The sequence below is a fragment of the Leuciscus leuciscus genome (assembly GCF_965113295.1).
Source record: "Leuciscus leuciscus genome assembly, chromosome: 8".
Lineage (NCBI taxonomy): Eukaryota > Metazoa > Chordata > Actinopteri > Cypriniformes > Leuciscidae > Leuciscus > Leuciscus leuciscus.
The window spans coordinates 25,231,688-25,303,776 of record NC_138732.1 but is presented as its reverse complement, the minus strand read 5'-3'; the positions used below and the strand labels follow the sequence as shown (position 1 = coordinate 25,303,776).

At 39.8% G+C, this 72,089-nt stretch overlaps 1 protein-coding gene and 1 long non-coding RNA gene across 2 annotated transcripts; both read left to right on the top strand.

The window, feature by feature from the left end:
* The first annotated feature begins 48,683 nt into the window (after window positions 1–48,683).
* On the top strand, window positions 48,684–60,654 carry LOC309505181. Its single transcript, XR_014208359.1, has 3 exons — window positions 48,684–48,810; window positions 48,939–48,975; window positions 59,330–60,654. It is a non-coding gene; the product is annotated as an uncharacterized lncRNA (long non-coding RNA).
* Window positions 60,655–62,909: 2,255 nt separating this feature from the next.
* On the top strand, window positions 62,910–71,275 carry stc2a (stanniocalcin 2a). The gene is made up of 4 exons (XM_082177953.1): window positions 62,910–63,617; window positions 65,913–66,055; window positions 67,606–67,817; window positions 69,464–71,275. Exons 1-4 carry the CDS (start codon window positions 63,479–63,481, stop codon window positions 69,819–69,821), a joined length of 852 nt encoding a protein of 283 aa, XP_082034079.1. The 5' UTR covers window positions 62,910–63,478; the 3' UTR covers window positions 69,822–71,275.
* Window positions 71,276–72,089: the final 814 nt, after the last annotated feature.

Below are 72,089 nucleotides of genomic sequence, written 5' to 3'. Positions count from 1 at the left end.
ACGTACACCTACTTAAGGGCCATTTCGCTTCCAGAGGCAGAGTGCAGACTTCACTGCAGCAAGCGGAGAACCAGGCTCGGCTATGTGAAATATGCCCAGCAGGGACAAGGATTGATTGCTGCAGGCTGAAGGGTGTTGGATCCTCACCTTTCCGCCATACACAACATTCTCCACAGCCAAGTGAGTGAAATGCCAGCCTGACAGCGCTGATCCCGTACTGGCCTCAGAGTGGCCAGTTGTTCATGCGCTAACTAGGTCATACACACTCAAATAATGAAAATTACACAGCCAAACTTGTATGATTTACATCACTAAATGTGCACAGAGATAAAGTACAGTAGAGATGGCAATAAGTAGAGCACTTCGAGAAAACTGTCCATTCATTTACATTCAAAGTCATCTAAAGCCGCGTTTCCATCAAAATTACCCGGAACAATTTGTCCCAGGAACTTTTTTACCCCAGACCTGTTGCTGTCTGTGTTTCCATCGTGGTCTAAAGTACCGTGAAGATTAGGCAAATTAGTCTGGGACGTAGGACTGCGCGATTCCTACTGGATTTCGTCCTCCGAAAATGGTGGTTGATATAAAATGCTGCGTGGTGTCAACCAATCAAAATGCTGCATGAACGTAACTAATCAGCATGTTCAGTGCCGAAGTCCCACCCCCGAAAGTTCCTGAACTTTGAAAAAGTACTACCTCACGAGCAGGGACTTTCTGAGGGGGAAATTTTTACCCTGAACTTCATTTAGACCCTAGTCCCTGCGGTCGAAACATACGGAGTACCACCCCAAAGTTCCTAGTTCCTGGGGAAAGTTCCTGCGGTGGAAATTAGATTTTTTCTAATGCAATAATTGAACAAAGCTCTAACCCCAGCTAATATATGTTTATGCTACAGACATGAACGATACGTCAAATTTTTTCACATTCAATTAAACATTTATTTTTACCTATTTTAAAATATATAATACTGATTTATTTATATTTATTTCAAATGGAAGTCTATTGAACCTTCAGACAAGTTTTTTTTTTTTTTTTTTTTTTGGAGTATCATATTTGATACATCAGGTTTTTATGGCTCACATAGTATGATGTGAGAATATGCCTCAGAGAAAAAACACCTCCGTTTTATTCAGAGGCCTAAACTGAGGAGAAACATGCAATTTGGTGAAATTGCTGTTTTCATTATAGGGGTGAACATTTAATGCAATGCAATACAATGATAAACGTTCTTCAAAAGCCTGTTGTGTCATATTTGATACAGCATTTTAACATGCTTTTTCTAAATAATTATTTTAGAGACAGCCAGTGTCCGCTGAGAGGCTAAGTAGTGGGAATGAATCCATGATGTGTTTCACAAACACAGGAGGTTTTATTTATATTGAAAAGAAAAGCAACATGTTGAATGAAGACGGTAAAGTAGAAAACGAAAAATAATCATAAATGAAATGAAATAAATCGAAACGGTCAACTGAAAGTAAGCGTCCCAACTACTCACACCCATTCCTTCATGCCATGCACATGAAAATTAACAGGTAAATACGCACCTATGCCCAAGTGACGTGTCAATAAACCAGAAGTGACCATTTCAAAATAAAAGACATGGAGCCTTTCCTGCACGTACAATTGGATAATCAAGTAAAGCTAAGTTACTTTAGTACAGTAAAGCCCCTTTCACACAGCGCTTTGAACCCGGGAAATTGCCGGCAAATTGCCAGAGCGCCTTCTGTGTGAACGCAAACTCGACCCGGGATTTATGCCGGGATCGATGCCGGGTCGAGACCTAGTAACATTGCCGTGTTCAGTCCCGGAACGCGCGCTTTGTGAACAAAAGCCGTAATAATGCCGTGTCGTAGTGATGACGCTGAAGCCGGGATCGTTCGCCAGCTGTGAAACGGTACGTAATGCGCAAGTTTATGATCGAATCAGAGAAAAAATGCACAAGCGTGGTTTCTCGAGAGAGAGATCGCAGCTCATAAGCAAACTTAAGACGCTGCTGAGATTACAAGTCACCTCGATGTCACGTGTCTTTACGGCATTTTTACGGGTTGTGTGTGAACGCACGCTCTGATTCCGCGAAATCACTGGCAGTGTGAATGAACCAAAATCAAACGAACCCGGGTCAAATCCCGGGTCACTTTATCCGTGTATTTTCCGGAATCTCTGTGTGAAAGGGGCTTAAGTGTTCATCCTGAAATATTACTTACAATATTAAAGTTATTCGTACGTTTACTTTATAAAAAGCAGTAAATATTTCACATAAAAAACACACGTGTTATACCACGTTTTTACAATTATGCTAAAAGGCCATTTTACTTGCTAAAATGTATAAACTATGTAGTAGATTCTGTACAACAGTTTTCAGCAAAGTATTGATCATGTTGTAGAGGCATATTAAATATAATTCAGTAGGATTTCTAGGATTAATTTTTAAAACTTGTTTTTGATATATTTCACTGATTGTGTTGCAAAAAAACCTGTTTAAACATACAAAACGTTAATGACGATTATAAGCAAAATTGATAATGAATCTGTTAAGAAAAACTCAGTTTGCCATTGGCTTCTAGCGCAGTATTTGCTATACTCTTGGGAGGTCTCTGCGGTGTGTGGTTTTCTGGCTGATTGAGTTCTTATCCATGATTCTGTGATGCTGCAATTAAGAAGGTCAGAGGTCATGACCAAACTGACAGAGAGGTCATTGTGTGTGAGGAGCAGGCGCTAATCAGTTCTTCTCTGCTCTGTATGTGAGATCATGGCATTATATGTGAAAACACAGTTCACGGACAATAGGCATAATTAGGGGACAACAGGGTAGAGAGCAGTATATGCACATACTCTCCGCTTAGGATTCGGCACAAAACCATTGTACGGAAGAGACTGGAAAAAAGACAGGAAGCAAAAAGATGACAAAAGACAAATGGACAAGCAAAAAAGAGGACCCTAAGACACAGTGTCCTCATTTGATAATGATGTGTAAAAACCTTGAGCTTGAGAATGGGGGTTTTGTGCAGTGGCACAAAGCAAGCACATGGACCGGTGGAGGAAGTTGGAGAGGAGAGAGAGTGAGTTGTGGTAAACCTCACTGTTTGGTGTGAGAGAGCATGGGAAATGCGTGGGACCAAACACGGTCATGGTAAGTGGTTCTGGCCTGTCACTTTGGGGCTCATCCAAATCTGACACAGAATGGGAACCAAAGTCCAGCAGAGCGCTTTCCGATCGGCCTGAACAGCCACTCATCTACTCCACTAGCCCAAAGCAAAGACAGGCCTTGACATTTATGGCTTTTCATCTCATAATTCATAGGCATTAATGTTTCCCAAAAATGTTTGAAATGGAGCATGGCTTCCTGTATCCCATCTGATTCTCGCCCTTCAAAGTCTCACACCAGCCACCACCATAGACAATAAACTGTCTTCCCATAGGCAGAGGAAGCACTCTGCTGTGATGATCGCTTACAGCTCAAGTCAAACCTTGACCAAGGTCATTTTTAAGATTTAATGTTGAAGGTGGCAATGGCATGTTCAATGTTCAGTCTAAAGAAATGCCAGAAGGAATGAACGTTTTCTTTTTAAAAGGGACCAAGACAGGCGCTGACAGGTTTGACACACCTGGAAAAATTTATCTTGATTAAAATGAATGGTAACACTTCATTTTGATGGTCCCTTTTGAACATTCTGTAAAGTAACTTTGCAACTTCATGTCAACTAACTCTCATTAGAGTATTAGTAGACTGTCTGCTTAATGTCTGCTAACTATTTATCATGATGCTCCTCCAACAGACACTCTACTGACTATAAGTAACTTTGTAAGTACATGTCAACTTATTCTAACCCCAACCCTACCAGTCTACTAATACTCTAACACTCTAATGAGAGTAAGTAGACATGTAGGTGCAACGCTGCTTATAGTCAACAGAATGTGTTAAAGGGACCATCAAAATTAAGTGAGACCAAATGAATTCATTATAGCTCAAACATTGATCCAGTGTAACGATAACACTAAATGTCTATGATATATTATTGTCAATGAATGATTTATACTATCCAGTCCACAGGAGAATGAAAGCTTGTGTGGGAATTAGACAAAAAGGTGGTTTTAAGGAAGAGTGTGTGAAGAGGAAAATGGTTCAAATGTAGCCACCAGGGGGCAAAATTATTTCAGTTACAATTAACTACTACATTTTGTGCCTTCTCAATCTATCCAGTGTCAATTTTCTGTCATTTGCAGTCTACTCTGCCTTTTGAAAATACAAGGACAATACATTTTAAATGCCATGACGGATGACCAAAAAGTTCTACCTAATAGCAAGATGCATCCCTAAAATGTCTGTTTATAACATTTCAACACTTTTAGTGCACACTCAACAAAAAGTGGACTGACATTAAATACCATTATAGTGTCAACACAGCTAGTCAGGCCTCAAACCAGAAGAGTTAAGCTGTCGCTCATGACTTTTTTGTTTCATTAATTCAGCTACTGGACTATTACTTTTCATTCATTAACTCCATCAACTGTAGCTATTTCGAATTCCTCTCACCCATTGTATTTTGTTATCCTATGTGATAATGACACTGAAGATTACTGGTGGTGCAGCCAAACCATTAGGAATCAAACTGGTTGCAATGAGTTATGGCAAGCCATTAACAAAACATGAAGTGCTTTCTGGAGTGGATGAACAAAGTATAAATAGATCTCTCAGAGCACAACAACCGAATGCTTCATCAGAAATGTTTGGCATTACATCACTGCCTGTGCGAGAGAGACTCTGGAGTTACCCGATGCTCTCTGAGCCAGCTATTATGGTTTGTACTAATGTTCTGGTTTTAAAATCCAAACATTCTCAAAGCTGTTATTTGCTCTCCCTTTTTCCTTTTACTCAGAAATTCTGTCTCTCTTTCAGCAAAGTGCCTCTGTCTTTGGTGAGGAGAGACAGATTTCACAAGGCCTGCTACTGTGTTTCAGGCTCATGGGACTGTTTTGTGGCAGAAATCGGGGTAATGTTCCTTGTGTTGTGTGTGTGCAGCTGGACACACGTACTCACATGCGGGAGAACCGGGAGTGTACATAAAATTATATTTATGGAAATATTGCATCTTGTCTGGCTTTAGGATGGACTGTCAAGTTGATGTGGAGTAAAAAACGACAGCTTAAATTTAGTGAAATACAGTGAAGACCGTAATGGATCATGTAAGGCTTGATTCTTTTCATCTGTTTGATATGGATTATTTATTTGATTGTTTTCCAAAAAATTTGATACAAAACTGATCAAATCTATAACAAAAAGTATTTATAAAGCTTTATAATGTGTCGGACAATTCTTGAAACAAAGTCAGAAAGAGTAACATACCACTGACAATTAATATACAGCTGTGATCATTAACACTGGCAGGAACATTGGCACATCTGACGACTGTAGCAAAAAACAGACCATCTGATTAAGCTCTAAATAATGCTTTGATCCCAGTCCTTGAACTCAAGTGCCCAGACTTCAAATGAAATGAGTGTTTCTTATGCATGGTATTGACATATATTAAAGCTGAGATTTTATGTCCTCATTATCACACACACGCACATGCCTAGACACTCAGTCATGATCCCTATCATCACGGCATCACATCTGAATCAATAAACTCACCTGATAAACAAGCCTCAGTTAAATGCAATGTCATAATCCTAAACAATATTTACTTTCCTACTTATCTGTCATTAAAAGACAGAATAAACACCGAAATTCTTTGCATGTGAAGTGAATGAACAAAACCAAATGTTAAAAATATTTGATAAATTATGCATGCCGAAGTGTGCTTGTCCTTTAGGAAATTCCAGAGCAAAAATAACTGGTTGAAATATCTCAGAACTGTATTATCAAGTAGTTATTACACGACTCAATATTTGTGTTGGTTAAAAACACTAGCTAGAAATGCACAGCTAGAAAAATTGTTGACATATGTTTAAGGCTAAAATCACTCAAAATTGGTTTCCTACATCTGACCTTTGACCTTTTTTAGGGTGCCGCCATTTATAACTGACTTTGTCCTATATATTTAAAATTATTTTGGACAAATTGTCTGAATCTTAACAGACATTCAAAGCAGTGAAAAGGTGTTTTAAAGAAATCATTAAAAAGCTTTATTAACATTCCAAGTCATCTTGTGTTACTATATTTCATTTGGAACTTACATGTGAAAATGTAAAAAAAACTTGACACAGCTTCGCTGCCTGGAAAGTAGTGAAACCATGTCTTAAAGTGTTTCAAAAAACATTACAAATCTTTAACATTGTTTCATTGTTGGAATTCCAAATCAATGATTGTAGCACACATGAAAAAACAACAAGACTCTTCTTTTTCAGTGTACCCACACTTTCCAAACATAACTTGATTTTGACCTGTTTTAGTTATCATTTTTGGAGCATTTGCATGTCAGTGTAGTGAGGGCCAATAGGCAGTGGCATCTTTCCTGACTGGTTTTGGTATGGATCACATCTTCCAAACTGGCATAGAATTATGTACCAAAATGCCTGACTTCCACAACAATCTATGACTTATATTTTTTCATCTCTACCCTCAGCCTCACTGCTTCTATCCTCCTTAATCTTCAATTTCTTCCTTTCATACTATGACCATAATTTCTGATGCACTGCCGTCACTATCATTAATACTTTCAGGAAAAGGTACAGCTTTTCCTCTTTCTTCTATAAAACTTACTAACATCAACCTAAAACACATGCAAAAAAGGCTGTTATACTGACTCTTCTGTCAGATTGTTATTGATTTTACAAAATGTGCATTAAAAATAACCCAAAACTTTCAAGCACATGCCACATAGAAATTTTGGTTTTATTGACTAAAGGGGAAGTCATATGATATTATATGATATATACCTTCTTTTTTTTTTTTTTTTTTTTTGGTTGAATATTATTATTGTATTTTAAATGCTTTTTTTTTTTTTCTTATAATTGCCACCAATGTCCTCATGTCTAACTGCACTTTAACATAATGACCGGACAGAAAAGAACACTGTGTAGATGTTATGACTTTGATATTTCAAGCCATTCAAAAGTAATACAAAGAAAACAAAAAGCACGGTTTCTTATGCCATATTTAATTTTGCGAATGAAAAAAGAGGCTGGGGAATAGAATTAGCCTATAGGCTACAGTTTCAATAGGGCTAATTCACCCAAAACTCAAAATTCTGTTATCATTTTCTCACATTGTTTCAGACCTGTGTGACTTTCTATCTTCTGCAAAACACAAAAGAATATATTTTGAAGGATGTTGGTAACCAAACAGTTTTGGTTCCTCAAAAACATTCCTCAAAATATCTTCTGTGTGCCACATCAGAAGACATACAGGTTTGGAATGAGAGTAAGTAAATGAGGCAGAATTTGTATTTTTGCATTGCTGTCTAATGTTTAATGTAGGCCTATTTACCATTTGTATAACTAGGCCTACATTCACAATAGCCTACAGCATGCATGGCGTTGAGTGCCGTTTAAACTATCCGTTTAATAAGTAACCTTAGAACATCCTAAAACGTGTTAAATATACCCAAAGTAATAGATGACAATTGATTTAATTTCCGATGTCATCTCTACTCTGCTATTTTTAGGGCCGGTTAAATATATGCTGGAATTTGCCTTCGCATTTCTAATGGCGAGCCAACCAAATCATGCATGTGGGAAATCAAACGTTACTGCAGCAATTCAAAGCTGAGAGAGAGACCAGACATTTGAGCTGTCATTCCACGCGCGGGGGATTCAGCACAAACATTCCCGCGCGACGGGAGATAAGGATCGCCTGGCTCCGTTGGCACACCGCCGCGATGCCTGTTGAATGCCAGTCATTTCTAAAGCTCCCGGCCGAGCCGGGTGTTTATGCACGGGTGACTGTGGAAACGGCAAAAATCCCGATTAGCTCCATCCAAAACCATCTCGCCTGTGCACATCTGCCTTCATAGCCGCTTTAAGTTTGAAGCCTGTGTCTAATTACGTCGTTTTGAACTCGAAACATCACATCTAATTATGGCCGACGAGTATTAAGCAGAAGAAGCCCCGATGAGAGACAGAGCTTTCCGTGAGCAGAGAGCTCCAGTCCTGCACGACAGGTCCAGACCTCAGTCAGTCCCCCAGCACGAGTGGCTTGCGTGGGACGAGCAGCAGTTGTTTATGGTTTATTCGGTTCTCCTCAAAGCACATGTGTCACGCTCAATGGAAAAAGAGCAGATTCTATAGACAGACACACACACAGATGACTGGACACTTGGCTTTGGCCAAATATAGCTACAAACCTCAAAAAGCAAAGGCATGTAGCTAATGGAACAGAAAATGGGTTTATCTATTTTGGGTCTTAACTGTGTTTGCCATTTTAAACTAATCAAATTACCAAAGGCATAAACTTAAGAGCTCATGGAAAGATATAAAGCAGGATGTAAACTTTGTGACACAGCGGGTTTGTCTTAACCCAGTCAACCAATTTACCCATCACAGTTGTTATCATGACCATAATCTAAATGTATTTTTTGTTTGTTTGTCTATTCACAAAAGCAATCTAAAGGAAATTATTAATACATTTACATTTTGTCCATGCTCATGTAGTCCATATGTGACCCTGGATCACAAAACCAGTCACAAGTCACACGGGTATATTTGTGGCAATAGCCAACAATACATTGTATGGGTCAAAATTATCGATTTTTCTTTTATAGAATAGAATAGAATATAGAATAGCCTTTATTGTCATTGCACTATGGAGGTACAATAAAAATTTAGGGTGCTCCCACAGAGCCACCCTTGCACCACACAAAACAACAACAACAACAACAACAAGAAACAAGAAACAACATACATCAGGACAAAAGACAAAACAGGCTAAACGAGCAATGTTCTCTCATTAAAATAGAGACAACAATAATATACAAACAGAATGTAATATATATATATATATATATATATTTTTTTTTTTTACATGTATGTATGTATATATATATATAAAATCTAATAAAAAGTTAAAATCTTAAAGTGTCTGTAATTATTACAAGAGTGCAGGTAGGGGGAGGTGGGCTGATTGTCTGCTCTTCAGGGTGGTATGGGGTGATTGGGGGGGGGGGGGGGGTTATGTGTGTGAGTGTCCATGGGTATTGGCAGTTCGTATCGCCCAGGGGGAAAAGCTGTTTGTCAGCCTGCTGGTGTGGGATTTGGTTGACCTGTAGCGTCTCCCCGAGGGCAACAGATCAAACTGGGTAGGCAGGGTGTGAGGGGTCTCTTGTGATGGCCTTGGTTCTCCTTAGGCAGCAGGATGTGGAGATGTTTTCCAGGCTGGGCAGAGGGCAGCCGATGATCTTTTGGGCAGTGTTAATGACCCTCTGCACCACCTTCCTGTCCTCAGCTGTAGAGCCTACATACCACACACTTAAACAGTGTTAGTACGCTCACCACAGAGGAGTGATAGAAAGCCAGCAGCAGCTTTGTGTCCAGATTGTTCTTCCTGAGGAGACGCAGGAAGTGTAGCTGCTGCTGAGCCTTCTTAACCAGGGCCCTGATGTTGTAGGTCCAGGAGTGGTCAGCAGAGATGTGGGTGCCCAGAAACCTGAAGGTGGTGACAATTTCCACCCGATCTCCATTTATGAGGAGGGGGTTGTAGTCCTGTCTGTGCTTCCTGAAATCCACAATTACTTATTTTGTTTTAAGGATATTCAGGGTCAGGTTATTGTCTGAGCACCAGCGCGACAGATCCTTCACCTCGGCCCTGTACGCTGTCTCGTCCCCGTCGTAGATACATCCAACCACTGTGGTGTCGTCCGCATATTTTATAATGTGGTTGGTTGGGTGGGTTGGAGAGGAGTCGTAGGTGTACAGCAGAGGGCTCAGAACGCAGCCTTGAGGGGAACCAGTGATGAGTGTGAGTGTAGAGGAGTGGTGGGGGCCGAGTCTCACGGATTGTGGGTGGCTCGACAGAAAGTTTTTAATCCAGATGCAGGTGGGGAGGGGGATCTGTAGCTGTATCAGTTTACTATAAAGAATGTCCGGAATGATTTTATGGAACGTTGAGCTGTAGTCCACGAAGAGTATCCTCACATAGCTCTTTTTGTTTTCCAGGTGGCTCAGCGCTGTGTGGAGTGTGAGGGCGATGGCATCCTCCGTGGACCGGTTTGTCCTGTAGGCAAACTTGTGGGGGTCGAAGGAGGGAGGGAGGGAGGGAGGGAGGCAGTCTCTGATGTGCTGGGAGACTGATCGCTCCAGGCACTTGTAACGACAATGACTATGACATGCGGTCACATGCTGGTCAAATTAGTAAATCCTGATCTCCAAGTCTGCTTGAACGGTCAAAATTGCATCTTTGTGGCTCCCCCGAGGGACATTTGAGTCACATAAGGAAACCCTGTTTTCTTAGAATCCCCTCTAAAACCCCCATTTCAGCTCTGGACTCCCTGCGACTTTTACAACCTCACAGACTCGTGACATTCCAGAACACACACACACACACACACACACACACACACACACACACACACACACACACACACACACACACACACACACACACACACACACACACACACACACTCTGGAACTTTGGAAACAGATATTCTTCCACATAACAAGCCACTGAATGTTGATATGTATTCCTATGTTTCTCAAAGTGTCGTCATTTGCCATAACGGAAACACTGACAATTTTATTGTGTGTTTAATCAAGCTTTATTTGTGTGTAATGAGGCATATGAACGTAATGTTATGTGTGTCCAATATCTACCTGTAATTCTTGGTATCTGTCTGACCGCCCTGTTTTAATTCAACCAGTCCCGCACATAGTATTACAGTAAGATGTATTGTTCCAGGTGTACAATCTTAAGAAGAAATATGAATTCTTTCTCTCATAAGACATATGGTGAAAGTAGGCGTTTTCTTCTTCACACAAAGAGAATTTTCCCGCTTCAGAAAAGACAATCTGATTCGCTGTCGTTCCAAGAGGGGGCGTAACCAGATGTCTGATAAAACGGCAGAAGCCCCCTCATCTCACTCTCTCTTCTCTCTCATCCTTCCGCTTCCAACTCATCCAACTTCTCTGGACCCTCCTCCCCGGCGCAGCGCTTCTCCAAGGAACATCTGAAGGAGGCCCTGGCCTTCTCCATCGAACGAACCCATGTTCCAGTCGTAGCTGCCGGTCTCTGCAACTAAGATTTCCAGCCTCTCCCATCCCGGGAGACGAATCTGAACTTTCTCGGTAACATCACATTCAGTGAGCCTTTCAAGCTTCCCGCGACACCGGAAGACGCAGCAGAAACAGGACACCATCCTCGCTTCTTGCATCAGCTTCAGCCTGACCAAAAAGAGCACTCGCAAGTATATTGATTCCTATAAAAGCTGTTCCAGGTGTCTAGGTCTTAGGTCTGTGGACTAAGTTACCCTCTATCTTCCCTCTATATCTTTCTTTCTTTCATTTCATGTTTTTGTGTTCGGTTAAATGTTTATTGGTTTGTTTGCATTTTTACGTACGTTTATGTTTGTAGTTTATATAATCTCTAGTGTGTGCCATTTTATTAATAAACCCATTTATACTTTTAATTGTCTCTGTGTTTGAAAACCCACCTTATAAAAGTCAATGAAACTTCAAGATCTAAGCTACAAGCTCGATATTGACTACCTTGAGTAGTTTTAATTCATAAACTCAGAAAGTTTGATATTCGCGGCCAGAAGATAAAACTTTCGTGGAGTTTAAAAGGGATACCCCTTCTTAACTGTAATGATCAGACAGTACAGAACAAGGTAATCTCGATAATTGATAAAATAAATGTACATGCGACTTATGAATTATGACCATGCGTTATAAATATTAATATTCCCTATAGTCTTGAGCTAATTCACATTTACCCCGAGTCGTTATTGCTACAATTATTATGGTGGAGAATGCGGGCAGTTTCAAACTTTGTTTGGTGGACAAATTCAGCTTCAGTTGAATGTGTATTATTGGTATTAATAATTGTAGGCTATACGCGCGTTTTGAATTGTGAGATAAGTCGCCAAGGCGAACTCACCCAGCTGATCGCGGGCACAAAGCCAGCCCAGCTCTGCTAAAACTGCAGTTCATGACATTACATCTGTCTCTGTAAAGACGAAGCAAAACTCTTTGCAGTTGATACATGTAACATGATTTAAACCGACTAAATGAAGACGAAGGATCTCTTTTAGGACGAAGACGTAAATCTGATAGTTTTCAGTCGTAATAGGCCTTATGATATACAATACGTTAACGATAACTCCTGGTCAGAAATTGGCCTCGCGATCCAATTTCGTAAACCTACGCAAAAATCATAAAAGTGCTATTTTGATTAATGCTTATGGGAGATGAGCAGATGATAAGTCCTGCTCACAGCTGTTCTGATGCCTGGTGTGCTCACAGCTTAAGTAAATAGATGTTCAACGCCTGTTTGCTCACAGTTTCTAGTGATTAAAACACGAAGTTTTAATGCCTGTTGTTATGTAAACCGTTTTATATGTATAATATGTAATTGGAGGCCAGTTTTATGAATTAAGAAAACGGATGATAATCCCTGTTCTCCTTCTTTAAACCGTCTCATGTGTATAATATATAATGTGTAAATTGGAGACCAGTTTTATGAATTAAGAAAAGACGATAATCCCTGTTCTTATTCTAAAACCGTCTCAATGTGTAATGCATAATGTGTAATTCCTGTTAGTCACATGTTGTGAAACTCGCGTCAGTCTTCCGCATGCAACAGAAGCGCAAAACACCACGTGATTCCAAAAAAAAAAAATCTGCTGAATTACGCCACTGACCGACACTAGAGGGCAGCCTCTAAGTCTGGGGCAGTTCTCAAATTACGCGCCCCCAACCGACGTCATCCTGCGTGAGCGTCGCCTCCCACTGACGTCAGCCTGCGCGAGCGCAACTACGCCATCTCGTGGCGTTCTAAGATAATACTTGCTTTCAATTTCTTTTTCTCTCTGCATTCATTTTTCTCTCTCAAATACTTAACTGCATTCAAGCTTAGCTTATGCTGATATTATTTGGAGTTAGACAATTCCTTTTTCTGTTTTCGACGGTCACACTTTAAGTTAAGTTCGAAAAAAAAAAGGAAAACTTTTCGAATTAAAAACTTAGATTCGATTCACTCAGTTCATTGATAGGTCCGCCTAGGAAGAAGCACGCCACCGTGTGGCGATCTTGGGTCGACTTATCAATATCTGTTTAACCCCCAGTCTGCAATTGAAGTGTCTCCTTGCTCCCCTTTTCGTTTGATTATTTTTATGATCCATACTAATAACCTCAGTGTTATTGTAAGGATTATAGGAAGTCATTCTGAATTTCAGTTTTGATTATTTTTAGTATTGATACATCACTGTTATCATTCTAATTTTCTTTCCTTCCTTATTATTATTATTTTGGACCTCTCATTGCATGCTCATTTGAATTTTAATTTAAACAAGTTTGCATTTTTCAAATTGTGTCTATTCAACCAGGTGGACCACTGAGAGGAAACACGGCCCTCACCCTTGTGGCACAAACCCACTGCCGGGGCCTTTTCCTCTGCCTGCGTCTCAAACCTGTGTTGTTTATTCAAATTTTATTTCATTGATAATTATTTTTCTCTTCCCTCTTTCTCCAGTCTCTCCAAGGGGGGGGGGGGTAGGTTATTCTGATAATTACAACCAATTATCGTAATTTCCTTTGTTGTATCATTATTTTAGTAAAGCCTTTGCCTCTGACTCCTGCATACCTATTTACTCAATTTGATGAAACCAGAAAGCCTTAATTTACTTTAAGTCTAACATTGTAATCCCTCATTGTGTATCTATTGGCAGGACTCAGTCAGTGCACTGTGGTGAATGAGACGTCATCACTGGTTGGTTTCCGGTGGGCGGGGATCATCTGTCCGACGTTACTGACACTGCACTCCTTCTGGTGTTGGGACCGTCGGAGGGTCTGACCGCGCCCGCTGGTTTCCACCTGGATGACCTCTATTCACCCCAGGTGAACTAAAATTTGATAGAACCCATCCACTTATTAGGAACCACAGAATACTAGCTATTCCTTCGGGTGTATTTTAAGTGCTTGGACTCACCTTTCTCTCTCTAAGACACACTTTCTTTCGAGGTCCTGTCCCGATAACCCACGCATCTCCTGGCCCGATCAGGAACTCTCGCAGTGTTAATAAGGCTTAGGCCTCTTTATTTTATTTTATTTTATCTTATTTGATTTATTTTCCTTAAATAACGCTCCCCGTGTTATTGTTTGTGACATTTCATTGCAGACCAATTCACTTCCTTGTGTTGTGTTTCCCTCTGATCTTCCCTACCTTCAACCTTGTCTCTTTCTCCACTCTGTTGTGATTTGTTTCTTTCATTTCACTTAGACACAGAACCTAAGAGAGACCCCAGGAAAAGCTGAATAATAGAGTGACGATCAAAGCGGGCGTCGCTAAAACGACCCCCAGGCTACCGCCTGTCCAAATTTCTATTGTGGGTTTCATCCATACCCACGAAATTGGCTCAGCTAACTGTCGGCATCAGTTAGCCCCGAAATTCTCATAAACGGCATAGCCCGTATGAGTATAGCTCATTTGACCCTAAAACAAACTTGCATTTTGTCTCTTTTTGTGTGTGCTGTGCTTCTCTCGCCAACAGTAAGCCGAGATGTCGAGCTCACCCTGTCCTGCAGTCCGCTGGGACGACCTTGAGGCATGGCTGAGGGACATAACAAAGACCGTGCTGCCCCAGGACCCACATCGCTCGAGCCAAGAGCAACGGGACACAGACCTGAGCCAGTTCGAGCCCCATGATCCAGCCCAGACATACAGCCACGAGCAGCTGTCCAAAATCTTCGGAAACCTCGCACTCAAACTCGTCGCCAGGGCCCGGGACAGCGAAAGGAGCAACGCCGACCTGCAGCAAAAGACAGCCGCACTACAGCTCCAGGCCACAGAAGCCCGGAAGGACCGAGCCCACACACAGAGTCGGCTAGACCAGCTAATCTTCCTGACCGAGGAAGAGGACGAGACGGACACAACGCTACAACAGGAAGTTGAAAGACTTCAAAATGCCCTGGACGATCTTTGTCGGCACACAGACCTTACCACAGAGAATCAACACCGTTCCAGGCCAGCAGGTGGCAGCACGACGGTGACGGTGCCCGTCCAAAGCGTCGGACCGACCGCTCAGAAAGATTCTGGAACCAGCATCACCCGCCGTCCAGAACTCCAAGCCCAGACCGTCGAACCTGTAACAACTCTCTCCAGAACACTGGTGAGGCAGAGTCTTCTTACATCACAGATGAAGACAGTGCAGCCACGTCTGACACAGACACAGAAAACGAACACTGACACCTACTGCTTCAAGGTCCTGACTGACCTGCAGTTGAGTAACCAAACCAATGTCTGCGCCACATACAGACAACCCACCCACCCACCCTAACCATTGCAGTGATTACACAGCACAAACGAACTTTACCAACTACACTGCACGCCTCAGAGCCGCTAAAACGCTACCTCCGCTGTGTACAAAGAAAGTCATGCGGGCCTCTGATGAACAGACTTTTCCTATGCCACCACTTACCCCTCCACCACCCTCGCAGGCCATCCGAGCTCACTGACAACCAGTGCCTCAGACAGCTGTCTGCCACCACGCACATGTTGCGTTCACAAGACTTCAATACGCATTGTGCACCTGTTGCCATCACAGCGCCACAGCTCGTAAAGCCACAAAGCACAAGGGGGGGGGGCAGGCGTAACAATGACGCCACATGTGCCAAAAAGCCATGCATGGGACATCAAAGCATGTGGCATACCAACCTCAGCGAACCAAAAAGACTGTCCTAAACCAACTAAGGACCTCCATCGCTGGAATTTTTTTTTTTCTCTCCTTCTCTCTCTCTCTCTCCCTATCGCCTCTAACAGGATGCAGGCCGCAGTGGTTCGCGAGAAAGCAGCCACACTCACCAGGTCTGGCATCCGGCATCGCACGGAGAGAGCAACCCTGAGTCCTGAACACCAAGGCAGGACTCGCACTCAACACAGTCCCTCCAAGCATGGGCAACCGCCCAGCCTGAACACCTCACCTGTGTCCATACCTGGACCGCAGCTGACGCTGCGCTGTGTACCTCCACAGCAACCGACCACGCCCTGACTCCCGTCTTGGCTTTCACCCTGTACCAGACCCTACCAAATGTGAGCAGCCACAGCAAAGCTCACAAAGCCATGTGTGGTGGTTTCCTATGGAACCGCAAAAAGGGGGTCCCGATCCGGGGCTCGCCTAAACCTCATTTGACCTGAGTCCTCAGTCATCAGCCGCTTGCCATCGACCATTGCGCTAATTTGTTGTTCGATAAAGTCCTTCCGAGGTCTTTATCTAACAAAAAGGGGGATATGTAACGACAATGACTATGACATGCGGTCACATGCTGGTCAAATTAGTAAATCCTGATCTCCAAGTCTGCTTGAACGGTCAAAATTGCATCTTTGTGGCTCCCCCGAGGGACATTTGAGTCACATAAGGAAACCCTGTTTTCTTAGAATCCCCTCTAAAACCCCCATTTCAGCTCTGGACTCCCTGCGACTTTTACAACCTCACAGACTCGTGACATTCCAGAACACACACACACACACACACACACACACACACACACACACACACACACACACACACACACACACACACACACACACACACACACACACACACACACACACACACTCTGGAACTTTGGAAACAGATATTCTTCCACATAACAAGCCACTGAATGTTGATATGTATTCCTATGTTTCTCAAAGTGTCGTCATTTGCCATAACGGAAACACTGACAATTTTATTGTGTGTTTAATCAAGCTTTATTTGTGTGTAATGAGGCATATGAACGTAATGTTATGTGTGTCCAATATCTACCTGTAATTCTTGGTATCTGTCTGACCGCCCTGTTTTAATTCAACCAGTCCCGCACATAGTATTACAGTAAGATGTATTGTTCCAGGTGTACAATCTTAAGAAGAAATATGAATTCTTTCTCTCATAAGACATATGGTGAAAGTAGGCGTTTTCTTCTTCACACAAAGAGAATTTTCCCGCTTCAGAAAAGACAATCTGATTCGCTGTCGTTCCAAGAGGGGGCGTAACCAGATGTCTGATAAAACGGCAGAAGCCCCCTCATCTCACTCTCTCTTCTCTCTCATCCTTCCGCTTCCAACTCATCCAACTTCTCTGGACCCTCCTCCCCGGCGCAGCGCTTCTCCAAGGAACATCTGAAGGAGGCCCTTGCCTTCTCCATCGAACGAACCCATGTTCCAGTCGTAGCTGCCGGTCTCTGCAACTAAGATTTCCAGCCTCTCCCATCCCGGGAGACGAATCTGAACTTTCTCGGTAACATCACATTCAGTGAGCCTTTCAAGCTTCCCGCGACACCGGAAGACGCAGCAGAAACAGGACACCATCCTCGCTTCTTGCATCAGCTTCAGCCTGACCAAAAAGAGCACTCGCAAGTATATTGATTCCTATAAAAGCTGTTCCAGGTGTCTAGGTCTTAGGTCTGTGGACTAAGTTACCCTCTATCTTCCCTCTATATCTTTCTTTCTTTCATTTCATGTTTTTGTGTTCGGTTAAATGTTTATTGGTTTGTTTGCATTTTTACGTACGTTTATGTTTGTAGTTTATATAATCTCTAGTGTGTGCCATTTTATTAATAAACCCATTTATACTTTTAATTGTCTCTGTGTTTGAAAACCCACCTTATAAAAGTCAATGAAACTTCAAGATCTAAGCTACAAGCTCGATATTGACTACCTTGAGTAGTTTTAATTCATAAACTCAGAAAGTTTGATATTCGCGGCCAGAAGATAAAACTTTCGTGGAGTTTAAAAGGGATACCCCTTCTTAACTGTAATGATCAGACAGTACAGAACAAGGTAATCTCGATAATTGATAAAATAAATGTACATGCGACTTATGAATTATGACCATGCGTTATAAATATTAATATTCCCTATAGTCTTGAGCTAATTCACATTTACCCCGAGTCGTTATTGCTACACACTTCATGATTACAGACGTCAGAGCGATGGGTCTGTAATCGTTCAAGCTGTCTATGGCAGGTTTTCTGGGAATGGGGATGATGGTAGAGGCCTTCAGACATGTGGGGACGATGGCATGTGTCAGGGAGAGGTTGAAGAGTTTGGTGAGGATCCCTTTCAGCTGGTCTGCACCAAGCGGCAACATTCTAATCTGAAAAATGAAGCCTACCCGGAAGTGCGAAAAACTGCAATACATCGAAAATCCGCTAGGGGCAGGTCCCAAAAGGGACCAAATGTCCAAAGACCCCCATGTTAAAATGTCCGTTTTCACAGCATAAATTCATGTTTTTACAGGTTGGTCCCATAGACTTTTATTGTATTTTTCGATAGGTTCCGAGTGCCTGACAACTGTGAGGGGGGTGAATTTTTTTCTAACTCGTTAGTTTAGATCGTATTAAGATATAAAATGTATGACAAATAAGGGCAAATAAGGGCGATTGACAGCTTGATTGACAGCTGATAACGAGCATAGGCTGCGCCGAGTGAAATTCCTGAAATTTGACGTCTCGGCCATGATCTGACACAACACATCATACCACCTCTGTATCCTTTCTGAACATTTGTATTGAAATATCGTACAAGATGGCGCCGCCCATACCCCCCATAAACGGCCTCAAACCCGTTCTTCAGAAAGTCTGTGGGTGACGTCACAGACGCTTTGTCCATATTTTTTACAGTCTATGGTCTGCACATGCTTTAACCACTGCTTCCGGGATGCCGTCGGGACCAGCAGCTTTCCTGGGGTTCACTGCTCTCAGGTTCTTCCTCACCTCATGCTCCTGAAGAGAGAGAGGTGGAGTGCTGGAGCCAGCCAAAAATATGGCTCCATTTATGCCAAAAATCATTAGGATATAAAGTAAAGATCATGTTCCATGAACATATTTAGTAAATTTCCTACTGTAAATATATAAAATATTTATTTTTGAGAGTGAATGCAGCACAATGGCGAACATAAATGGACAACTTTAAAGATGATTTTCTCAATGTTTCGATTTTTTTGCATCCTCAGAATCCAGATTTTCAATAGTTGTATCTCGACCAAATATTGTCATATCCTAACAAACCATACATCAATGGAAAGCTTATTTATTCAGCTTTCGGATGAGGTATAATTTCCAAATGTAATTTCCAAAAATTGATCAATGTGACTGGTTTTGTGGTCCAGGGTCACATATGATAGTGGATTATGTTTATGGTACTTTCACCAAAGGCGTAAACTAAAACAAATGTATCCAACACAAATCTAAATAGTTTCACCTAAGCATATCAGTCAAAAGCACTAAGGGAATATTTAGTTTAGACAATGAAATGTGCCTATAGCAAATTACAGCCTAAAAAGCTTTCACCCGTAACATGGTAAAACGGAGCTGTAAAGAAAAAAGTCTTTAATGGTTTAATGGTGAAATCAAAAGTTTATTCAGCTCTATTACAGTTTGTTGCAGAGGGACCTGCCTGTCATTAAAATGTCTTACCCTCTGGGTATTTTCAGAAATCATCCTCATTCACAGCTGCATACTAAAGCACTTCGAGACAAAAATCCAACGTTCAACAACCAAAACTGTACTATTTAAATATGGTATTGACGACATGACAACATCCTCATTGTACAACATCACGATTGGTATTTATGAACAACAGCAGAACTGATATCTTTCTGACATTATTTTTTAATGTTATTTAAAGTACATTATAATAAATACTTTGCTTGTTACATATATGTGCGTGCAACATTACAGCCATAAATAAATTATAAATGCTAAGTAGATTATCTTGATTACCTGAATACAGGTGTAAATGGGGTCTACAACGTTTTGAGACTGTTCCAGAGGTAGTTGGCATTTGACCGGATTGCTTTAGTAGTGTAGACGCTCATGTGGTCAAATGTGTTCGAACAGCCACGAAAGACCGCCTACTGACTTAATGCCTAAACATTATGGGAAGGGTGCCAGCCCGTAAGGTAATCAAGATCTACCCAGACAGGATTAAAATTTGTTGGCTGGAGACCCAATTTTGGTTTGAAGGCGAAAAACGTACCAAGCACAATGTTTTCACCATTCCTGATTTCTAACACATACTCACAGCGTTCAGTGTGGTCTTGCAGCTATCAGAGCAGAAACAAAAACTGATGCTCTCCAAATGTTTTTTCATCATCTCTGGGCACATTCATATGTGAATTGCACAAGCATATTTTGTCCATTTGATCGAAAGAGTCTTATATATTTACCTGTCCATAGAGCCTCCCCTCCAAGAAATCAGGACAAAAGAGGTTGAAAGTGGACAAAATAAATTGATTAAAACACCAGGTGTAAACAATTATTTTTATCCCTCATCTACTTAATACCAGGTCTAAACAGGGCCATAGTGAGCATTGATGCTCCCTGGTTTTCACGGTGCATTGTGGGACTTGTTAGGGAGCGAACATTAAAATGGCTGACTCCCTGATCAGTGCCCTGACTACTGAACTAGGGAGCTGATCGAGACGCACCCGAAGTTCAAATCTCAGGGAAGAAGGAAGTGGGAACTGGCAAACGATGAATGTAACTTTAATAATAATATAAATATCAACAACAAAATAAAAGTAAAGCTGCAGCCCTTCACAGACGGCACACAAACTAAAACAAAACACCAACATAAAGTCCAGGGAGGAGATGGTGTGTTGTGACATGCGACGTGTATGTACACTGCCTTGGCGGTTGATATACGCAACCGTTGCAATGTGCTTGCCCTGAATCAACAGCCAAAACCGCCGCTGGGTGAGAAGCACTGCCAGAAACTCCAGGCAATTGATATGCCACTGTAGTCGGGGTCCTGTCCAGGAGCCAGAGGCTGCATGCCCCTTGCATAGTTCGGCGATAGATCGGTGCGTTGGACACAGAGTGTGCCACTGTGCCATGCCCATCTCAGGACTCAGCTGTGTAGCTGTCTCATATGGATCAGTCCGAGTAGCGTGACCGCGGCTACGGATGCCCAGGGAGCCTCTGAAATGGTTTTAGTGGAACTGCTGTGTTCCCCCTGAAAGTATTCAGGCAGTTCAGCACTGTCTCTGCATGCTTGTTCGTGAGACGCGCCGTCATATTGACTGAGTCCAACTCCATACAGAGAAAAGAGATGGTCTGCACTGGGGAGAGCTTGCTCTTCTTCCAGTTGACCCAAAGCCAGGACTGCCATCGTCTTACAGGGCTTGGACAGGAGCCTCCGACAGTTCCTCCAGGTGGCAGCACTTTGCGGGCATAATAATAATAATAATAATTAATTTGTTACATTTATATAGCGCTTTTTCTGAGACCTCAAAGCGCTTTACATAGAAGGGGGGAATCTCCTCAACCACCACTAATGTGCAGCATCCACTTGGATGATGCGACGGCAGCCATATTGTGCCAGAACGCTCACCACACACCAGCTTACTGGTGGAGAGGAGACAGAGCGATGAAGCCAATCAGTACATAAATACACAACAACTGCACGCTCCACCGGGGTACCCCCTGGCGGTCCCACCATTAAGGGAAGTGAGAGTGGACCTCCTCGTGCACTTCCGGGAAGAAAGGCACTGGGGCGGGACACAGCTGTGAACCACGCGCCACACCCAGGAATCAATCATCCAACCACAGGTGCTCAGGACAAGGTGGAGGGTTCCACTTAAGTCCGATGCCCTGGGCAAGCATGGCCATCAACTCAAAGAGTTGATCACCCCAAAAGGGGGAATCTCAGCCTCATCTTCCTCTCCATAGGACAATAGCCTGCTCTCCATTACAGATATTAAGATCTGATTCTCACCCGGAGCGCCGAATGACACACTGGGTCCCCCGTGAGAAAGACCCGCGCCATCATCCGGGAGCTCGATGGCAATTGGCATTCTGAAGGAGCGGGAGGTCTGTGGAGACTGGCCCGGCAGAAGCGCTCCCACTGTAGCCCTCAGGTCTCCCAGAGTGTTAACCACCGTGGCTGGGTAACAGCAGAGGGGACTGTAGCATTTAAGGGTAAGGAGAGTCGCAACCGCAGTGTCAACATGGTCATGTTCTCACAATGAGGACATGAACCATCCACGAACACCATCTCAGCATGCTCTCGGCCCAGACATGTGAGACAGCAATCGTGGTTGTCAGATGAGGACAGGAACCGACTGCATCCAGAAAACAGTCCTGAGTTCTGATGGCAATAATGTCTAAACCACTGCTGCAGAGAGGTGTGCTGTTGATGTCATGTGCAGACAGTAGCCTAAAGATAACTCCTTCCGGATCTTCCCAACGTTATGAAAAATGACGACCTGGGATGGGTCCCAGGGCGCAGACGGACAGCCGATGGACCTGAGCGACATCGTTGGCACTAGGCGAAGCCACGGCAGTGAGCGACTTCGCTGCGGAAGTAGAGTGACAACTGACAACTCCCAAGGGGGAGCCACAAGGCAGAGGGTCTCTGGTGGAGCCGAAGGAGGGAGGAGCCAAGGTGGAGCCGACAGGTCAACTGGCCAAGGTGGAGCGAAGGGATCAGAGGCTGGAGGCGGAGTCACAGGAACCTCTCGCTTGGGCAAAGCTGATGGTTGCATGACCTAAGGCTTCACAGCAAGGCATTCCCAGGGAAGATGAAGGGCTGCTGGCATCCAGCAAAGGCGGGGCTGGAGGACTGGCTGAGATTTGTGGTGTGGTGAGACTTTGTTGCATATTCCACTATAAGGTTGGTTGTTCTGTAATGATGACTGATGAGGAAGACAGACAGACAGACAGACTTGCAGATTAAAAGTGAAACAATGTTTAATAAACGATAAGCAGAATGGCGTAACAGTTTGTAATGCTAACACAAACACAAACATCAACTGACAAAGAACTCATGAGACAGCTGAACTTAAGTACAAACTCAAACAAGATAATAAATCAAACACAGCTAACAAGAAGGAACTAATAATGAGTGTAACCATGGAAACTAAAGAGTGGTGGGAAATTCAAACAAGGAACACATGTGACTAATGAATGCAAACTAAAAGTCCAAGAAAACTGAAACTAACTGAACATAAGTGTGACACATGCTGAGTTAGACAATTGTATTTACACTGCAAAATAAATAAATAAATAAATAAATAAAAATAAGTAGGCCTATCTTTCCATTAAAAATACACGGATAAACATCCTAAAATATTGTTAACCATAGACAAAACTGCATAAATTAGATTAGGCCAGTGAAAAAGAATAAGAATATCTCAAGTAAGTAACTTTGCTCTGAACAGTATTTTATATGGCTTTTACAGCTATTTTGATATAGTATTTATTCTAAAACAAGGATACTGAATGTTTTTTAGCAATACAATCTGACAGCACAAATGACATTTATAGTCTGTATCTCATATTTTACTAATGTCTTGTAGCCTGTAGTGTTAAACATGGTCTCACATTTATGGAAATGATATGCAGATGACGTTATGCATAATAAAACTAGGCATTGTAAGCTCCATGTATGGTTATTTCATGGAGGAGACGGTGGCTGGGGTGGAGATGCATAAGTGGAAGCACAATCTTCCACTGACTGGGTTTTATAATGTGAATTTTGCACAGGTTCTGGCGTACGCATGGTTTTATACATCTGAAAACCTTTGCCTTGGGCCTCATGTACAAAACCTTCCATCGTTTTTTTCCTGAAAGAGTGCGTACGCACGTTCTAGAGTGCGCGGACGGTGTGCACATATTTACGTTACGTTTATTTTTTATAAATCCCGATATGTACATTGAAAATTGTGTATGCACATTTCAATGCCTTTTTTGTGTGTATGCAATGTTTATACATCAGGCCCCTGGTCCTCTCTCGTCGTCACTCCTCTTTTCATCATTCCGGAGCTCCTCCGTGGGACTCGAGACTGGTGTGGCGCACACTAACACTGGTGCTACTGGCCTCGCTCCATTTCCACAGCTCTTGGCCCCTTGCCTCGTCACCCGAGAGTCAATTCGCCAGATTCTTGCATGGTCAGAATAAAATTCCAATGGATGGCATTGGCTTGTGATTCTCAATTTGCTTCTGATTTAAAAGATGCAATACCTTCACTTAAACATCTAAACAGAACTCTGCAATGTCAAAACATTGTAATTTCAATTTGCTGGTCTAAATCATTACACAAAATGCAGGTATTTTAGGTAAACTGTTTTATTATTTTTAACATACTAATTGCAAGGCAAATTCCCTTAATTGTAACCCCAGACTCTGAAATAAACAATGCCGAAAAATGTAACCCACAATTATGGTTTTCAAAGTCCTGATGTGGTATTTGTGAAGCTTCTGCCAAGTCTGTTTTCATGTTCTTCTCAAGTTACTGCCTAACATAGCTTCCCTGAATCACTCATCAGCACACAGCCCTTAATGAATATGAGTTTAAAACACTCAGCCAGTTCAGAGATATATGCATTGAATTTGGACTCCACAATTCATTCCTGCTTCAATAAAATGTTCCAAATTTAACGATGTCCTTAATAAATCAACCACTGATGAATTATCCCTAAAATGAACTGGCCCATGCTATCAGAATTCATTCACTTCCAAGCAGTACGATGCAAGTGCTTTATTTTCTTCATCAAGTTATTTCAGGACACATGCTGAAATCCCTCTATACATTTCCCTGGAATATCCCAAACAACACAGAGCTATCAGAGCCAGCAATGCTGACACACAACACCAATGGCAGTCACCCTGGCAGAGCTGCTGGTCAACGTACTGTATGCGGTGCGCAGTGGGACCAGTAGTGACTTCTCTCAAGAAAGTTTCCTTAGTCCAAGTGTGGCAAAGGACACTGGGAGAAAGGTGTGCTTTGAATATGCATACAGTATAAATGCACACACATTAAGTAAAACATTGAGTTGGCACTTTGCATTAAATATAATACTAGCTGGCTGATAAAAATATCAACCACAAGAGACTGAAGAAAACAGGCCCCAGCCTAATTGCATGCAAAATAAACATGAAATTAGAGGCATTTTTCCAAGGCTGTCACGACATTGGCGCTGGTTCAGTGGCATACTTGTAGTCTGCTTCATTTAGTGTCAACACTGACATTAGCTTCTAAAACCAATATCATACACATACATCATAAGTCACAAGTCACAGATTGCAAAGTTTTGTTGATAAGGTTACAATTTATTACACGCAGCTCAAATAGCATCAACTACACTTAGTGAATAACCTCAAATTAAAAAAAAATCTACAAAGCAGGTCAGGTCTGACCTTGTATTATAGGAATAGTTCACACAAAAATGAGAATACTGTCATAATTTCTTGCAAGTCATGTGGCTTAATGTTATGATGTTTTTTTCATGTCGCCATATTGGATTTTGGCTCTTTATACATTGAATGATGAATTCAAGGGTGATTATTCAACCCAAGTATTGCTTAAGAAGACTTGATAAACCACAGAGTGACTATTTATGCTCCTTTATGGAGCTTGAAACATTTGGACTGCATTGACTTTCAATGTAAGGACAAAAACAGCTGCAAACATATTTTGTGTTCTGCAGATGAAAATATATTCGGAACAACATCATAAGAGTGAGTACCAGACAGATGACAGATTATTCATTTTTGGGACAACTATCCCTTTAAGTCAGACATGTATTGTCAAAAGGTCACAAACACTAACTATTTCTGTCCTTTTTCCAATCTTGAGAAATCGATTTTACAATACGTCACAAGATGTCTTACTCTCTTGGTTCCTGCTAAAATCTCAGCAAACGGTTGCGTATAATACTGTCTGTGTGATTGGTTTATAGCGCCCGTGGGTTTGAAGTACCTGCAACCTTTCCCAGTGTACCCACAGGGCCAGGTTCCTTCACGATCGCCAAGGCTGCTCTGGATGTGTGTCAGCACAGCAAACGGGGTGGGCACGCCGCCAGTGTTGTGTTTGGCCAGATGCATTGAATGCTCTTGGGTTAGCAGAACACCCACTTTTTTGAAGAGTGCTGGCAAGCATCTGCCAGGGTTGTCACACAGAGGGGTAATGATTTAGAGGCCCAAATTAGCTTTACACTGTACTTCATTTGTTCCTCCATGTTTATAGATCATTTGCAACCACACTTCTGCAGGGTCTCCGCACCCCCCTAACCAGCCAACGACCAACGACCTTCCCAGTCCAAACCATCACGTTCTCTCCGGACCAGTGCAGAAACAGAACAGCGCTGTAGATTACCATACACAGGCCATTTGTGGGAGGTACATGATAAAATGAACAGCATTTAGGGACCCAAAAGTTGAAATTCTGTCATCATTTACTCACCCTCATGTCGTTCCAAACCTGTATGGCTGTTGTACAGTTATAAGATATTTTGAAGAATGTCTCCTACTTCAAAAAGGGATTTTCTCAATTCTATTTTTGTCTTGTTTTCCAGTTCAGATATCTAAATGTCCTCAAATCTATATCTACTTGAGAAGCTTAAGATATTAAGTTTTGTTCTCAAAATTAAGTGAGTTTATTCTTAAAACAACAAAAAAAATTGTCAGGAAAATATACTTAAAGGAATGGTATACTTACTGGATGATATTCAAAATACTTTTTAAGTGCTGATCCGAAAATAAAAGCATTTATAAAACTTTCAAAATTCAGCTAAAAGTTTTTATACTCTCGCGTGATACTTTGTTGATTGATACAACTGTGTACACGTGACTGAGCAGAGGATTGTTGTGAGATAGTCGGACAAGATGCCAAACACATGTATCTATCCCGGCTGCGGTATAAAAGATAAAAGGTTCAATCCGGAGACCTTTCATGATCTGCCATTTCGTTGCAATGACCTGGAGCTTCTACAACAGTGGCTTGTCGTTCTCAAAATTGACATCACGAGGCCAGTCAAGACGCTAAAGAAGAAGCGCTATCGTGTCTGTAGCAGACATTTCGATGAAGACGACTTCTATGTTCCTAGTAAAGTCAAGGACAAAAAAAAAAAAACGGACTAGAGTACACCTGAAAAGGAATGCTATTCCACGAGTGGGCCCACCGGCCGCGGATATATTAAAGTTAAGTTTACTAGTATTTTGCCGATAACGTGTTTGCGTACAGGTTGGTTGGGGGAGGGCGCATCATGACAACAGATGTCGTGCTCTGTGCTGGATCTCACGCGATCACCCGGTGTTGCTGAAAAAGTGTTTGGGTAAAATTGGATAAAAAAAAATCAATTTTTTTTTTTTTACGTTTTATAAATGCTTTTATTTTCGGATCAGCACTTAAAAAGTATTTCGAATATCATCCAGTATCTATACATTTCTATGGAGTGTTCATTTGTGAGTTTTGTACAACTCCTGATGTACTTACAAACTTTCCAATGCCTCGTTTTATGAGTACAGAACCTATTTGTACTACTGTAGAAGTTTGGTACCATTCTGGGCATTATTAGTGGGGTAATTTACGAGATACACCCTTGGATCCATTAGCGCCTGCACTAAGCCATTCGGCTGATATCTCTAAATAAGCTCTAACTTTAATAATGTTCAACCAAGGGAAAAAGGCTTTTGGGGGGGTGTTTGGCTCGAGGTCATGGTGCAAGGGACCCTAGGTTGATTTTACTCCGAACCATCCCTTTAATTCAAAGGGAAAATAAGATTATTTCAAGTAAATGTATCTTGGTTTTAAGAATGTTTAGTATTGAAAATCAAGACAAAAATACTGAATAAGGTTTTTTTGGGGGGGTTTTTTGTGCAGTGCAGTGGTTTTGTGTTCATGCAGTGAGGATACAGTGTTGACTGAGTGTAAATGTAAAAAAGCTGATTTTAACTCTGGATCAAATGAAAGAAAGCACACACATCCTCTCTCCATAATTATTAATCCAACACTTATTATATCTAACGTAAAATACATTTGGGAATAATATTCAGTAGTAGTACAACATGTGCTTTTAAATGAACAAATATTTAATTCCAGACTTTTGTGAAATTTTCACCAACGTGAAAGTGAGGGATCCATTTCCTAATCTCTGGCGCTACCTCAGGTAACCCCTTTCCTCTCACCCTCCCCTATTCAAATGCTATACTGGAGACTGACATAAAAGTCAGACTCAGATTTCCTCCTCAGCACTGGACAAAGTTCATTTTAGGAGAGATATTTTAATGAGTTCGCACTGATCTGCATAAGCCAGCGGGATCGGGCTCTCTGCAGGGTTCCTGAGTTCAAGCGACTGTTTCTCAATCTCCACTTGAGGCGAATCATTAGATATTAAACGAATCCTCTGTGCTCCCAGCTCTTTTAAATTTCTAATGAAAATGAAACTTTGTAGCGCAGTGCACTTGCTGTGTTGGTTGCGTAATATGAGATAAGGAGATTGTTGTGGCATGGGAATGCACAGTGAGAAAACTATTAGACCCAATGTGCATAACACTTGACATTGAAAAGTTAGTAATAATAACTTCAGTAATAGATTAAGTGTTAGATGTTGTTGGCAGCAGGTGTGTTATTATCTCTCAGTGCTATTTTCATACATTATCATCTCTACACATCTTTTTCAATTGTGCATGTAGTTTTTACAGTATATTTAAAGGGATAGTTCACCCATAAATGAAAATCTCTCAAGATTTTCCAAACCTGTGTGAGTTTCTTTCCTCTGCTGAACACAAAAGAAGATATTTTGAAGAATGCAGGTAATCAAACAGTTGATGTTAACTGTTGTGGGAAAAATTAATCTTTTCTTTTGTTTTTATTTTATGATTTAACAAATGAATGCCATACATTCATTTGTCTGTATTTTGAGTTTATTTTATGATGTTAATACAGCTGCAGGGTGTGTGTGTGTGACTCAGAGGTGAGAAGACTAGGGGGTAAGGGGAGCCACAGGGGTTCCTCTGTGTCTTTTGTTTAGTGGGGGCTGTAAGAGATAGCTTTTGAAAGAGATAACACTATAAAAATGCGGGCCAACCTCTGCTCTGGGTCTCACTCTGTCTGCAGCTGGTCTGTGGGCAGACTGGGAACATTTCTTGCAAGAAATAAATATCTTTTAAGAACAATTTGATCCTGATGTCTCTTATGCCTGATGCTGTTTTGTTAGTTACTTGTTTTTGCCTCTACAAGTTGGTGTCAGAAGTGGGATCCATGAGGTTTCTTCTGGCCCTGAGAAAGCGGATTGACGGACTGATCACCCTAAAGCACAAAAGGCTTTAGTCTTACCTCGCCGAATTGAGAGAGAAGAGCCAAAACTGCTATCAGGGCCAGGAGGAACCCACTGGATTCAGAAAGAACTCGGAGGCAGTAAAAGCATCTCGGGTAAGAGACAGTTAAAATTATTTTATTTTGTGTGGTGTAATCTGATATGACTGTGAGTGAACGTGAACCATTTTGGCTGAGTTTTGCTTTGGTACGAGCGAGAGGTGATTCAGATAATCACAGTTGTTTGGGGAAGAAATTGAAGTAGCTTCGGATCGGTTTTTTCCACACTTAGCTCGTTGGTGGACGGGAGTGCCACAGGTGGACGGGAGTGCCACAGGTGATTCAGATAATCACAGGTGATTCAGATAATCACAATTGCTGATTAGTTAGTTTTACTCAAAATCTCTGTAACCTGAGAAAATTTTTTTTACAAGTGGACGGAAGAGCCACATCAAATCAGAATTAATAGAGCGCTAGAAAGTGCTTAGGCCTATGGGAAGATTTTGAGTGGAACGTAATTACAGAAACCCGACCGATTTTGGGTGACGAAAAAAGATCGGATCTGTCGAAGACGTTTGACAGATATTGTAAGACACGTGTCGAAGTTGTGAAATCCAGAAGGGAGATTCAGCCAAAATGGAGTCATCTAACAGTAAAGTAGACCATTTTTACACACCGGTTTTCTGTAAAATGGAAAAATTACAGCCAGAAATGCATGCAAGAAATTGGGAAACGGATGATTGTTAAGCAAAGGGGAAGTGAAAATATTTGTACTAACAAACGCACACACGACGCACACACAAACACATACACTGATTTTCTTTCTGCTATCTGCAATGAAGAAACTGCTTGCAAATCTTTTTGTGTGTCTGATGAAACTTTGAGCAAAGCTATGACTGATGATTTGAGCAGTGTTGTAAATGATGAGCGTATGAGATTGTGCAAAAGTACAGGGTTTTTCTGAAGTGCCAATTTATCCGTTACTAGTCAAAGAGTTGTTGTAACGTTAGTTTGTTCATGAGTGTAAAAATGTGAACAAACAGTGAATTGTTGGATGGAAAAGAAGCAGATAAAAGAGAACAGAGTCGATAGGAGAAGGAACTGGCATGTAGGGAAAAGAGAGTTTTTCCTGATGGAAAATACAAACAGTGAATTGTTGGATTGAACAGATACAGAGGAAACTGGCATGTAGGGGAAGATAAAATTCATATTTATGAACGCCTGATTAAGTCAAATCAAGTTGAAAGGATATGAAAAGTGAGTTTTAGATAAAAATAAGGCATTGAGTATGATTAACAGGGATTAACATGATATAAAGATAAGGAATGTTTCATTAAGCAGAACGGGAAAAAATTCTATATTTTAGAGATAAAATAATTATTGAAATGATGTTTATTTTGACAACCATTGTCTTTTGAACCTAAAGGGTCCAGCTATGCTGGGAGTATAGCAACAGCGCTTGCTTGTTCAACCCAGCTTCTGGATGTTAATATGTACGTGATTTGTAATCAGTGTTGTTGATGATAACACAATTAGATAGATGTAAAGACAGCTATGTCCGAAGATTTGGGAAATCAATAATGTACAAAGTCAGATATTTTGTTGAAATTAAGTCATTGAAAGACAAGGACATTGTCTGTTTTATAAAGGAAATTATGGGTTGGAGATAATTTCCCTAGACACGTATGACTAAAGTTAATCAGAAACTTTGTGAAACCCGCTTAGAATATTTTGATTTTCCATGTCGCTTATGAAAATTGATGTTCTGCCAATAATAATGATGTGGATGTGCTTTATTGTATTAATGTTATGAAAACAAGGTTATTTAAGAGTAGATTGCCATATTTTTATAACAAGAGTTGAAGGTGCAAGCGGTTAGGATAGCTGTCTGTGTAATTTAGAGACTGAGAACAAGATTTGAGGAATCTTGTGATTTCTGTGGAACAGTAGAGATGAGTGGGACTGAATAATGATAATATTAAGTTGAATCTGCATACTAACCATTTGAATAAGCTATCAAACCAGTGTTAATGAAATTAATGACATGCTAAATTTCTTTATACTGTATGAAGAATAACTGAATAGTCCTGATACAAAAGAGAGCAAATGCTGTAAGCAGCTCTGCTCTGAAGCTCTCAGTTTAAAGAGAATTGCAGATTATGTTTTTGTAAAAGTTTGATTCTGATTGGAAAGATCAACTTTGACTGGCTCCAAACAAAGAAAGTGCCAAACTAACACAAATTTAAAGAAAAGTCTGTGTTAATATGGGTTAGAAAGTAGATCAGTGTTAATATGATGAAGATTGTGATTCGGCTATTGTAATTGAATTTGCAGCGGACAGTGGGGGAAAATGCAGAGAACTTAATAGGGGCTCTGTTTGCATTTCATGAATAAGAACACTCTGCTTCAGGGGTGTGAAGTAAGCTGGAGATGTTAGAAAGACCACAGGGATAAGACTGTAGGTAGAATAACAAAGAGTGTTTTATTGCGGTCAGCGGAGTCATTCAGTGACTGTAAAATGCGATGATATAGAGAGACAAATCTAACGAATGATTTATAGTGATAATCATAAAATGTATGACAAAGCAGAGAGCGCAGCCTCAAAAGTTAGTATGAATCATAGAAGCAGGTTGATAAACTCCTAGAGAAAACACTGAAGTCAGGTATTAAATTATGGTGATTGAAAACCTGACAACTAAAATTGAAATGAAATTTTAAACGTTATTAAGAACTAGAATAATTCTTATTTCTTTAAGATAAAATAAGCAGAAGCAGTGTTACAGGATTAACAGTTGCTAAATGTAAAATGTGTAAGAAGGCATTTGATTAAACAAAAGCTTGTTGTTGACTATGAAAAGAGCTAACAGCCGATGTTTTGGGTTCAAAAGATAAGATTGTGAATTGGCCAAAACAGGTTTGCTTATCTGAATTTGGTATGTGCTGTGACTGAAACTGCCACAGTTTCAGTGCAACAGAGACTCATTCTGAGTGGAAATTTGTAATGTCTAAATTACAATACATGTAATTTATGGAAAAGATGCCTTAAGATGGTAGATAAAGTCTGAAGTTAAAAGTTTATGAAAATGCAGTGTATCAGTCCTGAGTGCCTCAAGAGTCTCTCTCTCATTCAATGTCAGCTGAAAGCTGTTGTCTAAGCCTGTGTAAAGCACAGTGTTTCAGTTGAAAATCATAGACACAGAGATGTTAAAGGAAATCATTGCCATTCAAAGGGCAATTTGTACTTTAAAGTCTTTCAGTTTTACTTTTAAAACGTTTTAAGAAGTCTTTAAAATAATACTGTTTTGAACTTGTTTATTTTAGGACCAGTGACTGTCTCATTTTAGCCCCCACCATAAAACAGGGCTGATGGCTCCGGCTACAGAAGTAACAGTACACTGAATGTACGATTGTGATCTAAATTCACTGAGTATAATAATGAATTTAAGTGATTAAATACTGCTGTTATTAATCCGTCTCCCTATGTTTAACACTAGTAGGCAGTCCGAATGGCTCTGATGACTCTTGAATGCGCCTTTTCCTAAGCTCCAGAAAACAACAGATTATGTTGAAGAAAACGGTCACAGATTCTGTAATGGGGAAAAGCGGTTACCAGTGTGTACGAGTGATTACTTCAAAGACGGGTAAGATCTTTTAAGCCAAAAGGACAACCTAAGACAGAAGGATCACGCAAAAACACTGGGCATTTCCTGATGGAGGTGTTTTTATGTGAGATGGATATGAGAGTGGCGCTGACTGACTGAGTGGCGATCAGCTTCAGCAGATCATTGAGAGGCGAGATGAGCTGTAAGAAGTTCAGTCTGCCCCAGAAAATGTGAGCCCTTATACCACTCACAAGAAACCGCGTTGATTGTATGGCTTGTCCTCCATTGTGACGTGTCTGCATCTATGCCAGGGAGACAACACCCTGAAGAAAAGAAAATTATTGCTTAAGAGCTAATGGAAATAGGCTTTCAAGAGCCAACTGAGACCGTGAGGTGATTGTCATTATTTGTTGTGGAGACCGTAACAAGACGTATTAATTTATATAAGGAACATGATGTTGGTTGCCTTATGGGCAAAGAAAATTTTTGAACTTCTGAAGGTCGTTAGACATGGTGGTGGCTAAAGATGAGAACAGCTTGTGATGAGTCAAGAGAAATTTCTGAAAAAACGAAGGTTAGGTGAATTGAGTATTTAAACTAAAGATAACCTTAGAAAAGATCATAGCATAATGTATTTTAGATTATTGTAATGGTTCTAATTTGAGTCAAATATTTGTATTTTGACATTTGTGAACTATTAAGGATTGACTATGACTATGATTATTTTAGTTACAGTCCTAGGAGGCTGTTGAAAAGATGATTTGCTTATAGTGAGAGAGAAAGAGACTGTTTGAGTGGACTGCTGAGAGACTGCTTGATACTTTTCTAAAATCAAATGAATAATGAACAGACATGCCTTGAAACTGGTAAAGAGGCCATAAATAAAAACATTAGATAAAAGATACAGGAAAATGTAAGGTTAAACTGTCATTTAAAATTTAAATATTTTTAGAGAAAATATATAAATAAGAAATATGAGCGGTTCATAGTCAGGGATGAGTGTGAGTGTTAATTCATGTTTTGAACAGTATGCGTTAGTTAAGGACAACTATCCTGTCTGAATAGTGTGTATAAATTTGTCATTTAACCTCTGGAAAGAGTGTTTTAGTATTTTAAATGGGTTAAGGCAAATGACAAATTTGAAAGTAAGCTGGGGATTGTGAGTCAATCTGATGAGAAGGCAAACGCTGTGAGACTCGGGGTCGTTGCCCTTTAAAACAATTTGATAAGAAGATGAAATTGTGGCTTTAAGTAATATTTTTGTTTCAGAGGCAGAGAAAGATGTCTAAAGGAAATTTGGCTTAAGGACAATGTTTGGGTTAGCAAACTTTATCCAAACAAATGTTACCAAATAAATATTAACAAATATTGCAGTTTTTCCTGTAGCTCAAACATTAGAGTGTGACACCTGTAACGCCAAGGTCATGGGTTAAATTTCCGAGGGAAAGCAAGAACTGATAAGAATGTAAATGTGTACCTTGAAATGGAAGTCACTATGGACGTCTGATAAAAGTAAGAGAATTTTATTACGTTAAATTTATGCACGAGATGAGTGTCGTGCATAAAGAGGAGGATGAATATGCTCGTGGCGGGAACAAGAGAACGCACAGTAAAACAAGTGGTCAGATGAGTCTTTGAACTTTTTAGTATGGATAATTTGTATTCAGGCCACAAACAAAGACATTTCGGCCTCACAGGGGGGGCTAAACCCACTGTCTTCACAGCAGGCTGAGAGGTTATCTAGCTTTGACCTCATCGGTATGTGAGGACAGTAAAAGTCCAGGAGGAACCCACTGGTGGTCAGATAAGAGCCTTTCAACTCTTCAGGGGGTCAGAAGGACAATTTGGATTCAGGAAAGTCCAGGAGGGGTAGAAGAACTTTATTTGTCTTAACCAGCCAGATCTGGTTTACCAAGGGGTTCACATTTGCTGAAAACCATCGCACAGGTGGGAAGATAAATGTTGGGAGGACATTGGGTTTAATTGTGTGCATTGTTTGTATTTTAAGTGTGCTAATAACAAGAATTGTTTCGACAGGAAACGCCAGGGCAGATGGGGCAGCACAGCAGACAAAAGAAAACTATGTGACAATAACCTCAACATTTGTTTTTCTTTACAGAAGATGCAGACTTTTACACACACACACACACACACACACACACACACACACACACACACACACACACACACACACACACACACACACACACAAATGGTCAGACAAGAGCCTTTCAACTCTTCAGGGGGGGGGGGCCTGAACTCTTCAGGGGGGGCACCTTGCGCATAACTTAACATTTTTCATTTTGCAGGATGTCAGAACGGATTGAACCAAACAGAACTGATTCTGTATTGTTTTGTTAACATGAGCAACATGGGTTGAATGTTTTTTAGGGGAACAAGGACCCCGAGTGCTATTCAATGAGCAAGAAATTATCCGGTGATATGTTTCAGGTTGAAAATTTCACAGGTCACACCAAAGGGACGGCAAGACAAGCGGTCACTAACAAAATCACTTAAGGTCTCCATTTCGCAGGTGACAGCAGACAGTAAATGACTCATTCCAGTGGGGGTGCGATCGTGATCTAAGGGAAATTCTTGTAAGGATTTGAAAATGATTTGAGAGTGTGAGACCTGGGTCGAAGCATCTGACCTTAACCACACCAACCAACGTCAGCAACCCAAAACGCCAATCGCAAAGAATAAAGTGGGGGACCAATGATATGTGCTAGAAACTACCCCGCCAACGCTGGAAAAATCCTCTCTACGGCACGCAAAGTGTCATATTGGTGAAGATGGAACGTCCATGAGGCAACGAGATGATCAACATATCAGGAGAAAATGTTGACCAATTAATGGTTGAAGAAAAGTTTTGTGATTTTTATTTGATTGAATCAAATTAGGGCTTAGTATTGATATAAATCTAATCATTTGACTTGTGCAAAGAACAAGTCAAGTTTTCAGGTAGAAGATTTATTAATTAATGTGAAGTATGGTGATAAGAAAAAAAACGGTATGTAATGGAAAAGTCGGGTTAGATTTTATTAAATAGATTTTAATTAAATACAGCTTTAGAAGTAAAACCATTTCCTGACAAAATATTGTGATTAATTGAAAAAACTACATATACAAATACATAGTGTTATGATTGTATGTGTTATTCTGATAATTTTGTTATTAATGGGTACAGTCTATCCTAGGGATGAACAAAATATGCAGATGGTACGAGTGACGGAAGTTGCAATTATAATCATTTACGTTTTTCTTACTATATGCTTTGAGCTATGTCTGGGATGACTGAGGGTCTGGTTCTCAACCAGGAAAATGCGATAACAATGTTTGTTCATTTTTAGCCCGGTTTCAGACGAAATGCTTATTTATTTGATACAAGCTTTTTACTTTTTCAAAGTTCAAGTAGAGTGATCAGATATACGAGAATAAGACATGAAGGGCATAACTGTGATGTAAGAAACTTGAATTAATTCTAGTCTTATGTAAAGACTTGAATTGATTCTATTCTGAAGATTTGATAGCGTAATGGGTTTAATTAAAATTAGAAAACAAGGCTGAATTTTTATATATAGTTTATCAGAGAATGATAAAGAGGAGGAATTGTTGTGGGAAAAATTAATCTTTTCTTTTGTTTTTATTTTATGATTTAACAAATGAATGCCATACATTCATTTGTCTGTATTTTGAGTTTATTTTATGATGTTAATACAGCTGCAGGGTGTGTGTGTGTGACTCAGAGGTGAGAAGACTAGGGGGTAAGGGGAGCCACAGGGGTTCCTCTGTGTCTTTTGTTTAGTGGGGGCTGTAAGAGATAGCTTTTGAAAGAGATAACACTATAAAAATGCGGGCCAACCTCTGCTCTGGGTCTCACTCTGTCTGCAGCTGGTCTGTGGGCAGACTGGGAACATTTCTTGCAAGAAATAAATATCTTTTAAGAACAATTTGATCCTGATGTCTCTTATGCCTGATGCTGTTTTGTTAGTTACTTGTTTTTGCCTCTACATTAACCATTGACTTCAAAATACTATGGAATTCAATGGGTACCACCAAGGTTACCAATATTTTTTCCTTTTGTGTTCAACAGAAGAAAGAAACTCATAGAGGAACAACATGTAAGTACATGATGACAGAATTATCATTTTGGGGTGAACTGTCCCTTTAACACAGTTTCATGGAATGTAATCGAAGGCATTGAAGGCAGTAGTATTAAAGGTTGCAATGGTTGGAGAGAAATTCTTGAAGTTGTTATAGTTCTAACACAGGACAAGAAAAACTAGCACTATTGAAAATAAACATAGAGGCTTTAGTAATAGTATTAGTAATGGTAGTAGAAGTAGAAGGAGTAGTATCAAAAGTAGTAGTTGTAGCAGTATAAATAGCAGCAGTGGTTGTTGTGGTTGTGCTGTTGTTAGTGGTCACATGGCTATGGCCACTGGTACCAGACCAATGTGGTGAGCTGAAACACAGTACAAGAATTTGAGGCTTAAATGTGGGTGAGACGCTGCAAAAATGAAAACTTTTAAGTATTTTGAAGCTGTTCTTGGCAACCATATGCCGACGAGCACCTTTACGGCCACTGACGAATTATTGTTTTTTCCGTGACAGCCAGGTTTACCAGACATCAGCAACCCAGGAGCTTTGAGTTACATCACATAAAACTGAGTCACTGGATAAGTTTAGTGCTGGAACGACGTTTCTGCTCTCTGGTTACAAACATCTTTATTTTAACTGCGAATTCTCCTTAATCTCAGTAATTCCTTCATTTTAGTTTCACGCTCTCCTTACCTCTGATCCTTTGATTTGGGGTAGTTTGGATAATGAATGCTACCCAGAAAATGCCTGCTTTGTCCTCCACTTATCCACTCATTCAAACGCTTACATCTTGGCCTGGATATGCAGACAGTATGCAGAGTTGAGCTCCTCTTTGCCACTATCTTCTGGCACTTATTCCCTCGTGACTGAACGTGAGCCATCGAAGCCTCTACTTTGCTGCACATAAGCTGATTTCTGGAGCCTTGGGCCAGTCCTGCGGTTGGCAGAAGTAAGCCATTAATATCAACTTTGGTCTCAACGTAAAGTGAAAAATGTAGCCTGTCTATGTATGCAAAAACATGATGGAATGAAAAGACTCACCACGAAAGGATTACACTTGGCCTAACATCCTTAAATGCCATTCATGCAAAAACATTTTGACAGCAAAAACCAAATTCCACAAGGATTTGGTTTCTACTCCTCTCCATTGTCACTCCCAGGTTTTTAAACACTCTTTCACTGCCCTGTAGTCGAGCCTCTGGAGAGCAGTAGAAGTGGCGGTTGACAGCAAAACTAGAGCAAAGAAGTGTTTCAACGAATTATCTTAATCATATTCTGATACATTATGTGCAGCATGGTAGGTATCTTGTCCTTTTTACTTTTCTAAACCAACTGGTTCCACCAAAATATCTTAATTTCTACAGTTATTGTTATTAATGTAAACTAGGCCAACAATAATATGAAAACTTATGTATACAGTGTAAAAAATCTTTAATTTTAAAGAGCAGCTACTTTTCTAAAAGTTTTTTCAATGGAGATAATACAATTAGTGCTGTTCCAAACCATATGGCCGGCTTGCTGACACAGCTACATCACAATATCACTATTATTTTGTTACAAATATTCATAGTACTGGGATAAAAGTTCAAAGCAATCAAATAATAGAGTAAATCATCTTTTGAAAGTGCTTCAAATAACGATTGTGTCAATTACATCGTTACACCAGGTGGCGGCAAGTGACTGTTAAAAAAATGTATTTGTCATTGATTCATTTATTTAAGAGATTCGTTAAAAAACGCTGATTAATGAAACAAGTGAAGTGCTAAATTCGGAACCCCATACTAACACTATCACTGTTTTTTTCCATAGAAAAATATGGGGAAAATAGAAAGAGTACGCTAGAATGTGGTTCCGAATACAGCCAAATATGAATGACTGAGTCAGTCATTGAATCATTCATTCAGACGTTTTATTTTATTTTATTTCAGTTCTTTTTTTTTCATTCAGATTAATTAAACATTTTAAATAGACTGCAGAAATTAACATTTTGTCAGAACCTGTTGTTTTTGTTTAGTTGTCTGTTGAGAACTGTGGGAGAATCTCTTGTTAACAGCTCCCTTCTAAGGCAGCATTTTAAGCATCTTGGATTTCTCTTCACTGAGCACATCACATTGCATTATGGGATTGCTTTTATCATGAAAGATACGTGTGATGCAACATTGTTTAGATGGAAAAAGAGTTTCTGTCACGAAAATGAGAAAGTTTTGGAGCAGAGCTACTGTGTTTATGGAAATAAATGTGATTTATCACTGGTTTGACAGGTTATGGTAGAACACCCAGAATTTATGTGATCAGCCATGTGTCTCCTCAGTCACCTGGACTTACATCAAAGCTATAAATACTTGATCCAATGTGCAAAAATACACGTCTTTGGTAAAGAGATAGAGAGATGAGACCGTTAAAGGGTTAGTTCTCCCAAAAATGAAAATTCTGTCAGTGATTACTCACCTTCATGTTGTTCCAACCCTGTAAGACTTTCGTTCATCTTCGGAACACAAATTAAGATATTTTTGATTAAATCTGAGAGCTGTCTCACTCCTCCATAGGCTTCTATGGGATCGAAACTTGCCAGCCAAGAAAGTTAGAAAAAACAATGTTTAAAATAGTCCAAGTGACTACAGTGACTCAACCATAAGTTTATCAAGTGACGAGAATGCTTTTTGTGCACAAAAATAACGACTTTATTCAACTATTCATTTTCTTCTGTGTGGGCCTCTGACGTGAGTTCACGTTTTTTTTTTTTTTGCCACAAAAGTATTCTCGTCGCTTGATAAACTTATGGTTGAGCCACTGTAGTCACTTGGACTATTTAAAGGTACAATATGTAAGAATTTTGCATTAAAATATCCCAAAATCTCAAGGCCAGTGTTATATATTTTGTTAAGTTGATTACTTACAATATCCCAAATGTTTCCAACTATTTTTAAATCGTGAGAAAATTGCGATTTTAACCAAGGAAACGGGGCGTTAGAGCAGGGGTGAGCTGGGAGTCGCCAGTCAATTGCGTCATATCCGCGTCACCCTCGGTTTCCGCTCGTACTGCGTGGAGTCCTGGACAAATGCGAAAGTTGTAGTTGTAGCGTCTATCAAGCTACAAACTTTAGCTTGTTTCTTGCAGTCGTTATGGTACACAATTATTCTTTACCGATTGCAGCTGGTTCTGTCGACAAAGCATGCTTAATTTTATATTTTCCAAATGTAGCATTCGGTAATAGTTATGTTTATGTAAGGAAAGTATTATTGCTTTAGATTTGTGTTTAGTTTATTGACATTGTTTATCACGTCTGGTGTTTATGGCCATGTAAATAAACATAGCATGTGTTATACATAAAGATTAATCAGTATTTTGGCAAATGATGTGGGCATGTTCGAATGTACTTTTACAACAATTGTTTAGAACATGTAAAACTGCGCAGCGTTATCACAACAATGAATTCAACAAATACAGTAACATCTATGAAGTATTAAACCTTACTTTTCTTGCGGTTAATTCATTTTAATGAAATAAAAGTGTGATGAGGTTTAAGAGTCAGGAAGGAAGAAGACGCGTCGTCGTGACTGGGACTCGTACTTTATTAAAATAAAGCAAAACAAACAAAAGCCGCGCACAACGCGCATTCACTGTGGCAACCGCGACGGCACAAAACAGTTCAAAAATGAGAGCTTGGATCCACCGGTTTTCTTCCTCTGCGTCCAATTTTCTCTTCAGTCTCTCTCTCGTTCCAGCGCGGCTTATAAGCGGTCTCTCCACGCCGATCACTGCAATAAGACACAGGTGCATTTGCACTTGACCTACTTGCTCGTCTCTTTTCTCTCCCATCACAGACCGCGCTGAACCACGCCCCCCTCGCCACAAAAAGCATGTCATTAAACGCAACATTTATAAAAATAGAACTTAGCCTCATCCATGAACATGATTTTTCGATTCCCGTCTGACTGATTTACATCCACGGTGGAGTTTAAAACGACAGTTCCCATCATTCCACGCTCCTTCACATCGTCATCAAGCTACGCCGTTGTTGTTGTTGTTTGGAATGTAGCGCCCTCTAGCGGCAAAAATTCTTGCATATTGTACCTTTAAACATGGTCTTTTCTAACTTTCTGGGCCGGCAAGTTTCGATCCCATAGAAGAGGAGGAGTGAGACAGCTCTCAGATTTAATCAAAAATATCTTAATTTGTGTTTCGAAGATGAACGAAAGTCTTACGGGGGTGGAACAACATGAGGGTGAGTAATTACTGACAGAATTATCATTTTTGGGTGAACTAACCCTTTAAATCAAGATTTATTGACCATTTGGCTGTTTTGTAGAGTTTATTTTTATTTGTGTTTTCATTTAGCCAATTTCAATAAAATCCAGACTTTTCTTCTCAAAATTAAGTTAAATCCTAACTCAACACTCAAAAGGTGATTATGTGATTATATTATGTGTGGTTATATTATATGTGATTATGGCTTAGTGGTGAAGAGCAGGAGTTCCTCAAACTATGGTTGGAGCAGGACATGGCATCGGCAAGAAGATCCAGGGTGTCACAAGAGACTGGAGACCAACAATCAGCAGCTGTGACACGCACAAAACTTCAATGACCCAGAGATGTAAGCGTGACTAAAAATACCGAGAGGAAAATAGAACTATTTATAACTTAGCCGTGAGAGAAAGGAGTGAATTACTGCAACAATGAGCCACTAGACACAGACACATGCACTTGGACCTTGAAGCGACTAGGGTACAAAAATTGGTACCAGCTGTCTAGCCTGCAAATATGTTGCTGTGGAAAGGCAAAAGTGTCCAAATGTGAGGAATTAATCATTTACTCATAAAATCTGGCCACTTAAGAAACCTCAGGCACTCCATGTATTTGCTTCCATTTATGTGTGGTGGTTCTGGCTCTTCTCTTTCTGCATCCACTTTGCAGTCCAGTTTTGCATGGGAATGCTGAGCAGAGGTGGAGCCGTGAGAGCTGTACCACTTACATTCCAGGTGGTTTAGCAGCAAGTGACACGAGCTGCAACCAGAGGATGGCGTCTTTTGTACAATTGAGTTCACTTAACAAAATCTTGTATTATAGGATGTTCTGGTCAATTATTAAAGGTTAGTTCACCCAAAAATGAAAATTCTGTCTTTAATGAATTACTCACCCTCACGACGCACTAAAAACTGCCCGACGGCTTGGTGTGTCCCGGGCTTAAGACTTTCGTTCATCTTTTGAGCACAAATGAAGATCTTTTTAATGACATCGGTGGGTTTTCTGTCCCTCCATTGACAGTTACGCAACTACCACTTTCAAGCCCCAGAAAGGTAGTAAAGACATCATTAAAATAATCCATGTGACTCCAGTGGTTTAACCTCAATTTTATGAAGTAACGAGAGTGCTTTGTTTGGGAAAAAAACATAATTTACCACTTTATTTACAAACTTTTCATCTCTGATGCGCATTCAAGCAACAAGGTCTGCTCCCGCGTTAACACAACACGCATGCTTCGTGGTGAACATGCATTCAAGATTGTAAATAAAATGGAAAATTGTGTGTTTTAGTTTTTTTTGGCCAAACTGGGGTACTTCATAAAACTGAGGTTAAACCACTGGAGTCACATGGATTATTTTAATTATGTCTTTACTATCATCCTGGGGCTTGAAAGTGGTAGTTGCGTAGCTGTCAATGAAGGGACAGAAATCTCTAATAGATTTCATTAAAAAGATCTTCATTTGTGTTCCAAAGATGAACGAAAGTTTTACAGGTTTGGAACGACATGAGGGTGAGTAATTAATGACAGAATTTTCATTTTTTGGTGAACTATCCCTTTAAACTGCATGCAAATGAGCTTTTAATCCCACCAAATAATGGTGATGGATAATGCAAACCATTAATAATTATGTGAAAAATTTGCAAGAAAGTATGGTTTATACTACATGTAGCCTACTAAAACTATATTTCAGAAAAAAGTATGGTTAACATTGTTAATTTCTGTTAAGGCCCAGGCATATGGATGAGAGTACTGTAAAAACATAAGGCTGACATAAAAAATACAATGTGCACATTTTCCAGTGTCATTCTGTTCAATTACAGTAAAACTAATTAAAACCTAAGTTTGAATTCAAAGAAAACGTTTAAAGTGTCACTAAGTTCAGTACTCGACTGAATGCCTTTCTTTATAGTCTGAATAATGACTCACAGTGACTCAATGGATTCCTGTCCCAAGAGTCAAACTCTACAAAAGAGTCAGAAATGATAAAATTAGAGATTTTCTCCTGTGTCATATGCAAAGTTGACCAATGCCTTTCATTTCACAGCCTCTGGCTTGGCTGACTTTTCATATCAAAATACTTCACTCACTGAGATGGCATGAATAAGTGCTAAAGGCTAATTTTACATGAATGACGATACAGTATATCATAAGTCATTCTGAGTTGGCCTATTTGGACCAGAGATGAGAAGCTATGTTTGGTGAACTGATGCCTCGGTATGTAAGAACCTGGCAGCCAGTGCACTTAAATCAAGTGACTTACTCCCAAACATTCCTGGAAAAGCAGGCCTACTTTCAAAGAAGAACGTGTCACACGTCTCTATTTTACACAGTGAAGGGTGACATGATCTCAACGCTAACTCTGGTGACTCAGTGCTTTCACTCTCTCATATACGCACACATACAAACACAACATAGCATCTGTGTGCCTTTGGTTTATGGGTCTAGAGCCTCTCTGCAGCCTGAGAGGACTCTGTTGACATGACTGTTTCATAAGTCAATAAAATATCATTCAGAATCACTGGGCTCTTGTATAACTTGAAAAGCCACATCTGTGGACCGTTGATCTCTCATATGAGACCGTGGGGAATAGGTTCAAATACTACAGGCTGCACAGACACCCATAACTTACATCTGAGAAATCTGCCCTTTCTAATTAAACCATCTGTTACTCAAACACAGCTGAGGTTTGAAAGCAGCCCTGCAAAAAATTCAACGTCTGGGTCTAGTGTTCGGAGAAGGAAAATGACACACAACACCAGTACGTTGTTGCAGTACTCTTGTAAATAGCCACTGATGTTGATCATTTTCAACTGCACTGATTTGAGGCAAAAAAAATAATAATTTGCTGCACAATATGCATGAAGTCTATTTAGGCAATATCAATAAAATTGCATATATTACCGTTCAAAGGTTTGGTGTAGAAAGTGTCTCTTGCACTCACTAAAGACTTCATGACTTCTATACTTTTATTTGCAGAATTTTCAGCATCATTACTCCAGTCTTCAGATTCACATGATGCTTACTTGCTGCTCAAGAAACATTTCTTATTATTAATGTTGAAAACTGTTGTGCTTAATATTTTGGTGGAAACTGATCATTTTTTTCCAGAATTCTTTGGTGAATAGAAAGTACAAAAGAACAGCATTTATTTGAAATATAAATCAATGTAAAAGTCATTACTGTCACTTTGATCAACTTAATGCATCTTCAGCTTTCCAGGAATCACACTTTTTTGGCTACTTTAGTTATGTAAATATTATGGTTGAAATCTGGTGTCTTATAAATCTTGTTTTACTGCTTTCCAGTAAAACACAAAAGTAATTAGTTAGTTCCTAGAACCGCCCTGATAAGCATTACTTTGCAACAGCACTCAACAACTACATAGCAGCTAGATAAAAAAAAAAAAACGAGCTCAATCTGTGCTCAGTCTGACCTTTAAAGGCGTTCGTTAAGCTTTCAATTTCTTCCAGAATCAGTCTGCATGGATACTGTGTCACTCACCATAAGCTTTTGATAGTCAAGTCACATTGTTTGGACTAAATGCCACCAAGACTCACTTGAGTGTTGCGTGCTGATTTTGAAGGTATCCTGTCATTCATGTTGTGAGGAGATAATTTGTTGCAGCTCTTGTAAGTGAATGAAACAATGGAAAATCATCCAAGCTACAAAGGGAAGAGAGGAAAAACACTGACAGTAAAATGAGAAGCAAGTCAGAAGACAATCTTGGTCAAAGCTGAGGTCTGTTCACTATCACACTCAACGCCATCACAGCCCCCTCATTTTACACACCACCAGCGTCGGTCAGATGCTTTTGCCCACACCACCGTTCTCCAGCCAACTTGAACCCCAACAACTGTCTTCTCTCAGCCAGCTTTACAGCACCAAGAATGTAGGAGCAGCAAATAGCTGGAGGGGAAGAGATGACAGATGGCCATCCTGAAGATAATAATTATCACATATTTCTCACTGCTATGTCTCTGACATGTCCCCTTCCACAGCACAATGGACACCCACAGCGAATGAGAAAATAGATAGAGATAGATGGAAGAGACAACAAAACAAGAAAAAAAAGACTTTTTTTTACAAAGGGATTTACTTGAGTTAAGGATGATAACTATAATGATAATGACAAAGATTTATTGAAAATAGCAGCATCCACACTACAGCTATAATGACAGAAAACATGTTGTTGGAATCACTTTCTATTTTTTTCCGGCTGATGAACAAAAAACAACAACACTGGCAGCGAGTGAGAGCTCCTGCTTTAAAGAGCTTGAGCATTTATAGTTAATATATACGTAGCTGATATAGTTATCTTTATGGTTATCGTTCTTGGTGTGAACGGGCCTTTAGTGTTACCTAGTATTCTAGTCAGGTTGAATCAGTAATAATTTTGACTCAAATAAAACTAGGTAATTTAGGTGCTACAACATGAAACACATTTAAGTTACATGGCAAAACATTTTGCAGCATAAAATAGGTTTTGGAAACCATTTTTTTAAATTACAACAGACAACAACAGTGCGAGTGAACAGTGTAGCTCGATAACAGAACAAATTACTCAAATGAGCCGGTTCTTTTTAGTGAATCAAACTCCTTCAGCTTACAAAAATCTGTGATTTAAGGATAGGCAATTGCGTAGAGGCTAGCAGCAATAGCAATTTAGCTTTGAAAGAGTGTCTCCAAAGCTCAGGAGGTTCTATAAAAAGTGGCTGCTGTTTGTTTTTGGCACTCTGTGACTGTCTGTAACTCTGCATATTCTCGTGAAACGTATTGAAAAGGTGTGATGTCTGCACAAGCAGGGTAGGCAGAGGTATGAAAATTCATGCATTGATAGGCAGGTAGGACATGTATAGGACCGAATGCAATGATTGGATGAAAATGTTTTTGTCCCGAGACTTCCACAGAAGGTATGTACATGTTTTAATATTTAGGCTACTTCTATTATTGATTGCTATCAAGATGTGAAGAGAGAATCAACCAGTACAACAAAAAGTGTTTATAAAAGACATTTCTTACCCTACCTTTATATCAATGTACTGAACTGTTTCAAATAACGTGTTGTAAGTACTGTTGTTCAGTAGTTCTTTGTTGATATTATTGAAAATCTCATCACTTGACAATGAAATTGCATTTCCACACAAAATATTCATTGTATAAAAGTACAAAAAGAATCAATAATTGTTTACAACCAAAAACGTTAAGAGCAATTGGAAGCATTAAAAATCCTGACACAAGGCCATGTCGTTGTGAGAATGAATGTGTAGTCCAGTGATCCGCTCATGGCAGGTTTAGACCTCCAATGTAAGCTTTCCTCAGGAAGCGATGATAGATGGTGAACTTTCACCTCTAGGTCAGGAAGCTAAGTGACTCTGGCATGTCAGTACTTGCTCTGCTTGGTTCATGTGGCATCTGATATCAGAGTTGTCCTTCATCATGACTTCTCTTTTAGAAAGATGTGTCATGTTCATGGTAGTGCGACAATTGTTAGTAACTACTGTGAAAGAGGAGTCTGTCTTGATTTTTCATTATAACTACTATGAATAAGCCACATAGAAGATTCCACACATGGACAACTTTTGCTCCTACTGGCATATTCTGTGATCAGTGAAGACTGGACATGGCTGTACGATGAGGGGGGGAAAGGAAGAAGACAGAGGTGTCAGAAGCATCTTATATAGGTTCGCCTCTCCGGGATCTTTATACCTGTCACAAAGTCCAAGCTTTCTGCCTTCGGAACAATTCAAAATGTGCCAACAGACAATGGGAGAAAAGAAAAACAAAGGTCCGGGAGATCAAGATTATAGAGTCAGTTTCCACCACCACTGAAGTGAAGATGCCATAGTTTTATAGAGCTGTTATATTATTAGGGTGTCTTGCGATGCATTTCTGAATCAGGTTGGAAATGAATGACCTATCATTACAGAACCAGTCTGAACCCTTATCAGGACATTTCATCCGTCACAAATTGGCACATTTGATACATTCCCATCCATTATGAAATTGCAAGTCTGTGTGGAAAACATTTTTGAAAACCTTCGAGTCTGAAAGCTGATGTGAAATGTAAGGATTGTGCCAGCATACAATAGGAGAGAAGCAGGACAAGTAATATGCACTTTTCACACAGTATTTTTTCAAACTTTTGTATAATAATATGACTTCATTAAATCTAAATGTGTTAAATATGTGATCAATTTCATTGGAAACGTCAGTGGGATTGGCTTAAAATAAGTCATGATTTACGATTTCACAGAATTTATTGCTAAACTTCAATAGGCAATGTTTCAGTAGTTTTCTTTGGTCGCAGGCCTGCTTTTACACAGTATTCAAATGATAAAGCCAGGCAAATGAAAAACTTTCTTTTTTTTTAACAAGGAGGCATACAAGGGTATGTTTGTTCTGAGAGTGAAGAAAAAAATCTTGAAGTCAAGTTTTGAATTTATGGGCTGGAATTACAAAATGTTATTTCACAGAGACAAAAATAGACCTAAACAGATACAGATACGGTATCACTTACAGTGATTAGAATGAAATTATAAGATAAGTATTTTCGGTCCCACTTTATATTAAGTGGCTTTAAGTACTATGTACTTACATTGAAAAATATGTACTACTGTGTAATTATTGTGTTCATGTTGTATTATAAAACACTTTCTGCTATTGAGGTGGGATACGGGTAAGGTTAGGGACAGGTTTGGTGGTATGGGTAGGTTTAAGGGTGGGTTAAGGTGTAAGGGAAGGGTCAACCATGTCATTACAAATGTAATTCATACATTAATTACAGCTGTAATTACATGTAGGTATTTTTAAAATATAAGTTCAATGTAAAACCATGAATGTACACAATAAGTCCATTGTATCAAATTATTAATTTCAATGTAAGTACATAGTACTTAAATCCACTTAATATAAAGTGGGACTGTATTTTCATCTTACATTTTTTTTAGTTTTTTTTTTTTTGTTTTGTTTTTTGAAACAGGGTTAATGTACAGTTAATGTACAATAAACATTAACCTCAAGGGGAGAGATGCACCAGGTTTTAGCTCAAGAGCTAAGTTCCACCCGTAGTCCCTGGGCAGGCTGATGTTATAATAATATACATAATACATCACACATACATGAATAATGAAATTTACATTGACCAAATAAATAATAAAAAAATCAAGTCTTCACATGCAGTTGTCTGTCTGTATGGTCAAAGTATGCAACAGTACTTTCATATACACTTCCTATTGTCTGTTGCTACTTACAGTTAAAGGGACAGTTCTTCCAAAAATGAAAATTCTGTTATAATTTACTCACCCTCATACTGTTCCAAACTTGTATGACTTTCTTTCTTCTTTGGAAGATACAAAAAAAAAGATATGTTGAACAATATTCATATGCCATTTTGGTTGCCATTAATCTTGTATGTACAAAAAACACTCAGATATTTCTTAGCTCTTTTCCCACCATTGACAAGTTTTTCCCGCAATCTATGTTTTCACTGTTATATGGTAGGGGGTGCTGTTACTGAAATAGTTCAGCATCTCCGGATCCAAAAACGAGCGAAGAAGAAGATCTGCATAAACCAGAAGGCGTGAATAGAAGTTGCTTATGCACAAGTAAAGCTAACGTGATCACCAAACATTCAACAGCATGTAAATCAAAACTGTATAATGTTACAGAGAAAAATGTTGAACCCACAAAGAGGTATATGAATGTGCAAGATTTGGCGGTCTTTATGGACTCGATTTACTAAATCTATGTTTTGATCAGCGAAATCTTTGTCAAAAACATTATTTTCTCAGCTTGAAAATATCTTCTTTTGTGTTCCACAGAAGAAAGAAAGTCATACAGATTTGGAACAACATGAGGGTGAGTAAATGATGACAGAATTTTCATTTCTGGGAGAACTATACCTTTAATTTCTCAAAACATTTTATAAAGAGAAAGGACACATTTATCCTTCTATTGTTAACATTTTCCCATCTTAATCTAACAGAAAACTACCTGCTGGTGAGGTACAACTAAGCCATGTTTACTCAAAGTGTGCTATTAGATTGACATAAACCCTCCGAACAGAGATGGCAGATCAATCATTGATGTTTACAGAAGAATTGTGAGCGGGGGAAGGTATGGGTGAGAGCGCTGCTGCTCAACAAAAGGCCTGTAAGCTGATTGAGCCCCCCGTTAAGCCTCCACCCCAAGGATCCAGGCGGGAAGTCAAGTAAAGTGGGTGTCCGCTGCTGCCCTTCCTCTGCCTCAGGCAGGGTCAGAAAACCCCCCTCCTTCAGGCTTCATGCGATCGCATGCTCCCTGTCACATAGGCAATGGCTGCCGATGAGGCATTCATGTGTCTGCTTGCTTACACACACTCAAATGAGCAAATGTATGACCCACACCATTGCCACTAGTCAAGGAAATTGTAGGGTGCAATTATTTCTTCAAACCACTCTGGAATGATCTTTTTATAGCTGTTTTGTGAAACTGCAAATCAATCATAACATCTCTTGAAAATTGTTCTAACATGTTAATATGACAATGTTAATGTATTTGGTTTTGACAGACTAATCTGTTATACACGCTGCTGCAGAGCAATATGGACTTTCTACCACCAACAGACACGCTTCTGTCAGCATTTATGCTGCTGCATGAATAGGCATACATAAATCCCGTAGCTGATCTAGACAGGTGGAGCTGGAGGAGGTGGAGGGTTTCAGACGAACTTTGATAGCGCACTGAACCAGGCTATTTAAATGTTGAGCAAGCAATCTCATTGGCTGTAGGATCTGCAGAGGCCAATCAGCTTGGGCTGTGTAGTAAATGATGTGATGACTGAACTAGATATTTTTATCTTTGTTATCCACCTTATTTTTAACATAAGAGTGAACACAGCCATAACTTGAATGTGCGAGGCTTCCTGTGTCACCTGCTTTTCTGAGAAAAGAATTCAGAATTGTGGCTGTATATCTCACAATTCTGACTTTATTTCTTGCATTTGCGAGTTTCTATCACACAATTCTGACTTTGTAACTCACAATTGCAAGTTTACACCTCGTAATTCTGACTTTACAACTCACAATTGCAAGATATCTCAGAATGAAAGACAGAATTGTGAGTTAAAAAGACTCCTTTATCTTTAAAATGGTTTATTCCATGCCGGAAACAAGCTTCCATAGTTATTCTTCTAGTTCAGTCTTGACAACTCTCGAGATAATTTAAAACATTTTATTAATAAAATTAAATGTGCATTAGTTTGCTCTTGGCAGACTAGATCTGCTTCGCTGCTGCTACAGAGCAAGTATGACTTGCTTCTGCAAAATGACTTGCTTCTTGCTTCTGCTGAAGCAGATCTAGGCAGGTGGTGCTGGGGAGGTGGAGGGATAGAGAACTTGCATTGTGCACAGAGATATAGTGCATTCGTTTGATGCGTGTAGGTGTAGGGACATGATAATAAATACTTGAAATCAGTTGGCTGTGAACATTACGTTTGATAAACCAATCCGAACGTGAATAGAGTTTCATGGCTGAACTATTCGTTTATGTACCTATACATTAAAAAAAATTGGTGTAGAAACAATTTTCACTCAAGCCAAGTCAAGTCAAGTCACCTTTATTTATATAGCGCTTTTTACAATACAGATTGTATCAAAGCAGCTTCACAGTGATAACATGAAAATAATACAACAAAGTTTGTTTTCTAGAAGAACATTGCGTCATCGTCGACCCTAAGTAAGGCAGATCAATAATATTGTTGAATATTAAATTAAATGTCCCCAACTAAGCAAGCCAAAAGCCAAGGCAACAGTGGCAAGGAACAAAAACTCCATCAGGTGACAGAATGGAGAAAAAAAAAACTTGGGAGAAACCAGGATCAGTCGGGGGCCAGTTCTCCTCTGGCCAACAAGCGAACAGTGTATGATTATGATTCAGGCAGCATTACAGGTCAGAAGTCAGATTGAATCAGAACATTCAGAATATTTATCCAGCTCCATCAGGTGGGAAGTCGGAATCATCACGCCGGTATGGTTTGTTGAGTTTGTTGAGGATTAGTGCCGATGGCTGTCGTGTCGATGAGGCCTTCACAAGGCTGATGAGGCTGGCACTTCAGGGATGCGTTGTGGATGGGTCCAGGCGCAGGTCCACCATCTGATCTGGATACGGTGTTATAGGAAGTGTCCCCGGTTCCGGCTGACCTAATCTATGCAGCCTAATAATTTAACAGCCATTTAACTGATTTGAATAATAGAAATGTATAATGTTCCTATATATATGTCAGGTAAATGAGATGCGTTTTTAGTCTTCCCGGACAATGTTAGGAAGACTGTTCCAAAGTTTAGGTGCTAAATAGGAGAAGGATCTACCACCTGCAGTTGATTTTGATATTCTAGGTATTATCAACTGGCCAGAATTTTGAGATTGCAATAGACATGAAGGACTATAATGCGTTAAGAGCTCGCTCAAGTACTGGGGAGCTAAACCATTTAGTGCTTTGTAAGTAGTCAGCAATATTTTAAAATGTATACGATGTTTAATAGGGAGCCAATGCAGGGTTGACAGAACGGGGCTAATGTGGTCATACTTTCTGGTTCTAATGAGAACTCCAGCTGCTGTGTTTTGGAGCAACTGGACTGTAGAACATTGATTATATGTTCTTAGTTATATGAATCGCAATTGTACTTTTGGGTATTCCGTAGTTAGGACGTGGAACACGTACGGTGGTTGTTGGTCTAAAACTACATGTGATTAGTATATTCAGTTCTCCAGTAAAGAATCAACGTTATACTAAACTGAGTTATGTGTCCATCATTCAACATGGTGTCAGAAGATGGTTCGTGGAAAAGAGAACGCCTTTGAAAAAAGTCAAGTTTCATCGAAAAGACTTGATAAAAAAAAGTTTCGCATACCTCGTCAGAAATGGCGGAAGGCTTCCGAAGACCCGAACCTCTAGTGTTTGATGGCAACATTAGTGAGAACTGGCGCGTATTCGAGCAAGAATACGATATATTTATAGCAGCTGCTCACTCAGACAAAGATGCCAAGACACAGGCATTTATTCTCCTTAATTTGGCCGGCTCAGAAGCCATCGAGCGGGAGCGCGCGTTTGTGTATGCACCAGCCGTGTATACGGGAGAAGGAGAGCAACGACGGATGAACGCGGAGGCTGAAACCAGAGAGAACCCGGAATGTATAAAACGGAAATTCCGTGAGTTATGCAACCCACAAACAAATGTAACTATGGAACGCCATAAGTTTAATATGAGAAACCAAAAACCCGGTGAAACCATAGAAGCATACGTGAGTGATTTAAGGAACAAAGCAAAGACGTGCAGATTTGGTGATCTAACAGATGAACTCATAAGAGACAGACTTGTGTGTGGCGTGACCAATGATGGTATGAGAAAAATTCTATTGAGAGACAGTGAGTTAACACTAGCCAAAGCAATAGAATTGTGTCAAATCCACGAACTAACAGATCTGCACACAAATACTCTTGCAGCGCCTAAAAGCAACACTAACGTGGACAGTGTGTACCACAAGACGAAGACTAAAATTACACAAGGATTTAAACAAAGATCCAACTCTGATCGCACAAGCTCTCAGATCATAAATTGTAATAGTTGTGGAGGCAAGCATGAAGCAAAAAAGGAAAAATGCTTAGCTTATGGTCAACAGTGCCACAAATATAAAAAAATGGAATAATTTCAAGAAGTGCTGTAAAACTACACCAAAGCACATGCCGAATAGACGGAGAAGAGCTGTAGACCAGCTCAAACCAAAAGAAACTTCCACAGATAGCGCAGATGAATCTTACTACGTGGATGGAGTGTCACTTGAAAAGGCTGCTGTACGAACTGAGGAAAAGAAAACCCCTCAAAAGACTGAGCTAATTAGCACTGTGTACATCAATGGACATTCAGTTGATTTTAAAGTAGACACAGGAGCCAAATGTAATGTCATTTCTGAGGATTTGTTCATGAAAATAAAAAATGGAGAGGATTTAAGCTCATCGAAGAAGACCAAGCTCATAGCCTATGGAGGTGAGGAGATACCCACAGCAGGCTTTGCTACTTTCATCTGCCACTTATCAGAAAGGGCATATAACCTCTCGTTTTATGTGATAAAAAGAAACGTGCAACCATTGATAGGTCTGCCAGACTGCTTACAAATGAAACTGGTCTCGTTCAACAAAGAAATTCATCATGTGACAGCAGATGAAGTTTCAAGCTTTGCAAGCTTTGTAACATATTCAATGAGACTGAACCCAGCAGTTCACCCAGTTGTAAAACCTGCACGCAAAATCCCAGCAGCCATGCAGGGCAGGGTCGAAGCAGAATTACGAAGAATGGTCAATATGGGTGTTCTTACCCCAGTCTCGGAGCCCACCGAATGGGTATCATCAATGGTGGCAACCCACAAAAAGAATTCAGAGGAGATAAGACTATGCATTGACCCAAAAGACCTTAATAAGGCCCTCCTACGTCCACACCACCCCATGCGTACAGTAGAGGAAGTCGCATCTAAAATGCTGGATTCCTCTGTCTTTTCCGTCTTGGATGCGAAAAGCTCCTTCTGGCAAATTTCTCTTGATGAAAAATCATCAATGTTGACAACGTTCAACTCCCCATTTGGGAGATACCGATTTCTACGCATGCCATTTGGAATTAGCACAGCGAGCGAGGTGTTCCAAAGGACAATGGAACAAATATTCGAATGTTATCCATGTGCTATTATAGTGGACGACATCTTTGTGGGAGGAAAGGATGTGGAAGAACATGACGAAAATCTTTAAAAAGTGCTGGATCGTGCACAAAAGGTCAACCTTAGACTTAACCCTCTCAAATGTAAGTTTCGGCTGTCAGAAGTATGCTATGTAGGACATATATTCACAACTGAAACCAGACCCTTCAAAGATCAAAGCCATCACAGAGATGGAAGTCCCAGAGAATGTCACAGCTCTACAACGCTTCCTAGGGATGGTTAACTATCTTGGAAAATTCATTCCAGGTTTCAGCGACCTCTCAGCACCCTTACGAGAGCTGACTCACAAAGATATGGAATGGTGCTGGCTTAAACAACATCAAGATGCATTCAACAAGCTGAAAGAGGTCATCACAAGCCCACCAACACTGAGATATTACGACGTAAAAAAAACCTGTTACACTGACGTGTGACGCTTCACAATATGGACTTGGCGCGGCATGCCTTCAACAAAATGCTGCCATAGCATATGCTTCACGGACCCTGACACAAACCGAGAGACAATATGCTCAAATTGAGAAAGGGCTTCTTGCAGTGGTGTTTGCATGTGGTAAGTTTCACGACTACATATACGGAAAGAAAATCCACATCGAAACAGACCATCAGCCATTAGTGACGATACTCAACAATCCACTGCACATGGCTCCAGCGCGATTACAACGCATGATGTTAAGGCTTCAGAAGTATGACTTCGTGATAAGCTACAAAAGAGGAAAAGAAATGTTTCTGGCTGACACTCTTTCACGTGCCCCAATGAAAAACACAGAAGTGTTAAGCAGTGAGAAGGCCGACTTTGAAGTAATGTCTGTTGAGCACATCTCGCTATCAAGGCTCATTGAGTTGGAAGAGCACACAGCCACAGATCCAACATTGCAACAGCTTTCCAGGACAATACAACAGGGCTGGCCAGACCGACAGGCAAAACTTTCACTTGAACTCCACCAGTACTACCCATACCGAGATGAGCTGACAACGAAGGATGGGGTTGTGATGAAAGGCCCAAAAGCTGTGATCCCCAAGTCACTGCAGAAAGAATACATCACTATTCTTCATAGAGGGCATCCTGGAGTAGAATCAACAAAACGCAGAGCACGAGGTGTAGTGTTTTGGCCTTCAATGAACAAGGACATTGAGAAGGAGTGTGCTTCATGTTCAGTCTGCAATGGTATGAAACAGCACCAACAAAAGGAACCACTGAAGCTACATGATACTCCAGAACTTCCCTGGTCAATTGTTGCAACTGATCTATTTGAATGGAATGGCCAACATTATCTTGTTCTGGTGGACTCATATTCAAGTTGGTTTGAAATAGATCTTCTTCGCAGTCTTACATCGACCGCTGTGATTACAAAATTAAAGAGACACTTTTCAGTACATGGCTGTCCCCAAAAAGTGATCACAGACAACGGAACACAATTTTCCAGTCAACAATTTAAGAACTTCGCAAGTTCCTGGGATTTCGTTCATGTAACAAGCAGCCTGGAATATCCGCAATCCAATGGATTAGCAGAACGAGCGGTGCGAAGTGCAAAAGAGTTGATGGAAAAATCAAAGCGAGACGGAACAGATGTCTTCCTCGATCTACTCAATTTGAGAAACATACCTCGTGATGGAATTCTCGGATCACCAGCAGAAAGACTTCTGTCAAGACAAACACGGACAACACTCCCAATTGACAGAAAGTTGCTAGTCCCTTCCACCAAAAGCCATGTCATGGTCAGAAATCGACTTGCACACAAGCGTCATCAACAGAAGCGGTATTATGACAAAAGCAGCAAGCCACTCCGTCCTCTTTTCAAAGGTGAAGTAGTCAGGTTACAAACACCTCAAGGGTACAAAAAAGTGGGAATCATCAAAGACATCTGCAAGGAACCAAGATCGTATTTGGTGGAATCAGAGGGGAGGGATTATAGAAGGAATCGTAGACACATCTTACCAGTCCCTGAGACTTTGCCACCACAAAATGATGAATACAACCCAGCAGAACATCCAAAAGTTTGTACACCAGGAAAAGATCAAAGTTTCCTTTCCGATCACCCAAGTGCACAAGTGACTGCTACTGACTCTGAATTAAAATCGGAAGCCATTGTACCTGCCAAAGAATCAGAAAAAAAAACTTTATGTGACTCGCTCAGGCAGAATCTCGAAACCAAATCCACAGTATATCTAGTGACCTACTAAGAGACTGTTAAAGCATTTGGAGTAAAATGTTCTGAGTTTTGTTTGTTCATAAAATGTGACACTTTAAGTGCCAATAGCATATTTGGTTATACATGCTTTGATTTTGAGTTGATGTCGATATTTGTTGTTATAAGCTGATGAGAGATTACTAAAGAAAGGGGATGTAGAACATTGATTATATGTTCTTAGTTATATATGAATCGCAATTGTACTTTTGGGTATTCCGTAGTTAGGACGTGAAACGCGTACGGTGGTTGTTGGTCTAAAACTACATGTGATTAGTATATTCAGTTCTCCAGTAAAGAATCAACGTAATACTAAACTGAGTTATGTGTCCATCATTCAACATGGACTTTGTTTATTAAGCGTGCAGGGAAACCACCCAGTAGAGCATTACAATAATCTAGCCTTGATGTCATGAACGCATGAACTAACTGTTCCGCATTTTTCATTGAAAGCATATGTCGTAATTTAGATATATTTTTAAGATGGAGGAATGTGGTTTTACAGATGCTAGAAACGTGGCTTTCAAATGAACGATTGGTATCAAATAGCACACCCAGGTTCCTAACCGACGACGAAGACTTGACAGAGCAGCCATCAATTGTTAGACAGTATTCTGGGTTAATATGTGCAGAGGTTTTTTGCCCAATAATTAAATTGGGTGGTAATTTAATTATTGGAAGCTATGCATTTCGTTAATTTTGTGAATTGGTGCGTTTCGTTAGCCTGGAAATCCAGACCTAAATCTGAAAGATTAATGGTCTGGCATCGACTAATGAAAATCGCCCAACTCGAGGGGCGGTACCAAGTATGTATTTGAAAATCTCACTGCACACAATTGGATAACACTACGACCAATCACAACAAGCCCCATACGCTTAACTACCAGCGGCGCTAACTGGTAGATTTGATACTTGCCGTATCCGGTCAGCAAAACAGCAAAAACGCCCTCATTGCAAAGGAACGATTCGAGCGCCGTCTTCTGTTCCTCTTTTAGATAAAAAGCCAAGTCTAACTCGTTCATTGTTGCAGCAAAAGCCGTTTCAAACAACTGGTGTTCATCCATAGCCATCTTACAATGTTTACTAATGACTTCGACGTCACAGCGCTGTCGTCATCTGTTTAGCTCGCCTCTGGTCCGCCTATATTAGATAACCCGATGTGATTGGTGCAGCTGATACAAGGGCATATTTAATGAGCATCATTACTCGACGCCAGAGAAAACTCGCTGAGCAAATTCAACTTGTGCTCTCGCGAGAACTCTGGATTTCCAGGGAATATAGAGCTGAGTATCATCAGCATAACAGTGAAAACTAATGCCATGCTTCCTAATGATATCTCCCAAGGGTAGCATGTACAGGGTGAACAGCAACGGTCCTAGTACTGAGCCTTGTGGTACTCCATACTGAACTTTTGATTGATGGTTTGGTCTAAATCCTGACTGGAAATCCTCGCAGATACCATTTCTTTCTAAAAAAGGAACATAGTTGTGAGGATACTCCCTTTTCTATTAATTTTGACAGAAAAGGTAGATTCTAGATCGGCCTGTAATTGACTAATTTCTGTTGCAACAATCAAGTTCTTCTAAGCTATCTGGGATGCTGACGAGATGAAATTGATCAGGAAGATTATTTATAAAGCAATCTTTAGTTAGCCTGGCAAGCCAGACCTACATCAAGATGTTAGGTCTGGCAACTCACCATAGACACGGCTCAATCCAAGGGGCGGGATAAACGGCTGTCTTTCAAATTCACTCTGCACGCAATAGGACAGCGCTTCAACCAACCAGAGCGTTTTCCCAACAGCGGAGCTAACGTTAGTCGATAGATTCAACTTTTGAATCTGGCCGGCAAAACTACGAACACATCTTCCTTTTTTAAGAATGACTTAAGTGCCGTTCTTTGCTCTTTTCTCAAAGAAAAACTTAACTCCAAGTCCTCCAGAGTCGCGGCCAAAGCCGATTCGAAAGACTGTTCGCCAGCAGCCGCCATTCTTTGTTTTCAAGTAGCAGGGAACCGTCGCAACTCTGTCGTCATTATGTTAAGCCCGCCCTGCCTACTCTATACACGATGTGATTGGCCTGACCCAATTTAGGTTTTACAGCTCCGAAAGTCAACGGAGAGTTGCTAGACTACCCTGGCTGCAAAATACATTTTTCTGCCGCTAGGGTGCATCTAGATTTCTAGGCTAATCTTTAGTGGCAGAAGTGATAGTTCTACCATATTTATAAGAGTCGGCTTTACAACCTTGGCTAAATTAAGTATACATGAGATTAAATAATGATCTGAGATGTCATCACTCTGCAGCAGAATTTCAACGGCATCAACATTGATTCCATGTGACAATATTAGATCTAGAATATGAATACGACAATGAGTAGGTCCTGACACTTGTTGTCTAACTCCAATAGAGTTTAGAATGTCTGTAAATGCTAATCACAGCTAAGACACAGTCTCTATGTGTTGATATCTATATCTCATCTCTCACTCAGAAAATGAATGCTTTCTAATCTTAGTAAAGGACACAGAGTGTGTAGTACATTGAATTAAACATGAAATTCTGAAGTAGAATAACTGAAATAGTATTTTTTTGTAAAACGTACTCCAAAGTTGTTTTTATCTACAACTTTGAAAAAAAATCATTGTTTACAGTGTAGCGGTTAATCGGAATCGGAAGTCTCGAGCACTCACAGAAAGTAGCTTACTTTTGTGTCCAAAAATAAGGTGGATAAGAAGGCTGTAGTGATTTGTAAACCATGTTTGGTAGAAAATGAAAAAAAAAAACTTTTAGCATATGTTAACCTGTTAAGTATTCAAACATTCATTCCTATTGGGATTCATATCTGCAGGCAAATGTGAACAAAGCTGGTCTCAAAGACAAAGAGATAGAGTGAGAAACTCTTCAGTCTTACATGCTCTTTCCTGAGCATTGTCAATTATTTCCCCATCCGATGGCTCTACACAGCAGCGAATGTGGGTCATGAGGCATACAATCTTCTCTTGATTGACAACTAGTAAATACAGCATTGAGGAAAGGTTTTAATGATCCTCCGAGATCTCAGACCAACCACAATGTGCTATTCATCTCTAATGAGGAGTAAGTGTGTCACAGTGCGTTGGCTTGTTGTCTTTGGACCTCCACGACGATATATTTAGCATCCTTTAGGGGCAGTGTTGTGGGATCAAATCTACAAAACCCACTGAAATCCAAGTCTTGCCTTACATAACAAAAGCCTTTCCGTAATTCATGACACTGACCCGAATCGCCCCATCTCATTTTCCAGGTTCCCATTGTTTCCGGCCGCATCGTTGTCCCGCCTCCCACACCGAGAGTGTGTCCGTCCTGGAGCGTTCCAAAAGCGGATGACATCAACCCCTCTCCTGATCGACAGTGCAAGCAAGGTAAAGGGTCACATGGCAGCATCACTGAGTCTATTGTGCTTCAGTGGGAATGCCACACGGACTGTAATGAGCTGGAGGGCTTGGCTGTAATCTGCCAACACTGCTGCAATATAAATCACAGCATAAAAAACACTCTATAATAGCACATTGTTCGAGGCCAGTAAAAGCTGGGGTCCAAGGCACTATTTTCACGTTTGGAATGAAAGTGCATTTTTGCCGCATTGTACTGTGCTTGTAAAAATGCTCTTTTCACGAGTCAGGTGAGTTTACGCAGCAGAGTACGCTTTCATGTTGCAAAGACATAGTGAGTCTTTCCAGCATAGTAGGGAGAGCTTTATGACCTGCTGATGCACACATATCTTTTTCTCCACCATCACGGTTCCTGGAAGAAGCCCGGACATTCCTGGTCTCCTTCGCACCGAGCACCCTTCTCTCCTTCCAACTCACCAGGCATCCTGGGCCCTCTCCATTTCACCTGGGATCACTCTGAGCCCCCTGGAATGTGGGATTAATGGCCCTCTACGTTTAAGATATCCGAGATAACACGTTCTCCTATCATTAACACCCAATCATCATGATGTGAGTGGTCAGAAGCACATTAGGAAGTAGATTGTAGAAATCGCTTATTAAAAAAGTCACCACTGAATTAGAAGATGGAGCCTTTCATTTTGTAGATGTAGCACTAGTCCAAAATGATGATGGACTGATGGGATTAGCAAGCTAAGCAAAACAGAAATTGATGCAATTCAATATGATAGCTCACATTTTAACAGACCGTCACTGCCAAGAGGGAATTAATAAGCACTCTTGCTGACAGCCTCATGCAATCTGTGAGCAAGGCTGGCATTTTCCAGCAACACAGTGAGCGAACGCAAGACATAAATTACAGCATGATTAAAGACCCTCCTGAGAGATGTTTATGTATTTTATGCATGGTTATGGTCAGCTTCATCCCCGTTTATGCGGATGTGATTGCCTTTAATTATTGAGAGCCATCTGATAATGCCAGATGACTGCACCTCTTTTAAATTATGATGTAGACGTCACGTTGAAACGGCATTAAAATAAATATAGGTTATCTTTTAGTTTGGTAATAGCACATTTCAGGCTGCCGCGGTGCGCTCTCTCTCTCTATGAGACACGCTTTTCGGCATCTCAAAAGTACAAAATATACGGGTAAACCTTTTCGGCGCTCCAGTCGTCTGTGGTGACACGCGTCATTACGAGGTTGCGGTCTGTGCGCGCGCGCTGATTGGTGGACACCGAGGGTGTGCGCGCATCGTGGGCTGGCTTTCTTACAGTCCCTGAATCCCCGATTCAGTCCATGCTGCGACTGCGAGGTAGGCATAAGCTAAACCCCCGCACCAAACAGGTAAAGCACACCGAGTCTCCCATAAATGCCATACATATAGCGGAGTATGGGCATGTTGTGCAACTCTTGAAGCCACACAATCATTCGCTCTTTCATTTCCTGGAAAGCAAAGCTTAGAGAACTGAAATACCAGATTCTAATTTACAGGCGTTCTGTTGTGAAGAATCTTGCCAACAGTATTTGAAGTGCTTAATAGGCTATAAAAACTTCGACAGTCTAACCATGTTTTATTCTCCTCTCAGCTCGAGAGTATGTTGACCAAATATTTGTCTGCAGCTTCATTGCTGTTCATCTATTTTTCGCCTACGGGTGGCCGCACAAGAAACAGTTTCAATTCTCAGTATGGCAAACCGCTCAAACATTTAATGCTTAAAACTAACGAATATCTTTTTTATGTTATTACTTATTTATTGCATAAATTAATTCCTTTGATATGCTATAGTCACTATAGGGACCTGTAATTATTGTATCTATTTAGAAACTGTGAATTGCACTTGTTGGCCTGAGATCTTTAATCATAATACTTCATTTGAATTGAAATTGGCCTATAAAGTAGGCTATACCCATTCTAACTAGTCATATATGAGAAGTGAAATGCAATTGTAACTTGAGAGAAGAAATAGTAACGTGTGTCTCATAATCATTTGCTGGTTTATTATTGCTTGTATATATATATATATATATATATATATATATATATATATATATATATATATATATATATATAGTATAAATACACTGTAAAAATAAGTTTCTGCCTTAAATTTTTAAGTACAATCAACTTGGATGTTTAAGTCATTTCAACTTAAATTACATTAAACTGACTAAAAAATGTGTTGAATCTTGTGTAACTTGTAAACAAGTTTAAAGTTGCTTAACTTATTTTGATGAGTTATAGCAATGTAAAAACATGTCATAACTTGTTGATCATATAACATAACATTATGAAAAAAAGGAAACCAGCATGACATAAAAAGCATCTTAAATGGTAGGTATCTAATAGTTATAGTGAAATTTAAATAGGATACTATTGGATTAAGTAACTCTAATTAAAACATTATTAGTATTAGTATTACAGTATTAGTAACATAAAATTGCCATATTCACAGTTTCTTAGTAGTCCCACATCTACGAGGATGGTCTGCATCTGATTTGAGACATCATTTGCAATAAATTTGCATGACTTGTAGTGGATCCCATAATATTGCCGTAGTCCATAGTCCAACCATAGTCACTAAAGAGTAAATCAAGATAGATGTGTTCTGTCTAATTCTCAACATTTTATAATGAGAAGAGTAGGTGATTTATTGCTAGCGAAAACATTCATTGCTACATGAACATCATTGCAATCATTATAAAATGAGGCTCAATTACAACTAAGCCTTGATTCAATTGTGTGTCTACATGCTGTATGTTTGTGTCAGAGTCTGATATGCACACATGTCTATATGCCTTTTGTGTTGCTTTGTCTAAGTATGGCAGCTGCCTAGAGGGGGTGGTTTGAATGATGCAATCCCTGCCATCCATTAGCAAATTTGTCCCATTTTGTGCACTGTGTGGAGTTGGCACATTGTGACAGCGGGACTATATAATTAGCTCTGTCGACTGAGTTTTCAAAAACTGCAATGTAAAAAGTCACATTATCATTATGTCCTTTTTTCATGTTCATCTGCTGGGTCACCAATATACCAGCAGTAAGAACAGAATGTGCCATTCCCTGTCAATGCCCCGGGTTTTGGGAATCCTGATATCTTACTCCTTTATACATCTCCTTGATGTATATTAAGATCACTGAGCATTTTCTGCACATTGTCTTATAATGCTTACTTATTCCAAATGTTTGAATTTATTGTAACACACTGTTATGTAAATAGTTTGAAACAGACTTGATTTTAGTTTATTCCATAAATGTGTTCTATTATAATACCTGATACTCTATCCAAATAATTTATAAAGAATCGATCAAAATGATAGTTGCAATCTATTTAATGCTCATATGTAGCATGGAAGTAGCCTCCAAACTCTTAAGCTTAAATATGAAATATGAAATTGCAATCATCTATAGCCAAAGCAATGATAAACACTATTTTTATTTCAGTTATATCATATTTATTTCATGGTAACGAATAGTATTAGTGTGCATAGAAATACCATTTTATATCATGTCCTATCATAGACACGGTATATAGCCTACACTTTATGACTTGATTTGAAATTCATGGATTGTAAATGCAACATTTAATATACATTTTCTTGTCGATAAATTGCAGTATTAATATACCCATAATGATTGTCTGAAGACTCGCATGTTCTTGTCCTTACAACAGTCTAGTCTGATGCCTCATAAGCACTTGTAGAGTAAATACCAACCCACTCTTACACATTTTACAAGCTTGGTTTATGGCAAGTAGAGACAACTTTCGCCAGACACACCCCTAAAACTTGGACGTGGTGGTCTGCGTCTCTGATTGGTCGGGAAGCACGACTGACAACACCTGCTTAACTCCTTCATCCAAATTGGCACCCGGACTCTAGGAAATATATCCAGCATCCATCCCGTTTCCACTCTCACACGCTCTCTCTGTCACCTCGACCAGTATCCACACCAGATCCCAGGCTGGCAGCCTGTCGTTATTTATCGAGAAAATTGAGCGTAGAAATGTTGATCAAATTTACACTAGCCTTGCTTCTTGTCTCCGTCTTGGGGGAAGTGGTAGGAACGGATAATGTTGATGTTCACGAGAGTCACCCCGAGAAACCGGCCAGTCAGAAGGGACGTCTCTCCTTACAAAATACAGGTAAGAGAATGCAAGTGTTGTGAAGCTGTGATCACAGCCCGAAGTGAGTCTTGTGTGTGCGGGCACGTGCGAGCTGCGCGCGGTCAGAGCGCGATTTAAGCGCAAAACCGGCCAGTGCACATCTTATCACGCGCTGCGCTACGTTTTCAGATTACGCAGAAAGACGAGATCTCGTAAATCCGTAGCACACGTAGAGAAATCCAATATCTTCGTAAACTATTAATAGCATGGCACAAGGTATGCTAAGATATTCGGTGACATTACTGTCAGGTTCGCGTGGCGTGTGTATCTTATTTTCGAGCGCAGAGTGGATTAGTGTTTGCTTACGACATCCTCTGCTTGTATTATTATTAAGTGGCGATTCAAAGTGATCTCTATATAGAGCATCAAATAGCCTATAGACGTGCGCAACTTTTGTTGCATTGCGCGGACAAGCAAGTTAAACCTGTAATGTGGATCTGAGTGATGCAATGGCTTTACATGTTGCACTATAGGTGGGTCACACTTAACCTTTCCCACGGCAGCAGGGCGATTCAATCCCATCCATACATGACAGTGAAATAAGGCTGTCAAATCAGGGATCAGAGGTTGACAACTTTCGCTCAGGACTGACTGATTCAGAGTAGCTTCGTGTAATTCCACGCAAGATCCATTTCCATTCCCAACACAAGCAAACACTGCAGACAACAGCTTAATTTACCTGTGCACCTCCATAAAAGCAGATCCATTGCAATACATTATGCAAAAGCAAAGCAGGCAATATTGGATAGTATAAGACTCTCATATACTGTTTTGTCCAACTATACTTTAGGAATACTGAACATGAATCTTTAGGTGAAATAGTTTGTAATACGCTTTAAATTAGAATATTTAGGTATACCGTAAATTATTTATTAGAAATACTATTTCAGTTAGAATATATAAGAATACTCTGTGATTTTGAATCTTTCTCTGAAAATAATGCCCACTCATATGTAACATTAACAAAATAGTAGGCCTATGTTAGTACTCATGAAAATCAGACTATGATGTTTCACTTAATGTGTTTGGCAGTCAAAATAATGTGATGTTAGAGAAAGACAAACAATCAGTTTGTATTTCAATTTTATCATCAAAGTCTCTTTGCACAAAAGCATGAGGGTTGAAGTAGCCATTGTGAGATCCTTAGAAATAACATTTTAAAATAGTGCAATTTGTAATGTAATTGCTGCAGAGCTTTTTTACTTTTCATGAACTGTTTTGCCTTAAGCTTCGGCTTTATACTGACACAATGGGGTTTCAGTTTTACAAGTTAAATTAACTATTTTCCTTGCATTAGAGTAAATGATTTTGTTTCTTATTACAGCACAGTATTTCTTCATTTTAAATTAAAAGTCCTTAAATTGCCAATATACATAATGTTTGTATTTACCCTCTGGTTGCTGTTGTACAACTAAAATGTTTAATGAATATAGTTCATTGCAGGACAAACAGGCAGCCTTTCTCTTACTGCTGTTCTGTAATAGGACACGACTAACAGACACATCTTAAACTATAATTTTATAAAAACTGCTGATCTGATCATAAAGTCATGAAAATACTACTGAATGTCTGTCTTTGTGAGTTGATCTAATGTATCAAATGCATAGCATTCGCACTCTCTAAATCAGCAAGTAAAGTGTTGTGCCTCAGTTTAGCGAAAACACTTTCCTTAATATTAGTACGGTTATTGGTGAATCAGAACTGCCTTTATCAGTTCTGATTAAAAGTCAAAAGACGCTTAATGCTGCACTTTAAATGTGCGTTGCAGATATAAGTGGAATCGGTGAGCGAGTGACTAATTCATTTTCATATTTCCATGTGCTATTTGCTAGTCTCTATTTTGCTAAAACTCAGTAGTCATTTTTAATCTCCACAGCAAGGTAAAAGCAATATCGTCCTGCCCTATATACGGTTAACCTTGCTTTCCCACATCTCAGGCAGTTACTGCAAAATGCCTCCCAGTTTGATGGACTTTAATAGCATACCTTAATTACCACAGCGCTCTCTCTGCTAAATTTGTCCCCTAAATACAGTTCTTCAATTTTCACAGCAGAAACAAAGCCCGAAAATAGGCCTCTGCGTTTATGTGTGTGCATGATGTAAAAGGTTGTCAAGTATATTTCTAAAGCAATTATTATTTGTTATATAAATATAGACCTGTTGTAGAGATTGCTTTGGAATATGATGACCAAAATCGAGCTATAATCTGCATTGCACTTATATAAATTCTGATTTAGCTTTAAATGACGTGCTCTCTCTTTCTAATCTCTACAGCTGAGATCCAGCACTGTCTTGTGAGCGCAGGAGACGTTGGCTGCGGTGTGTTCGAGTGTTTCGAGAACAACTCCTGTGAAATTCGGGGCCTCCAGGAAATCTGCATGACCTTCCTGCACAATGCTGGAAAGTTCGACTCGCAGGTAATGTCCCTCAGGGAGTTCATGTCCCTCAGACTAGAGGTCTTCTCGGGTCCTAAAATCTGTACCCGACACGAATCACTTCTTACCCGAACCCAACGTGCATACATTAATTTGAATATGGCAAACCTCGAGTCCATTGCACGTAGAAGAGTGGATTCAGAGAAAACTTAAAAAAAGTGAGATAATACTATTGTCACAGGCCCTTCTAACACCTGGTATTAAGATGCGTTTTGGCCGATCGGATCACAGTAGACGAGGGAGACACATTCCTGTTTACACCTTTTAACGTTTTAATCTGTCTCTTTTGTCCACTTTTAACCACTTCTGTCCTGATTTCTTCGAGGGTAGTGTCTATGGGCGACGTATGCTGGCAAAGTATGAATCCCGTCTGGCTAGCGCACTTCCCGTAATGTTTACGCATTAGGTCAGTCAAACATTCGACCACATGAGCGTTTACAATACGAAAGCAATCCAATCTAATGTGTTTTCAATTACCTCTGGAAGTGGTTGAAAGTGGACAAGCTCAAAAAGTTTTAGACCCCGTTTACACCTGTGTTTAGCGTCGTCCACTTGTGATCCGATCGACCAAAACGCATCTTAATACCAGGTGTGAACAGGGCCATAGAATTGTTTTAAAGTCCCCCTGTGGTGAAAATCAAGTTTTTATTGTTGTTTATATGTCAATGTGGTGTTTTTAATATGCTTTAAGACAAACCATGTGCAAATTCATAAGTCAACACCATTGTTGAGAATTTTCTCCTTAAAACTGCAGTGATTCAAAGACAGTCTTAAAAACGCGGTTTGAAACGCTGGTGTTTCTGACGTCACAAACTACCTTGTTTCCAATAATGCCAACGTGCCGGCGGGCTTTAGCATATCATTAACAGCGAACTAGCAGGGGAGTCTCGAGAGATGCCAGGTTATCCCGGTATATTTTTGTTGATATGAAAAATCGGGTAGATTTAGCACTATAGCGGGTGTATGATGTATATTACGATGTTATGATGAACTATATGCCTTTCTCCACTGACGTTCTGAGTTGTTCAAAGCCTTTCTGATGATTGTTATTGTAATTATTGACTACAGCGGGACTTTGAATAATACAATTTTGTTAAATGCCCGAGATAGTTTAAAAGAATTCAAGTCTTCTCGGTTCCATTCGGAAAAAGCACATTTATTCTAAATTTACCCGAGACCCGAGGCCACTAATACCAAACCCGACCTATGTCTGAGGCACTCATCGAAGTTTTGGACCCAAAATCGCTCTGGTCTCGGGTCGCACCTCGGGTTTTCGGATCCAAGTGGACCCTTGGTGACCTCTACCTCAGACGCATCCAGACAATGACCCTGCGGCCGGCCCGGCCAGCTGGCACCGCCTTTTAATGTGGCTCGTGTTTCACAAGGTGCAGGTGGATTTGAAGCAGAGGGTTTCAAGCTTGTAATACGGTCTCAAGATGTGTGTCTGTACAGAGACATGCCCTATTAGAACAGAGAAAGAAAGGCTGTTTATGACTGCAGATCTGATAAGACTTTGTCTTAAATGCTCACAGGGCAAGTCCTTCATCAAGGATGCTTTAAGGTGCATGGCTCACGGTTTAAGGCACAAGTTCAGCTGCATCAGCCGAAAATGCCTGGCCATAAAGGAGATGGTCTTCCAGCTTCAACGGGAATGCTACATGAAACACAACCTCTGCTCAGCTGCTAAAGACAATGTCAATGTCATGGTGGAGATGATACATTTCCAAGACCTATTTCCCAAAGGGTAGGTATCACGCTCAGCTTATCAGTTTTCCGTATCTCCCTGCTCTTGTTTGCACATACTATATGCTTTTCTGTTTGTGTGCTTCGGTATTGTTTGAGGTTTTGCGACTCTGTCACGATTAACTATTTTATTCTATTTTGTTCATGTCATTTACAGTGTAATCCTAATGCATTATTTAATAAAAATTTTTTACTTGCAATTATATAGTAAAATTGGCACATATGATTTATTTCTGTAATATAAGATTTTTTTGTTTGTTATATAATACAATAATTCATATATATATATATTTCTCCCTACTACCTAGGAAAAGCAGATGCCATATCACTTTTGATGGTATTTCATTCCAAAACTGTCTGATTTACTTTCTTTTTTGCAACACAAAAAGAAAGGATTTTAAAGAATGTTTTGGTTCACATTGACTTCCATTATATATTTTTTTATCGTATAATTGGTCAAAAATATAATGGAAGTCATTATGAAACTCAATAGCCACTTTCACACAGTAATCCCAGTAAATTACCGTGAAATTACCAGAATGACTTTACCGATAAATACACAAATATGCTGTTCACACAAGCAATGGCGTTGTGGCTTTTTAACAGTAAGATACCATTCACACATCAGCACCAAAACTATCTGTAAATTAAGTAATGGCAGTCACAGGAAATTCTTTAAACGCTGCACCGTTGTCTTCATTCGTCTGCATGAGGAGAAGAGCTTTGTTCAATTACAGCATCCAGAAGGCTGGGTCTCGAGCGTGACACGTTGAGCGAGACGCGGCCCAACGGTCGAAGATGTCCATCTAGCGCATAGTTACATTGAAAAAGTTTGGATAACTTACATAGAAAATAATTACTAAGTAATTGCGTCTTCTCCATTGCGTCTTCTCCATAAGAAATATGATTGGCCCAAAGCAGACTTCTTACGTCAGCGTATTCAGACCTCATATGTGCTCATACCGATAATCTTCATTCTTCATCATATGTGTAATTTACTAGTAATGCTGCAACTTCTCACACTGGTAAATTGCCTGAACCGATTTACCGGTATTTTTGAAAAGGTCCTGTTCACACATGATCTCTTAATGGTAATTTACGGCTAATTTACCAGTAAAGACTGTATGTGTGAAAGTGGCCGAAACCGATTGGTTACCAGCATTCTTCGAAATTTGGATGGAAAAATTTGAGTGTTTATATTGTTACAGTTCATCTTTTTCTCAAGTAATTGTGATTAGATAGAATAACCACGATCAGACAATCAATAATCGCGAGTCAGGGAGCTTGTTTATTAAATAAATGCCGTTTGATGAGATCAAATTCAAGTGTGTTATTTTCGGTTTCCAGGCAATTTATATACTTTTCCATTTAAAAAAGTCGTTTATTTATTCGGCCTGAGGGCCTCGAGGAGCAGCTGTTAAACGTCTTTGAACATTCTCGTGAAAAGTCGGTGTGTCCTCTGAATGGTGACATGACCTGTCATTGCAATGTCTTGCACCTTTTTTCCAGCACTGGCCTATAATGAACACAACAGGACAGCAGGGAACGGCGTAAAAAACCCGAGACCTTTCCGTCAGCTTTTTTTAAAGTAGAGGCTAGTCACTTTTTTTTTTTCCATGACTGACCGCTATCATCCTGCTTTCTTAGGCCGTACGTTGAGCTGGTGAACATCTTGCTCAGCTGTGGAGAGGAGGTGAAGGAGGCCATTACCCGGAGCGTGCGTCTGCAGTGCGAGCAGAACTGGGGCGCTCTGTGCGACAGCCTGAGCTTCTGTTCGTCTATCACCGCCGCTCCAGCGCCGGGAGTCCTTGAGCGACGTCCTGCGGTTTCCTCTCATTCAGAGGGGGAGCACCACAAGGGCGCTCGACAAGGAGACCGGGACAAACCTGGCAAGGTCGGGTTCAGTTCCCACACGAGAAGTCGGAGCCAAGGCCCACGGCGCGCCAGTTTAGATGCCGGCGTTGCCGAGCAGGAAGACTCTAAAATCAGTGACATTCGGAGGTGAAATAGCAGGATCACCTAAATTGACCATGACACCCCAATCCCCAACTTAACAGACTCAGCAGACTTCCTAATTCAACCCATTCACACTCACTTCTCCACAGTCATTCCAGCACTCCCAAACTGTACATTTTGCAAGGGTAAATGTGGTGCAGCTTTTTTGATACTTCAGATTATATTGCAGATTGTTCATTTTGTAGAACTCAGTGCTTTTATTTTAGTTCTAATACAGCATCTCTATTTCGCAAATCGTATCCTCCTTAAGATTCAATCACTTTGATTTATTTATTTCATGCTTTATGCAGTGTTTGAATATAAACCATGTACATATAAATCTATGTATATCTATATTTATATAAACATGTCTAAATATAGCCTCCATATTCAGTAATGATATACTATATGTAATATAGCGCAAAGAATGCTTGCTGTTGTATTAGTTACATTATTGCACCAATTACGCATCTGACTGTAGATATGTAAGATATGTTTGTTTGTTTCAGAAATGTATGTGTAAGTGTTATTTGAGATACTTGATTAAATACGAGCTGTACAGGATTGAAGTCCAGGTCTAGCACATACAACGCTCTGTGCTTTTTAGAAGGAAAAGTCATTTTACAAAAAAAAAAAAGCTTATTGTGCCTTGAGATTATTACCCCAAAATAAACTGTGGAACCCAAGCAGATGCATTACAGTGAAATGCCCTAATGCCCCTTATATAGTTGTATTTAGCATTACATTCAGATTTGTGCTTAGAAAATATAAACATGAGCTGTCTCTAAGAAGCGCCCTGATCCTATCACTTAAGTCTAATATGTGTTCTGCATTTCTAGGCTTTGCCCAAACAGATTAGTTCAACACAGAACAACTTCAGCGTACAGTGTCTCATGGAAAGCAGGCCTGTCTGTGTTCTGGCCAAATCCACAGCCAGCCACTGGTGTTTCCAAGTAAAAAATAGCAATTTTCTCCCAGAGCCACTGAGAAGAGCCAGAAGCTGGAACTGTATTCGGCTGGCCTTAGACCCAGGAACTAGGTTAAGTCTACACAAGAAGCTCAGGGTATTACTGACAATAATATTGAAATGGGTGGATTATTGTTTACTATAGCAGCGAAAGAATTGTTTTGGGCCCTTGCCACGTGATTGGTTAATACAATGTTTGGAGCTGATTGTTGGTTTAAGAATAAGCAAAGGCTTGTATAGAACTGCTATTCATCATGCAGCCTAAAGATTACAATAGTTACTTTGACCAATCATATTTTTAATTCGCTCAGGTATTTCAGTGAACATGAGGGCAAAATGTGATCATCTTTGGGTTTAACCCTGGAAAACATTTTCAAATTGTTATAATGAAAACAATCTATGTACAACAGTAACATGGAATGGTGGATTCCATATCACTACAGATAGCATGTGTTTTAATTGTTTTAGAAAAAATAAATACTAAAGCTCATTTCTTACTCAGATGTGTCCTGGATTATTATTATTTTTCACTTACAGCATTATTTTATTTGTTTCTATAATAAGAGGTCATGAATGGGAAATGCATTTATATTATTTTATATATTAATATAATTTGTAGGCTTTCTATTAGCATTAAATTAGATAATTGTGGCTAATGTTAGTCTACGTTTAAAAGAATAATGTGTCCTATATGAATTATATATATATATATGAAGAGTTCAGATGCAAAAGCCTCTAAATGCCATCTGAAATTTTCTCATAGAATGATCATTTTTATCAAGCTTGTATATTTAAGTTCAGTAATTTCACTTAAATGACAATTAATAGGTAATCTTCATTGCCATTTAAGTGAAATTATTGAATTTAAATATACGAGCTTGATAAAAATGATCATTCTATGAGAAAATTTCAGATGGCATTTAGAGGCTTTTGCATCTGAACTCTTCATATATATATATATATATATATATATATATATATATATATATATATATATACATACATGCATATATACAGTATATGTATATATATAGGTCCACGCTATGTATATAATTTTATATATATATATATATGGATGCATAATAATGTATTAATCCCTTAGCCATGTATATGATTATTGTATATAACATGCATTAATCATACAACTAACATGGATGCATAAATTATTTATGTGTGATTTAAAGACAATTATATTTAATGCCATTACAATATAATTTATATAAAATATTACATTATATATATTAATAATATTTTGTGGTTATTATTAATTCTGCATGTTATATGCATCATGCATGACATACGTATGGATGG

What these genes read in the sequence shown, in the direction of transcription:
- stc2a (XM_082177953.1), top strand. Translation starts at nt 63,479, where the DNA reads ATGTTGATCAAATTTACACTAGCCTTGCTTCTTGTCTCCGTCTTGGGG. An exon ending in CTGGAAAGTTCGACTCGCAG is followed by an intron (nt 66,056 to 67,605) that starts GTAATGTCCCTC and finishes AAATGCTCACAG; the next exon opens with GGCAAGTCCTTCATCAAGGA. An exon ending in CAAGACCTATTTCCCAAAGG is followed by an intron (nt 67,818 to 69,463) that starts GTAGGTATCACG and finishes CTGCTTTCTTAG; the next exon opens with GCCGTACGTTGAGCTGGTGA.